Source organism: Hyperolius riggenbachi, chromosome 4 (assembly GCF_040937935.1).
Source record: "Hyperolius riggenbachi isolate aHypRig1 chromosome 4, aHypRig1.pri, whole genome shotgun sequence".
Taxonomy (NCBI): Eukaryota; Metazoa; Chordata; class Amphibia; order Anura; family Hyperoliidae; genus Hyperolius; species Hyperolius riggenbachi.
The window spans coordinates 6,561,254-6,633,342 of NC_090649.1; the positions used below are offsets into that span (position 1 = coordinate 6,561,254).

Sequence of the window (72,089 nt, forward strand, 5' to 3'; positions counted from 1 at the left end):
GAAGAGGAGAAAAAGTGAATTGCATATCGGTAGAGATGTCGCCAACATAGAATTTTGCAGTTTGTGAACGTGAACTTCTGTAAATGTTTGCGACCAGGCAAATCTGGTGAACCACCATAGACTTCAATGGCCAGGTGAATTGTAAAACCCACAAAGACTGTTTCTGGCCAGGGATGCTCATCTGGATTCGGGATATCCGGGTAACACGGATATCCGACCATTTTTACGCTATCCAGATTGGATTCCGGATTCCAGATAGCTATAGAAATCCGGATAGCTATCTGTGGATATTTGGCCGCATGACCCGGATATCCACGGATATCTGGGATATCCGGATCCAAAATACTGTAACTAAGGTGATGACGTCCTGGAGCCAATCAGAGGGCTCCCAGCAGAAGCCCTAGCAACCAATCACAGAAGGGAACCCTGGCCAGCCCCACCTGACCTCATTGAACCAATCAGAGGGCTTTCAGCCTAAGCCCTAGCAACCAATCACAGAAGGGAACCCTGGCCAGCCCCACCAGACCTCATTGAGCCAATCAGAGGGCTCCCAGCCTAAGCCCTGGCACCCAATCACAGAAAGGAACCCTAGCCAGCCCCCCTATATAATAAGGAGGGCTGCCATGATGAGACATATTGTCCTAGCTTGCTGAAAGAACACTGAGAGACATGCTGCAGTGCTGCTGGGCTGGCCTAGTGCTGTACACAGCTATAAACATAAAGCTGTTCAGTGATTAACCCCTTCACTATCAATACACTATTGTTAAACCATCTTTCCACACTACTATCAAAAGTCCCTGAATGTCTATCCGCAGTATCTACATTTATGTCATCCCGCTTCCTTAAACTCAATATGAGCAAAACGGAGATTGTGATATTTCCACCTTCGCTCTCTGTTCCACCTCCCATTGTCACAATCAATGTAGCTAACACCCCAATAGCATCAACCCCCAAAGCTCGTTGCCTAGGGGTAACTCTGGACTCTGAGCTCTCCTTTAAACCACATATTAACACTTTAACTACCTCCTGCTACTTTCATCTCAAAAACATTTCCAGAATCCGTCCCTTCCTTTCACAAGAAGCAACTAAAATGCTTGTGCATGCCCTAATCATCTCCCGTCTTGACTACTGTAACACCCTACTCTGTTGTCTACCAAAAGCAGACTGGCAGCTCACCAATCCCTACTAAACTCTGCAGCCCGTCTCATCCACCTCTCTTCTAGATCCTCTGAGGCAGCCCCTCTCTGCCAATCCCTCCATTGGTTACCAGTTGCCCAAAGGATCCAGTTTACACTTCTCACACTTGCATACAAAGCTCTACACAAGCTATCGCCTCCATACATTTCCTCTTTAATCTCCAGATACCTCCCCGCCCGGACCCTCCATTCCTCGCAGGAGACCCTTTTGTCCTCCAGCCTAATCACCTCCTCTCACTCTCGCATCCAAGACTTCTCACGGGCTATCCTTTTCCTTTGGAACTCTCTCCCTCAGCCGGTTCGTCATGCCACGAGTCTGGAAACCTTCAAACGTACTCTGAAAACACACCTGTTCAGACAAGCCTATAATTTGCTATTGGCAGCACTGAAGGCACACTGGCTCACCCACTAATCCTTGTGTTTCCTTCCCTTTTGTTTCCTCCCTACTACCCTCTAGATGGTAAGCTCGCAAGGGCAGGGACCTCCTCCTAGTGTTTCTCATACTGCTGTTATTTTAACATATGTACATACAACTACATATCAACTATGCATTTATCTGTATTTATTCTATTCAATGTCATGACTGTACAGTGTCTTGTATTTCTTATGTATATTTGTTCCCCATTATTTGTTTGTACTATGTACAGCGCTATGGAAGATGTTGGCGCTATATAAATATAAAATAATAATAATCATTAATTAGCTTGATGTCATTGTCTGACAGTCAGAGTGTGTGCTGCATGCAGCTGCTATGTGTCTCTGTGTGTGCTGTGCACAGACCAGGCCACCTGCTGCCTGCTGGCCAGCTATTAGCCTTAGGTATAGGTTAGGTGAGGGATTAGGGAATAGGATTACTGTGGTATTGTGTAGTTAGTACTGTAGCACTGCAGTCAGTGCTAGTAGTTGTAAGAGTAGTAGTAGTACTGTGTTAGCTTTCTACAGAACTGATGTGCTGTGAGCAGTGCCAGTGTGACAGTTAGTGTGCACTAGTGTCTTCTCCTCTGCTGTCTGACTGTCACTCGGCACTTAGTTGGCACGTGTCACGTGACATGTAGCAAGTGACACTTGGTAAGTGCCATGTGACACGTGGCAAGTGACACGTGCCACCTGACACGTGATACTTGGCAAGTGCCACGTGACACTTGGCAAGTGCCACGTGACATGTGGCAAGTGCCATGTGACATGTGCCACCTGACACGTGACACGTGGCAAGTGCCATGTGACACGTGCCAAGTGCCACGTGACATGTGCCAAGTGCCACGTGACATGTGCCAAGTGCCATGTGACACGTGCCAACTAAGTGCTGAGTGACAGTCAGACAGCAGAGGAGAAGACACTAGTGCACAAGTGTCAATTGCCACGTGACACTTCTGGCATGCTCCTGGCAGATGTTACACCTGCTGCTGCTGCATTGCCCTTCTCCTGCTGCCTTTGCTGCTCCCACTGACAGGGTGCCACAGGCCACTGCTGCTGTGCTGATACCACCTATATTTAACCCAAAACACAATTGCTGCATAATTTTTTGGAGGTGTCTTGGCTGAAAACTGTCATGTCCCAGTTGTGCGGTTGGACTTTGGACACAAGGGGGTTGATTCACAAAGCAGTGCTAACCTACTTAGCACGTCTAAAGTCTTTAGACGCGCTAACCAGGGTGCTAAGTAGGTTAGCACCGGATTTCTCAATCAGATCGCGCGCTAACTTTGCGCGTGCAAAGTCTTATGTGCGCTAAGTCCCATAGGCTTTAATGGGCACTTTGCGCGGAGCGCCCTGTGCAGTGCTCGCGTAAAGTTTTGCGCGCATAAAGTTTTGCGCGCAAAAAGCTCGTTTAGATGTGCTAAGGGGGTTTTCACAGGCGTGCTAACAGTTAGCACCGCTTTGTGATTTAAGCCCAATGTGGGCTACACGACCGCTGTCTGGAACCTCCTGATGTTAATTTGCAGCCATTTTTTGTGGGGGGGGGGGGGGATTTTAAGTCCCCACATCATCAATTCATGTTCCCCTTTAAAAAATAATGATGATACATGCCTCATTTACCCTAATAAACATTTTTAAAGCAGTTTAAAGGGCACTTACGGTTTTACTATCCAGATATCCGAATCCGGCCGGATAGCCCGGGTAATGCATCCGGATATCTGCATGAACGCGGATATCTAAACGTTCGGATCCGGACACCGGATCCGGATATCTGGGTATCCGGATCAATTCGGATTTTAAAAAGGGGTATCCAAGCACCACTGTTTCTGGCAACAAAAGTGATGGAAAAGTTATTTCAAGGGGTCTAACACCTGGACTGTGGCATGCCGGAGGGGGATTAATGCCAAAAGTCTCACCAAAAATTACGGAGTTGTCGCATTCGCATTTTAATCCCTAAAGGGCAGAAATCACATTATGCACAGCTGTGGGTGTGAGTGGGCTGTGGAGTGTCACACAGAGAAATGCAATAGTACTATCAGAGTACAGTGACATAATAATGCACTGGAGTGGTTCTGTGCCTGCAGTGTAATGAGGTAACAGCAGTAGTGTGCACACAGCTCTGGGTGTCAGTGGGCTGTGGGGTGTCACACAGAGATATACAATAGTACTATCAGAATACAGTGACATAATAATGCACTGGAGTGGTTCTGTGCCTGCAGTGTAATGAGACAACAGCAGTAGTGTGCACAGCTCTGGGTGTCAGTGGGATGTGGGGTGTCACACAGAGAGATACAATAGTGCTATCAGAGTACAGTGATATAATAATGCACTGGAGTGGTTCTGTGCCTGCAGTGTAATGAGGTAACAGCAGTAGTGTGCACACAGCTCTGGGTGTCAGTGGGCTGTGGAGTGTCACACAGAGATACAATAGTACTATCAGTATACAGTGACATAATAATGCACTGGAGTGGTTCTGTGCCTGCAGTGTAATGAGGTAACAGCAGTAGTGTGCACACAGCTCTGGGTGTCAGTGGGCTGTGGGGTGTCTCACACAGAGAGATACAATAGTACTATCAGAATACAGTGACATAATAATGCACTGGAGTGGTTCTGTGCCTGCAGTGTAATGAGGTAACAGCAGTAGTGTGCACACAGCTCTGGGTGTCAGTGGGCTGTGGGGTGTCACACAGAGAGATACAATGGTACTATCAGAATACAGTGACATAATAATACACTGGAGGGGTTCTGTGCCTGCAGTGTAATGAGGTAACAGCAGTAGTGTGCACAGCTCTGGGTGTCAGTGGGCTGTGGAGTGTCACACAGAGAGATGCAATAGTACTATCAGAATACAGTGACATAATAATGCACTGGAGTGGTTCTGTGCCTGCAGTGTAATGAGGTAACAGCAGTAGTGTGCACACAGCTCTGGGTGTCAGTGGGCTGTGGGGTGTCACACAGAGAGATGCAATAGTACTATCAGTATACAGTGACATAATAATGCACTGGAGTGGTTCTGTGCCTGCAGTGTAATGAGGTAACAGCAGTAGTGTGCACACAGCTCTGGGTGTCAGTGGGCTGTGGAGTGTCACACAGAGAGATACAATAGTACTATCAGAATACAGTGACATAATAATACACTGGAGGGGTTCTGTGCCTGCAGTGTAATGAGGTAACAGCAGTAGTGTGCACACAGCTCTGGCTGTCAGTGGGCTGTGGGGTGTCACACACAGAGATACAATAGTACTATCAGAATACAGTGACATAATAATACACTGGAGTGGTTCTGTGCCTGCAGTGTAATGAGGTAACAGCAGTAGTGTGCACACAGCTCTGGGTGTCAGTGGGCTGTGGGGTGTCACACAGAGATACAATAGTACTATCAGAATACAGTGACATAATAATACACTGGCGTGGTTCTGTGCCTGCGGTGTAATGAGGTAACAGCAGTAGTGAGCACACAGCTCTGGGTGTCAGTGGGCTGTGGAGTGTCACACAGAGATATGCAATAGTACTATCAGAATACAGTGACATAATAATACACTGGAGTGGTTCTGTGCCTGCAGTGTAATGAGGTAACAGCAGTAGTGTGCACACAGCTCTGGGTGTCAGTGGGCTGTGGGGTGTCACACAGAGAGATACAATAGTACTATCAGAATACAGTGACATAATAATGCACTGGAGTGGTTCTGTGCCTGCAGTGTAATGAGGTAACAGCAGTAGTGTGCACACAGCTCTGGGTGTCAGTGGGCTGTGGGGGGTCACACAGAGAGATACAATAGTACTATCAGAATACAGTGACATGATAATACACTGGAGTGGTTCTGTGCCTGCAGTGTAATGAGGTAACAGCAGTAGTGTGCACAGCTCTGGGTGTCAGTGGGCTGTGGGGTGTCACACAGAGAGATACAATAGTACTATCAGAATACAGTGACATAATAATACACTGGAGTGGTTCTGTGCCTGCAGTGTAATGAGGTAACAGCAGTAGTGTGCACACAGCTCTGGGTGTCAGTGGGCTGTGGGGTGTCACACAGAGAGATACAATAGTACTATCAGAATACAGTGACATAATAATGCACTGGAGTGGTCCTGTGCCTGCAGTGTAATGAGGTAACAGCAGTAGTGTGCACAGCTCTGGGTGTCAGTGGGCTGTGGGGTGTCACACAGAGAAATGCAATAGTACTATCAGAATACAGTGACATAATAATGCACTGGAGTGGTCCTGTGCCTGCAGTGTAATGAGGTAACAGCAGTAGTGTGCACACAGCTCTGGGTGTCAGTGGGCTGTGGGGTGTCACACAGAGAGATACAATAGTACTATCAGAATACAGTGACATAATAATGCACTGGAGTGGTTCTGTGCCTGCAGTGTAATGAGGTAACAGCAGTAGTGTGCACACAGCTCTGGGTGTCAGTGGGCTGTGGGGGGTCACACAGAGAGATACAATAGTGCTATCAGAATACAGTGACATAATAATACACTGGAGTGGTTCTGTGCCTGCAGTGTAATGAGGTAACAGCAGTAGTGTGCACACAGCTCTGGGTGTCAGTGGGCTGTGGAGTGTCACACACAGAGATACAATAGTACTATCAGAATACAGTGACATAATAATACACTGGAGTGGTTCTGTGCCTGCAGTGTAATGAGGTAACAGCAGTAGTGTGCACACAGCTCTGGGTGTCAGTGGGCTGTGGGGTGTCACACAGAGAGATACAATAGTACTATCAGAATACAGTGACATAATAATACACTGGAGTGGTTCTGTGCCTGCAGTGTAATGAGGTAACAGCAGTAGTGTGCACACAGCTCTGGGTGTCAGTGGGCTGTGGGGTGTCACACAGAGAGATACAATGGTACTATCAGAGTACAGTGACATAATAATACACTGGAGTGGTTCTGTGCCTGCAGTGTAATGAGGTAACAGCAGTAGTAGTGTGCACAGCTCTGGGTGTCAGTGGGCTGTGGAGTGTCACACACAGAGAGATGCAATAGTACTATCAGAATACAGTGACATAATAATACACTGGAGTGGTTCTGTGCCTGCAGTGTAATGAGGTAACAGCAGTAGTGTGCACACAGCTCTGGGTGTCAGTGGGCTGTGGGGTGTCACACAGAGAGATGCAATAGTACTATCAGAATACAGTGACATAATAATGCACTGGAGTGGTTCTGTGCCTGCAGTGTAATGAGGTAACAGCAGTAGTGTGCACACAGCTCTGGGTGTCAGTGGGCTGTGGAGTGTCACACACAGAGAGATACAATAGTACTATCAGTATACAGTGACATAATAATGCACTGGAGTGGTTCTGTGCCTGCAGTGTAATGAGGTAACAGCAGTAGTGTGCACACAGCTCTGGGTGTCAGTGGGCTGTGGGGTGTCACACAGAGAGATACAATAGTACTATCAGAATACAGTGACATAATAATGCACTGGAGTGGTGCTGTGCCTGCAGTGTAATGAGGTAACAGCAGTAGTGTGCACACAGCTCTGGGTGTCAGTGGGCTGTGGAGTGTCACACACAGAGAGATACAATAGTACTATCAGTATACAGTGACATAATAATGCACTGGAGTGGTTCTGTGCCTGCAGTGTAATGAGGTAACAGCAGTAGTGTGCACACAGCTCTGGGTGTCAGTGGGCTGTGGAGTGTCACACAGAGAGATACAATAGTACTATCAGAATACAGTGACATAATAATACACTGGAGTGGTTCTGTGCCTGCAGTGTAATGAGGTAACAGCAGTAGTGTGCACACAGCTCTGGGTGTCAGTGGGCTGTGGAGTGTCACACACAGAGAGATACAATAGTACTATCAGTATACAGTGACATAATAATGCACTGGAGTGGTTCTGTGCCTGCAGTGTAATGAGGTAACAGCAGTAGTGTGCACACAGCTCTGGGTGTCAGTGGGCTGTGGAGTGTCACACAGAGAGATACAATAGTACTATCAGAATACAGTGACATAATAATACACTGGAGGGGTTCTGTGCCTGCAGTGTAATGAGGTAACAGCAGTAGTGTGCACAGCTCTGGGTGTCAGTGGGCTGTGGGGTGTCACACAGAGAGATACAATGGTACTATCAGAATACAGTGACATAATAATACACTGGAGTGGTTCTGTGCCTGCAGTGTAATGAGGTAACAGCAGTAGTGTGCACACAGCTCTGGGTGTCAGTGGGCTGTGGAGTGTCACACACAGAGAGATACAATAGTACTATCAGTATACAGTGACATAATAATGCACTGGAGTGGTTCTGTGCCTGCAGTGTAATGAGGTAACAGCAGTAGTGTGCACACAGCTCTGGGTGTCAGTGGGCTGTGGAGTGTCACACAGAGATATGCAATAGTACTATCAGAATACAGTGACATAATAATACACTGGAGTGGTTCTGTGCCTGCAGTGTAATGAGGTAACAGCAGTAGTGTGCACACAGCTCTGGGTGTCAGTGGGCTGTGGGGTGTCACACAGAGAGATACAATAGTACTATCAGAATACAGTGACATAATAATGCACTGGAGTGGTTCTGTGCCTGCAGTGTAATGAGGTAACAGCAGTAGTGTGCACACAGCTCTGGGTGTCAGTGGGCTGTGGGGGGTCACACAGAGAGATACAATAGTACTATCAGAATACAGTGACATGATAATACACTGGAGTGGTTCTGTGCCTGCAGTGTAATGAGGTAACAGCAGTAGTGTGCACAGCTCTGGGTGTCAGTGGGCTGTGGGGTGTCACACAGAGAGATACAATAGTGCTATCAGAATACAGTGACATAATAATACACTGGAGTGGTTCTGTGCCTGCAGTGTAATGAGGTAACAGCAGTAGTGTGCACACAGCTCTGGGTGTCAGTGGGCTGTGGGGTGTCACACAGAGAGATACAATAGTACTATCAGAATACAGTGACATAATAATGCACTGGAGTGGTCCTGTGCCTGCAGTGTAATGAGGTAACAGCAGTAGTGTGCACACAGCTCTGGGTGTCAGTGGGCTGTGGGGTGTCACACAGAGAGATACAATAGTACTATCAGAATACAGTGACATAATAATGCACTGGAGTGGTTCTGTGCCTGCAGTGTAATGAGGTAACAGCAGTAGTGTGCACACAGCTCTGGGTGTCAGTGGGCTGTGGGGGGTCACACAGAGAGATACAATAGTGCTATCAGAATACAGTGACATAATAATACACTGGAGTGGTTCTGTGCCTGCAGTGTAATGAGGTAACAGCAGTAGTGTGCACACAGCTCTGGGTGTCAGTGGGCTGTGGAGTGTCACACACAGAGATACAATAGTACTATCAGAATACAGTGACATAATAATACACTGGAGTGGTTCTGTGCCTGCAGTGTAATGAGGTAACAGCAGTAGTGTGCACACAGCTCTGGGTGTCAGTGGGCTGTGGGGTGTCACACAGAGAGATACAATAGTACTATCAGAATACAGTGACATAATAATACACTGGAGTGGTTCTGTGCCTGCAGTGTAATGAGGTAACAGCAGTAGTGTGCACACAGCTCTGGGTGTCAGTGGGCTGTGGGGTGTCACACAGAGAGATACAATGGTACTATCAGAGTACAGTGACATAATAATACACTGGAGTGGTTCTGTGCCTGCAGTGTAATGAGGTAACAGCAGTAGTAGTGTGCACAGCTCTGGGTGTCAGTGGGCTGTGGAGTGTCACACACAGAGAGATGCAATAGTACTATCAGAATACAGTGACATAATAATACACTGGAGTGGTTCTGTGCCTGCAGTGTAATGAGGTAACAGCAGTAGTGTGCACACAGCTCTGGGTGTCAGTGGGCTGTGGGGTGTCACACAGAGAGATGCAATAGTACTATCAGAATACAGTGACATAATAATGCACTGGAGTGGTTCTGTGCCTGCAGTGTAATGAGGTAACAGCAGTAGTGTGCACACAGCTCTGGGTGTCAGTGGGCTGTGGAGTGTCACACACAGAGAGATACAATAGTACTATCAGTATACAGTGACATAATAATGCACTGGAGTGGTTCTGTGCCTGCAGTGTAATGAGGTAACAGCAGTAGTGTGCACACAGCTCTGGGTGTCAGTGGGCTGTGGGGTGTCACACAGAGAGATACAATAGTACTATCAGAATACAGTGACATAATAATGCACTGGAGTGGTGCTGTGCCTGCAGTGTAATGAGGTAACAGCAGTAGTGTGCACACAGCTCTGGGTGTCAGTGGGCTGTGGAGTGTCACACACAGAGAGATACAATAGTACTATCAGTATACAGTGACATAATAATGCACTGGAGTGGTTCTGTGCCTGCAGTGTAATGAGGTAACAGCAGTAGTGTGCACACAGCTCTGGGTGTCAGTGGGCTGTGGAGTGTCACACAGAGAGATACAATAGTACTATCAGAATACAGTGACATAATAATACACTGGAGTGGTTCTGTGCCTGCAGTGTAATGAGGTAACAGCAGTAGTGTGCACACAGCTCTGGGTGTCAGTGGGCTGTGGAGTGTCACACACAGAGAGATACAATAGTACTATCAGTATACAGTGACATAATAATGCACTGGAGTGGTTCTGTGCCTGCAGTGTAATGAGGTAACAGCAGTAGTGTGCACACAGCTCTGGGTGTCAGTGGGCTGTGGAGTGTCACACAGAGAGATACAATAGTACTATCAGAATACAGTGACATAATAATACACTGGAGGGGTTCTGTGCCTGCAGTGTAATGAGGTAACAGCAGTAGTGTGCACAGCTCTGGGTGTCAGTGGGCTGTGGGGTGTCACACAGAGAGATACAATGGTACTATCAGAATACAGTGACATAATAATACACTGGAGTGGTTCTGTGCCTGCAGTGTAATGAGGTAACAGCAGTAGTGTGCACACAGCTCTGGGTGTCAGTGGGCTGTGGAGTGTCACACACAGAGAGATACAATAGTACTATCAGTATACAGTGACATAATAATGCACTGGAGTGGTTCTGTGCCTGCAGTGTAATGAGGTAACAGCAGTAGTGTGCACACAGCTCTGGGTGTCAGTGGGCTGTGGAGTGTCACACAGAGAGATACAATAGTACTATCAGAATACAGTGACATAATAATACACTGGAGGGGTTCTGTGCCTGCAGTGTAATGAGGTAACAGCAGTAGTGTGCACACAGCTCTGGGTGTCAGTGGGCTGTGGAGTGTCACACACAGAGAGATACAATAGTACTATCAGAGTACAGTGACATAATAATACACTGGAGTGGTCCTGTGCCTGCAGTGTAATGAGGTAACAGCAGTAGTGTGCACACAGCTCTGGGTGTCAGTGGGCTGTGGGGGGTCACACACAGAGATACAATAGTACTATCAGAGTACAGTGACATAATAATGCACTGGAGTGGTTCTGTGCCTGCAGTGTAATGAGGTAACAGCAGTAGTGTGCACACAGCTCTGGGTGTCAGTGGGCTGTGGGGTGTCACACAGAGATATACAATAGTACTATCAGAGTACAGTGACATAATAATGCACTGGAGGGGTTCTGTGCCTGCAGTGTAATGAGACAACAGCAGTAGTGTGCACAGCTCTGGGTGTCAGTGGGCTGTGGGGTGTCTCACACAGAGAGATACAATAGTACTATCAGAATACAGTGACATAATAATACACTGGAGTGGTTCTGTGCCTGCAGTGTAATGAGACAACAGCAGTAGTGTGCACAGCTCTGGGTGTCAGTGGGCTGTGGGGTGTCTCACAGAGAGATACAATAGTACTATCAGAATACAGTGACATAATAATACACTGGAGTGGTTCTGTGCCTGCAGTGTAATGAGGCAGCAGCAGTAGTGTGCACAGCTCTGGGTGTCAGTGGGCTGTGGGGTGTCACACAGAGAGATACAATAGTACTATCAGAATACAGTGACATAATAATACACTGGAGTGGTTCTGTGCCTGCAGTGTAATGAGGTAACAGCAGTAGTGTGCACACAGCTCTGGGTGTCAGTGGGCTGTGGGGTGTCACACAGAGAGATACAATGGTACTATCAGAATACAGTGACATAATAATACACTGGAGTGGTTCTGTGCCTGCAGTGTAATGAGGTAACAGCAGTAGTGTGCACACAGCTCTGGGTGTCAGTGGGCTGTGGAGTGTCACACACACAGAGATATACAATAGTACTATCAGAATACAGTGACATAATAATGCACTGGAGTGGTTCTGTGCCTGCAGTGTAATGAGGTAACAGCAGTAGTGTGCACACAGCTCTGGGTGTCAGTGGGCTGTGGGGTGTCACACAGAGAGATACAATAGTACTATCAGAATACAGTGACATAATAATGCACTGGAGTGGTTCTGTGCCTGCAGTGTAATGTGGTAACAGCAGTAGTGCGCACAGCTCTGGGTGTCAGTGGGCTGTGGAGTGTCACACAGAGAGATACAATAGTACTATCAGAGTACAGTGATATAATAATGCACTGGAGGGGTTCTGTGCCTGCAGTGTAATGAGGTAACAGCAGTAGTGTGCACAGCTCTGGGTGTCAGTGGGCTGTGGGGTGTCACACAGAGAGATACAATAGTGCTATCAGAATACAGTGACATAATAATACACTGGAGTGGTTCTGTGCCTGCAGTGTAATGAGGTAACAGCAGTAGTGTGCACACAGCTCTGGGTGTCAGTGGGCTGTGGAGTGTCACACACACAGAGATATACAATAGTACTATCAGAATACAGTGACATAATAATGCACTGGAGTGGTTCTGTGCCTGCAGTGTAATGAGGCAGCAGCAGTAGTGTGCACACAGCTCTGGGTGTCAGTGGGCTGTGGGGTGTCTCACACAGAGAGATACAATAGTACTATCAGAATACAGTGACATAATAATGCATTGGAGTGGTTCTTTACCTGTAACTTAATGAGGCAACAACAACAGCAGTAGTGTGCACACAGCTCTGGGTGTCAGTGGGCTGTGGCGTGTCTCACACAGAGAAATGCAATAGTACTAATAGAATACAGTGAAATAATAATGCACTGGAGTGATTCTGTGCCTGCAACTTAATGAGGTAACAGCAGTAGTGTGCACACAGCTCTGGGTGTCAGTGGGCTGTGGAGTGTCACACAGAGAGATACAATAGTACTATCAGAATACAGTGACATAATAATGCATTGGAGTGGTACTGTGCCTGTAGCTTAATGTGGTAACAGCAGTAGTGTGCACACAGCTCTGGGTGTCAGTGGGCTGTGGAGTGTCACACAAAAAAACCCACACAGCAGTCCGATGTGCTAGCCCTCAAAAGGGCTGTTTGGGGTGCTTTCACAGCAAGTGAGGAACAAGAACACAGGCCTAGCTAATGCTTTCCCTACCTATCTGCAGCAAGTCTGACCCTGTTCTCACTAACAGAAAAGGTGTTGTATAAATATATAGAGATATGTCACCCCTACAGCAAGGGTGGGCAGTGAGTGAGGAGATCAGGAGGGACCCCCGGCCCAGACACAGCACTGGATACCCAGGCTGACATCCTCTAGTCCGAGTCCAGACCTATCTATGGCCCGTATGTAGAGATGGCCCAAACGGTTCACCGGCGGACAATATCCGGCAAACATCTGCTGATCGCGTTCTCTGCGGACTGCAAATGTATGGCGTATTTAACCCACCCCCTATACACCATCATAGAGCCACACTTTGACCCCTTACCTCACAGTTAGCAGACACACATGGCAGCCAATCAGCATGCACCTCCTTCTGGACCCCCCATCCCCCTATCAAAAAACAGTCTTCTGATATGAACATTAAATGTGGAGATATGTTTGCTTTCTATGCTGTGTTGTAAAGTTAGGTGTTAAAAGGCCCAGCACAACTGCAAGGGTTTGTCTGTCTATTCATTGCTGAAGATACTATTTACATGGCAGTTGGTATTGGTATTGCTTTAGGGCTCATTCACACTATGTGCGGTGAGTCATGACAGACAGCACCACACATAATGCCTGCAATGCAGGTCTATAGACTTTCATGTTACCATTCACACTACAGTTTGCGTAAACTTAGCCTGGAACATCATCGCACACAACGTACGCATTGTCATGCATTTGTTTAATAGAATGGAAGCTGCCGACTTATGCGATTTAGCACATTGCAATGCATGTATGAAATTGCATTCATGCATAGGTTGCCTAGTGTGAATCACTGATGGGCTGACATTTTGCAGTAATTTGCAATCGTAATTGTAATGCAAAATTTCAGAGAAAATCATAATTAATTTCATATGTAAAAGTAGTATTCCAAAATTTTGCATGATTTTTCACATAATTTTTCACAAAATTTTGCATCATTTCATGCCGACTTTAGAGGTTAATAGCAAAGCCCGCATACACGCTATTGCTACCAAAAGTGCTACGTACGTTAAGGAGAATCTTGAGTACAAGTCAAAAAGAACTCGTAGTTTTTGAGAAACTCGATTTTAAAAATGCAAAGAAAACTGTTTTTTACTGTAAACTGTCATTTTTCTAAGTTCAAAAACCATTTTTTACTTGCATTTTCAAAATCGAGTTTCTCATAAGCTATAAGGTCTTTTTGCAAAATTATTTTTTTTACTTGTACCCACGATTCTCTTTAACATATTTAGCAATTTTGGTGCCAATAGCATGTATGGGGACTTTGCTATTCAGTCGGCAAGAAATTACACAAAATTTCATGACATTTCGCGAAATTGTATGCGAAATTACGAATGACTACATGAAATCAATTGAATTTGCAAATCGTAATTACGTATAAGCGTAATTCCAAAAATGAATGTGAAATTTAGCGAAATCGTAATTTGTTCATTACAATCATCACTGGTGTGAATGAGCCCCTTTGTATCACTTGGAAAGTTTTGTAAAAACTGGCTCCTCGCTGTTCCTGTTACAGAGGATCAGGTCTTCTGGTGCCAAATTCTCTTGTCCCTTTTCAAGCCCTGGAACTGATGTACTGATCTATATACTGACTATATATGTCCCCTTCCACTGGAATTGGTTTGTGAGAATGGGAATTTCTTTCTATCCTCTGAATTGATATGTAGCTTATTTACAGATGCTAATGTTATTATTATTATTTAGTATTTCTATAGCGCCGCCATCTTCCGCAGATACATATATCCCTGCATCATATGGGTATCGCTTGCGCTATGTGACACTATGGGCTTGATTCACAAAGCGGTGCTAACCTACTTAGCACGTCTAAAGTCTTTAGACGCGCTAACCAGGGTGCTAAGTAGGCTAGCACCGGATTTCTCAATCATATCGTGCGCTAACTTTAAAGTTTTGCGCGCGTAAAGTTTTATGCGCGAAAAGCATGTTTAGACGTGCTAAGGAGGTTTTCACAGGCGTGCTAACAGTTAGCACCGCTTTGTGAATCATCCCAATGTGGCATATTCCACTGAATTGTCCAAACTAAGTCCATCTCCTGTTCCTCTCTCGGGGAGTTGTGCCAGCGCTGTCCCCCGTTCAAATTTGCTGCTCCCAGAAACCCTCAGAAACACTTGTGTCCTTGAGTACTTCCAAAGATAGGCAGCTCCGTAATACGCCAGCGCACTTTTGTGCATGGGCAGTATGGAGCCACCTGTCTTCAGAAGCACTCAGGGACATAAGTGCTTCTGGACCTTTCAGGAATCCCCCCATAAAAATCCTGAGTTTGCCCCTTCTCCGGGCCCCGCCACCAGTTCACTTCTGTAATTTCTGACTTTAAAGTCGGAAAACCACTCCACTTGCACAGTTGTGCCCTCCCTCCCGCTGACGTCACCAGGAGTGTATTGCTCAGGCCCAGCATGGTTTGTGCCTGTGCAGTACGCTCCTGGTGACATCAGCGGGAGTGAGGACACGGCCGTGCTGGCATAGTGGTTTTCTGACTTTAAAGTCGGAAATTCCAGAAGTGAACAAGAGCATCGGTGAGTGGCTGCGTGGCACAGGATGTCTGTGGGGGACCATTAGAAGCCCCGGGTAAGTTCAACTCACTTTCCCCTGACCCCCCTACAGTACTCCTTTAAATGCATGTCCCTCTGTATGTGGCCTTGCAGGAGGCGTGGTGATAACGGAGGTGGAGGCAGCAAAACGAGTGGAGGTGGGAGAGGAATGGTATGGTCCAGGCTTTTCCCCGCAACCCTTGTTAGAGATATAAGGTATCAACCAGACTTCACCTCTTCATACTATAAAATGCAGAGGGGCTCAAACCCACTAGCAGCCTTTTCTAAGCGCTAGTGATTTGAAAAAGCTTTTCCTAATGCAATCACATCGCTCAAGTGGGATTACACTCATAGCATTACATTAGCAAGAGCTTCTCAAATCGCAAAGCGCTCAGAAAAGTGCCGCTAGTGGGTTCCAGGTCTAAAGCCCAATTCCCTGGCACAACTGCACAACACGTATCCCATATAATTATTGTTGTGAGGTCATTGCCGGGATTTACTGAAGAACTGGATACACCAGTTAATATTTGGCTTCTGTCTCTGCCCTGCCCACTGTCACTCTGGGAAGGAAATGTATATAAGAGAGCCGGTAGAGTTGGGACTTAACCAACCACATCGGAGAGCAGAAATGAGGGCAGCAGCTTTACTCCTGGTCCTGGGACTCGTTCTGCTGCAAGTGGCGGCCGACTCATCTGAGCCCAATGATGGAGGTTACATTATTATTATTATTGTTATTATTATTATTATTACTAACCTTTAATTCCTCCATTATGATCAATAAGCATCTGTAAGAGTAATATGCAAGACTATTATTGCACATCTTTCAGTTGTCAAATTTTTTGCTACAATTCGTAACAATAGCAACAGTACACTGTTTGGACGACTGACTGTTGTTACCTCTAACCCCCCCCCCCCCCCAAAGCAGGTGGGGAGATTGTCCTGACCCCACTCAGCATTAAAAAGTCGCTCTCTATAGTAGAAGGAAGGGTACAATCCTCCACCAAGGGTGGACGTGATGTAGATAATAGGATAAAAGAGGCTCCAACAGGATAAAAAACACTAAAAGAACTTAAAAACCCATCTTGGTAATAGAGGAGACAGTGGTGGACTTGCCGCCTCCAAGCAGAACACACGACTGTGGATTTTCAGTCAAAACAATTTTATTGGATACTCCAAATAATGTGCAATGCGTTTCAGACAGAGGCGCTCAGCATTGGTGATACTGGCAGATGCTATTTACTTCTGTTTGTTATTGCCTGATGAAGCTGGGTTGTATCCCACGAAACACGGTGTACTTTATTTGGAGTATCCAATAATATTGTTTTGACTGAAAATCCACAGTCGTATGTTCTGCATGGAGGGGGTAAGTCCACCACTGCCTCCTCCATTACCAAGATGGGTTTTTAAGTTCTTTTAGTGTTTTTTATCCTGTTGGCACCTCTGTTATCCTATTATCTTGTTGCACAAGATTATTTTGTTGGTTTAGAGGAAAAGGTAGGGGGAAAGGTCTTCCTAAAGGTCCGTACACACGCCGGACTGGAGGCCACGACGGGTCCGTCGTCACCTCCTGCTGGGCGTGTTTTCTGCAGACAGTCCGGCGTGTGTACAGTCTGTCTGCGGACTGATACGGCTGTTTCTGAGCGATCCGCTGATACGGCTGTTTCTGAGCGATCCGCCGGGCGTATCGCTCAGAAACAGCTGTATCAGTCTGCAGACAGACTGTACACACGCCGGCCTGTCACTGGAACGCCCACCCAGCGGGAGGTGACGACGGACCCATCGTTGCCTCCAGTCCGGCGTGTGTACGGACCTTAAGTATATTTGTGTACGGGGGGGGGGGGGGGGGGGGGGAGGGTGTATTATTATTACTCTTTGATTCATATATTGTTAACATCTTCCATGGTGCTGCATATAGTACAATACGAATATTGGTGGACAGAGGTACATGAGAGGCTCAGAACTCTATACAGTCAGGGCATCCAGCAATACAAATACATACATAGCTGATGTGTACTTTGTAACATCACTAAAATTGGAAAATTGGTACACGTTCATATGATAAATTGCAGCAAAATAAGAAAAACTAGGAGGAGGTCCCTGCCCCTGCAAGCTTACAATCTAGACTCTAGATTGTAAGCTTGCAGGGGCAGGGACCTCCTCCTAGTTTTTCTTATTTTGCTGCAATTTATGCTAGATTCTAGAGTGTAGTGAGGAGGAAACAATAGGGAAGGAGACACAGGGGTTAGCAGTTGAGGCAGTAAACCTCCAATGCTAGCTGTAGCAAATTATAGACTTGTCTGTTATTTATGGTTGTAGGCTGGGGAAAGGATAGGGGGAGGGGGTGTCTGCTTACAGTCATGGCCAGAAGCTTTGAGAATGACAAAAATACTGTTTTTCACAAAGTTTTCTGCTTTAGTGTCTTTAGATCTTTTTGTCAGTTGTTTATGTGTTGTATTGATGTATAATGACAAGCATCTTTTCAGTTTTAAAGGCTGTTATCTACAGTTACATCGCATATGACTGTGGTAGGATTAGATTGTGAGCTCCTCTGAGGGACAGTTAAGAGACAAGACAATATACAGTACTCTGTACAGCGCTGTGGGAGATTTCAGTGCTATATACATACTAAATAATAAAAATAATCACATTTATGCAAAGAGTCAATATTGGCATCGTTGGCCTTTCTTTTTCAAGACCACTTCCGTTCGCCCTGACATGCTGCTGTCAGCCAACTTCTGGGCCAATCCCTGACTGATGGCAACCCATTCTTTCATAGTCAATGCTGGGAGTTTTTCAGAATTTGTGGGTTTGTTTGTCCACCCTCCTCTTGAAGATTGACCTAAAGCTCTCAATGGGATTAAGGTCTGGGGAGTTTCCTGGCCATGGACCCACAATTCCAATGTTCTGCTCCCCAAGCCCCTCAGTTATCACTTTGGCCTTATGGCACGACACTCCACCATGCTGGAAAAGGCATTGTTCTCCAATGGTTGGAAGACGTTGCTGTCTGAGGATGTTTTGGTGCCATTCTTTTTTCCTGGCTGTGGTGAGCCCACTCCCATGGATGAGAAGCAGCGAGATGTGTTTTCTCAGGGTCTGGCCCGAGGAGCACAGTGCCTGCTTTGGGCACTGCCATAGACGTAATGTTAATTATAGCTAGAGCAGCACAGGGAGAATTTCGCGGAAAACCCTCTAATTTGGGTGCCGGCAATTGCCCAACCCTGAATTACACCACTAGAGGACAGGCTAGGTAATGCGTAGGGGAATATATCTGTTATATTCCCCTACTTTGCCGCATGCAGGAGCTGTATCTTGGCTTCTCCCTGCGCCCAGCTCAACACCAGGAATATATGTACGCAAGAAGCAGCCCCACACATGAATGGACCGAGGATGCTTTACTGTTGGTTTGAGATAAGACTGGTGGTAGCGCTCACCTTTTTTTTTGTTTTGTTTTTTTTATCAGAGGAAATGACTTTGCCCCATTCCTCAGCAGTCCGATACCTGTACTTTTTGCAGAATATCAGCCCTGCTTTCATTTTTTCTTTTTTGGGAGAAGTAGCTTCTTTGCTGCTCTTCTTGACACGTGGCCATCCTCAAAAAGTCTTCCCCTCCCGGTTGTGCAGAAGCGCTCACACCTGCCTGCCGTCATTCCTGAGCAAGCTCTGCACTGGTGGCCCCCAGACCCCACAACTGAACCATCGTTAGGAGATGGCCTTGGTGCTTGCTGGACTTTTATTCTGGTTGCCCTGAAGCCTTCTTCACAACAATTGCACCTCGCTCCTTTAAGTTCTTGATGATCCGATAAATGGTTGATTTGGTGCAATCTTAGTAACAACAATATCCAGGCCTGTGAAGCCTGAAGGGCAGTGGAAATGGGTTTGGGGGTTAAAATGACACTAAAGCAAAAAAAAAAAAAAAAAAAACCTTATGAGATAATGTATTGTATGTGTAACACAGATAATTCATGGAACATTAGTAGCAAAGAAAACAGTCTCACATTTTTATTTTGAGCTACATAGCTTATATACAGGATCTTCTCAAAAAATTAGCATATTGCGATAAAGTTCATTATTTTCTGTAATGTACTGATAAACATTAGACTTTCATATATTTTAGATTCTAATACACACAACTGAAGTAATTCAAGCCTTTTATTGTATTAATATTGACGATTTTGGCATACAGCTCATGAAAACCCACATTTCCTATCTCAAAAAATTAGCATATTTCATCCGACCAATAAAAGAAAAGTGTTTTTAAAACAAAAAAAGTCTGAGGCCTCAGTATGGTAACTACAAACGCCTCCCATCATATTTCTGTATCTGTACTTTCATATCTCTCTGTCTGGTGGGCTAGAGGTACTGCCCCTTCTGTGGCATGCAGAGCCTGAGGCCTCAGTATGGTAACTGCACAGTCCTCACATCATCTTTCTGTATGTGTACTTTCATATCTCTCTGTCAGGAGGACTAGAGGTGCTGCCCCTTCTGGGGCATGAAGTGCCTGATGCCTCAGTATGGTAACTACAAACTTTTCCCATCATCTTTCTGTATTTCTACTTTCTTATCTCTCCGTCTGGAGGACTAGAGGTACTGCCCCTTCTGTGGCATGCAGAGCCTGAGGCCTTAGTATGGTACCTACAAACTCCTCCCATCATCTTTATGTATGTGTACTTTCATATCTCTCTGTCTGGAGGACTAGAGGTGCTGCCCCTTCTGTGGCATGCAGAGCCTGAGGCCTCAGTATGGTAACTGCACAGTCCTCACATCATCTTTCTGTATGTGTACTTTCATATCTCTCTGTCTGGTGGACTAGAGGTGCTGCCCCTTCTGTGGCATGCAGAGCCTGAGACCTCAGTATGGTAACTACAAACTCCTCCCATCATCTTTATGTATGTGTACTTTCATATCTCTCTGTCTGGTGGGCTAGAGGTACTGCCCCTTCTGTGGCATGCAGAGCCTGAGGCCTCAGTATGGTAACTGCACAGTCCTCACATCATCTTTCTGTATGTGTACTTTCATATCTCTCTGTCAGGAGGACTAGAGGTGCTGCCCCTTCTGGGGCATGAAGTGCCTGATGCCTCAGTATGGTAACTACAAACTTCTCCCATCATCTTTCTGTATTTCTACTTTCTTATCTCTCCGTCTGGAGGACTAGAGGTACTGCCCCTTCTGTGGCATGCAGAGCCTGAGGCCTTAGTATAGTACCTACAAACTCCTCCCATCATCTTTATGTATGTGTACTTTCATATCTCTCTGTCTGGAGGACTAGAGGTGCTGCCCCTTCTGTGGCATGCAGAGCCTGAGGCCTCAGTATGGTAACTACAAACTCCTCCCATCATCTTTATGTATGTGTACTTTCATATCTCTCTGTCTGGAGGACTAGAGGTGCTGCCCCTTCTGTGGCATGAAGAGCCTGAGGCCTCAGTATGGTAACTAAAAACTCCTCCCATCATCTTTCTGTATTTGTATTTTCTCATCTCTCCATCTGGTGGACTAGAGGTGCTGCCCCTTCTGTGGTACCTGAGGCCTCAGTAACTACAAACTCCTCCCATCATCTTTCTGTATTTGTACTTTCTTATCTCTCTGTCTGGAGGACTAGAGGTGCTGCCCCTTCTGTGGCATGCAGAGCCTGAGGCCTCAGTATGGTGACTACAAACTCCTCCCATCATATTTCTGTATGTGTACTTTCATATCTCTCTGTCAGGAGGACTAGAGATGCTGCCCCTTCTGTGGCATGAAGTGCCTGAGGCCTCAGTATGGTAACTACAAACTCCTCCCATCATCTTTCTGTATTTCTACATTCTTATCTCTCCGTCTGGAGGACTAGAGGTACTGCCCCTGCTGTGGCATGCAGAGCCTGAGACCTCAGTATGGTAACTACAAACTCCTCCCATCACCTTTCTGTATGTGTACTTTCTCATCTCTCCATCTGGTGGACTAGAGGTGCTGCCCCTTCTGTGGCATGAAGTGCCTGAGGCCTCAGTATGGTAGTTACAAACTCCTCCCATCATCTTTCTGTATGTGTACTTTCTCATCTCTCCATCTGGTGGACTAGAGGTGCTGCCCCTTCTGTGGCATGCAGAGCCTGAGGCCTCAGTATGGTAACTACAAATTCCTCCCATCATATTTCTGTATCTGTACTTCCTAATCTCTCTGTCTGGTGGACTAGAGATGCTGCCCCTTCTGTGGCATGAAGTGCCTGAGGCCTCAGTATGGTAACTACAAACTCCTCCCATCATCTTTCTGTATTTCTACCTTCGTATCTCTCCATCTAGAGGACTAGAGGTACTGCCCCTGCTGTGGCATGCAGAGCCTGAGACCTCAGTATGGTAACTACAAACTCCTCCCATCATATTTCTGTATCTGTACTTTCTCAACTCTCTGTCTGGTGGACTAGAGGTGCTGCCCCTTCTGTGGCATGAAGAGCCTGAGACCTCAGTATGGTAACTACAAACTCCTCCCATCATCTTTCTGTATGTGTACTTTCATATCTCTCTGTCTGGTGGACTAGAGGTGCTGCCCCTTCTGTGGCATGAAGAGCCTGAGGCCTCAGTATGGTAACTACAAACTCCTCCCATCATCTTTCTGTATGTGTACTTTCATATCTCTCTGTCTGGTGGACTAGAGGTGCTGCCCCTTCTGTGGCATGAAGAGCCTGAGACCTCAGTATGGTAACTACAAACTCCTCCCATCATCTTTCTGTATGTGTACTTTCATATCTCTCTGTCTGGTGGACTAGAGGTGCTGCCCCTTCTGTGGCATGCAGAGCCTGAGGCCTCAGTATGGTGACTATAAACTCCTCCCATCATATTTCTGTATGTGTACTTTTCATATCTCTCTGTCTGGAGGACTAGAGATGCTGCCCCTTCTGTGGCATGAAGTGCCTGAGGCCTCAGTATGGTAACTACAAACTCCTCCCATCATCTTTCTGTATGTGTACTTTCATATCTCTCTGTCTGGTGGACTAGAGGTGCTGCCCCAGGCACGTCACTAACATGACTGCTACTATGTTAATTAACGCAGTAGCAGCCGCCCTAGTGAAGTATGGAGGTCGCGCTACAGCACATCACCCAGCAGTTGTTAGGATCACACGTAACTTAAAGTGAACCAGAGACAAAGCACCCTCATGTGTTTTACCATATATTTAAATATATCAGTAACATTAGAGAAAAAGCCTACCCTTCTTTCTGTTTCATTCTTCACTGCTCAGCCCGCCTGTTATCAGCCCTAATAAATTCCCCGACTGGGCATTCAGTCTGGCTTTGCTCAGGAATCATTATAGCTGAGTCATTATAGCAGAGCCAGAAGAGGGCAGGCTTGGGCTTGAAAAGACATCAGAGAAGGCAGACTCAGCTATAATGATTCCTCAGCAAAGCCAGACTGAATGCTCAGTCAGGGATTTTATCAGGGCTGATAACAAGCAGGCTGAGCAGTGAAGGATGAAACCGAGAGCAGGATAGGTGTTTTCTCTAATGTTCCCACTGATATATATGGTAACATACATGAGGGTGCTTTGTCTCTGGCTCACTTTAAGAGCGCAGGCTACACTGACAGGACTGGGTCTAGCAGGCATGCGCTAGTTTTATCCCGCTATGCTTGTGTACTGTAGGCTTGTGCTTGTGAATGTGTATGAGCATGTATGGGCTTCTGTCATGCTTTCTAACCCCTCTGTGCTGAGCCTACAGTATATTCACACAGGCCCGTTTCTTGGGGTGGGCGGGCCGGGCGGGTCACTACCGGGGTTCAGTATGTGTAAGATGAAGCAGTATGTCATGAAGTGAAATATACATACAATCTAACAATATATTGCCTTGTTCAGAGGAAACAGATGGAGATTGTCCCGTATTTCCACCCACGTGGGACATGTTCACCAACAAACCTTGTCCATCAATAAACACTGAAGCCTGTGAGGAGCACAAAAACTGTGATGGAGATCAGAAGTGCTGCCGATACAACTGTGAGAACTACTGCACTCCCCCCGTCAAAAGTGAGTAATATTAGACATAGTGGCAGGGGACATGATGTGACATTGGGGCAGGGGACATGATGTGACATAGCGGCAGGGGACATGATGTGACATGATGTGACATAGCGGCAGGGGACATGATGTGACATAGCGGCAGGAGACATGATGTGACATAGTGCCAGGAGACATGATGTGACATAGTGACAGGGGACATGATGTGACACAGTGGCAGGGGACATGATGTGACATAGTGACAGGGGACATGATGTGACACAGTGGCAGGGGACATGATGTGACATAGTGGCAGGGGACATGATGTGACATAGTGGCAGGAGACATGATGTGACATAGTGGCAGGGGACATGATGTGACACAGTGGCAGGGGACATGATGTGACATAGTGGCAGGGGACATGATGTGACATAGTGGCAGGGGACATGATGTGACATAGTGGCAGGAGACATGGTGTGACATAGCGGCAGGGGACATGATGTGACATAGTGGCAGGGGACATGATGTGACATAGTGGCAGGAGACATGGTGTGACATAGCGGCAGGGGACATGATGTGACATAGTGGCAGGGGACATGATGTGACATAGTGGCAGGGGACATGATGTGACATTGGGGCAGGGGACATGATGTGACATAGTGGCAGGGGACATGATGTGACATGATGTGACATAGCGGCAGGAGACATGATGTGACATAGTGCCAGGGGACATGATGTGACATAGGGGCAGGGGACATGATGTGACATAGTGGCAGGGGACATGATGTGACATAGCGGCAGGAGACATGATGTGACATAGCGGCAGGGGACATGATGTGAAATAGTGGCAGGGGACATGATGTGACATAGTGTCAGGGGACATGATGTGACATAGTGGCAGAGAACATGATGTGACATAGTGGCAGGGGACATGATGTGACATAGTGGCAGGGGACATGATGTGACATAGCGGCAGGGGACATGATGTGACATAGTGGCAGGAGACATGATGTGACATAGTGGCAGGGGACATGATGTGACATAGTGGCAGGAGACATGATGTGACATAGTGGCAGGGGACATGATGTGACTTAGCGGCAGGGGACATGATGTGACATAGTGGCAGGGGACATGATGTGGCATAGCGGCAGGAGACATGTGACATAGTGGCAGGAGACATGATGTGACATAGTGGCAGGGGACATGATGTGACATAGTGGCAGGGGACATGAGGGACATGATGTGACATAGTGTCAGGGGACATGATGTGACATAGTGGCAGGGGACATGATGTGACATAGTGGCAAGAGACATGAGGGACATGATGTGACATAGTGTCAGGGGACATGATGTGACATAGGGGCAGGGGACCTGATGTGACATAGTGTCAGGGGACATGATGTGACATTGGGGCAGGGGACATGATGTGACATAGGGGCAGGGGACATGATGTGACATAGTGTCAGGGGACATGATGTGACATAGCGGCAGGGGACATGATGTGACATAGTGGCAGGAGACATGATGTGACATAGCGGCAGGGGACATGATGTGACATAGTGGCAGGGGACATGGTGTGACATAGTGGCAGGGGACATTATGTGACATAGTGGCAGGAGACATGATGTGACATAGTGGCAGGGGACATGATGTGACATAGTGGCAGGGGACATGATGTGACATAGCGGCAGGGGACATGATGTGACATAGCGGCAGGGGACATGATGTGACATAGTGGCAGGGGACATGATGTGACATAGTGGCAGGGGACATGATGTGACATAGCGGCAGGGGACATGATGTGACATAGCGGCAGGGGACATGATGTGACATAGGGGCAGGGGACATGATGTGACATAGGGGCAGGGGACATGATGTGACATAGCGGCAGGAGACATGATGTGACATAGCGGCAGGAGACATGATGTGACATAGTGGCAGGGGACATGATGTGACATAGTGGCAGGGGACATGATGTGACATAGTGGCAGGAGACATGATGTGACATAGTGGCAGGGGACATGATGTGACTTAGCGGCAGGGGACATGATGTGACATAGCGGCAGGAGACATGATGTGACATAGTGGCAGGAGACATGATGTGACATAGTGGCAGGGGACATGATGTGACTTAGCGGCAGGGGACATGATGTGACATAGTGGCAGGAGACATGATGTGACATAGTGGCAGGGGAAATGATGTGACATAGTGGCAGGGGACATGATGTGACATAGTGGCAGGGGACATGATGTGACTTAGCGGCAGGGGACATGATGTGACATAGCGGCAGGAGACATGATGTGACATAGTGGCAGGAGACATGATGTGACATAGTGGCAGGGGACATGATGTGACATAGTGGCAGGGGACATGATGTGACATAGAGGCAGGAGACATGATGTGACATAGGGGACATGATGTGACATAGTGGCAGGGGACATAATGTGACATAGTGGCAGGGGACATGATGTGACATAGCGGCAGGAGACATGATGTGACATAATGGCAGGAGAAAGGATGTGACATAGTGGCAGGGGACATGATGTGACATAGCGACAGGGGACACGATGTAACATAATGGCAGGGGACATGGTGTGACATAGTGGCAGGGGACATGATGTGACATAGAGGCAGGAGACATGATGTGACATAGGGGACATGATGTGACATAGTGGCAGGGGACATAATGTGACATAGTGGCAGGGGACATGATGTGACATAGCGGCAGGAGACATGATGTGACATAGTGGCAGGAGAAAGGATGTGACATAGTGGCAGGGGACATGATGTGACATAGCGACAGGGGACACGATGTAACATAATGGCAGGGGACATGGTGTGACATAGTGGCAGGGGACATGATGTGACATAGTGGCAGGGGACATGGTGTGACATAGTGGCAGGGGACATGGTGTGACATAGTGGCAGGGGACATGATGTGACATAGTGGCAGGAGACATGATGTGACATAGTGGCAGGGGACATGATGTGACATAGTGGCAGGAGACATGATGTGACATAGTGGCAGGGGACATGATGTGACATAGTGGCAGGGGACATGATGTGACATAGTGGCAGGGGACATGATGTGACATAGTGGCAGGAGACATGATGTGACATAGTGGCAGGGGACATGATGTGACATAGTGGCAGGGGACATGATGTGACATAGTGGCAGGAGACATGATGTGACATAGTGGCAGGGGACATGATGTGACATAGTGGCAGGAGACATGATGTGACATAGCGGCAGGAGACATGATGTGACATAGTGGCAGGGGACATGATGTGACATAGTGGCAGGAGACATGATGTGACATAGTGGCAGGAGACATGATGTGACATAGTGGCAGGGGACATGATGTGACATAGTGGCAGGGGACATGGTGTGACATAGTGGCAGGGGACATGATGTGACATAGTGGCAGGAGACATGATGTGACATAGTGGCAGGGGACATGATGTGACATAGTGGCAGGAGACATGATGTGACATAGTGGCAGGGGACATGATGTGACATAGTGGCAGGGGACATGATGTGACATAGTGGCAGGGGACATGATGTGACATAGTGGCAGGGGACATAATGTGACATAGTGGCAGGAGACATGATGTGACATAGTGGCAGGGGACATGGTGTGACATAGTGGCAGGGGACATGAGGTGACATAGTGGCAGGGCACATGATGTGACATAGTGGCAGGGCACATGATGTGACATAGTGGCAGGGGACATGGTGTGACATAGTGGCAGGAGACATGATGTAACATAGTGGCAGGGGACATGATGTGACATAGTGGCAGGGGACATGGTGTGACATAGTGGCAGGGGACATGGTGTGACATAGCGGCAGGGGACATGATGTGACATAGTGGCAGGGGACATGGTGTGACATAGTGGCAGGGCACATGATGTGACATAGTGGCAGGAGACATGGTGTGACATAGTGGCAGGGGACATGATGTGACATAGTGGCAGGGGACATGACGTGACATAGTGGCAGGGGACATGATGTGACATAGTGGCAGGGGACATGATGTGACATAGTGGCAGGGGACATGACGTGACATAGTGGCAGGAGACAGGATGTGACATAGTGGCAGGGGACATGATGTGACATAGTGGCAGGAGACATGGTGTGACATAGTGGCAGGAGACATGGTGTGACATAGTGGCAGGGGACATGATGTGACATAGTGGCAGGGGACATGATGTGACATAGTGGCAGGGGACATGATGTGACATAGTGGCAGGAGACATGATGTGACATAGTGGCAGGGGACATGATGTGACATAGCGGCAGGGGACATGATGTGACATAGCGGCAGGGGACATGATGTGACATAGCGGCAGGGGACATGATGTGACACAGTGGCAGGGGACATGATGTGACATAGTGGCAGGGGACATGATGTGACATAGTGGCAGGAGACATGATGTGACATAGTGGCAGGGGACATGATGTGACATAGTGGCAGGGGACATGATGTGACATAGAGGCAGGGGACATGATGTGACTTAGTGGCAGGAGACATAATGTGACATAGTGGCAGGAGACAGGATGTGACATAGTGGCAGGGGACATGATGTGACATAGTGGCAGGAGACATGATGTGACATAGTGGCAGGGGACATGGTGTGACATAGTGGCAGGGGACGTTGTGTGACAGAGTGGCAGGGGACATGGTGTGACATAGTGGCAGGGGACATGATGTGACATAGAGGCAGGGGACATGATGTGACTTAGTGGCAGGAGACATAATGTGACATAGTGGCAGGAGACAGGATGTGACATAGTGGCAGGGGACATTATGTGACATAGTGGCAGGAGACATGATGTGACATAGTGGCAGGAGATATGATGTGACATAGTGGCAGGAGACATGATGTGACATAGTGGCAGGGGACGTTGTGTGACAGAGTGGCAGGGGACATGATGTGACATAGTGGCAGGGGACATGGTGTGACATAGTGGCAGGAGACATGGTGTGACATAGTGGCAGGGGACATGATGTGACATAGTGGCAGGGGACATGATGTGACACAGTGGCAGGGGACATGATGTGACATAGTGGCAGGAGACATGATGTGACATAGTGGCAGGGGACATGGTGTGACATAGTGGCAGGGGACATGATGTGACATAGTGGCAGGGGACATGATGTGACATAGTGGCAGGGGACATGATGTGACATAGCGGCAGGGGACATGATGTGACATAGCGGCAGGGGACATGATGTGACATAGCGGCAGGGGACATGATGTGACATAGTGGCAGGGGACATGATGTGACATAGCGGCAGGGGACATGATGTGACATAGTGGCAGGAGACATGATGTGACATAGTGGCAGGAGACATGATGTGACATAGTGGCAGGGGACATGGTGTGACTTAGTGGCAGGGGACATGATGTGACATAGCGGCAGGGGAGATGGTGTGATATAGTGGCAGGAGACATGATGTGACATAGTGGCAGGAGACATGATGTGACATAGTGGCAGGGGACATGGTGTGACATAGTGGCAGGGGACATGATGTGACATAGTGGCAGGGGACATGATGTGACATAGTGGCAGGGGACATGATGTGACATAGTGGCAGGAGACATGATGTGACATAGTGGCAGGGGACATGATGTGACATAGTGGCAGGGGACATGATGTGACATAGTGGCAGGGGACATGATGTGACATAGTGGCTGGGGACATGGTGTGACATAGTGGCAGGAGACATGGTGTGACATAGTGGCAGGAGACATGATGTGACATAGTGGCAGGGGACATGGTGTGACATAGTGGCAGGGGACATGATGTGACATAGTGGCAGGAGACATGATGTGACATAGTGGCAGGGGACATGATGTGACATAGTGGCAGGGGACATGATGTGACATAGTGGCAGGGGACATGATGTGACATAGTGGCAGGGGACATGATGTGACATAGTGGCAGGGGACATGATGTGACATAGTGGCAGGAGACATGATGTGACATAGTGGCAGGGGACATGATGTTACATAGTGGCAGGGGACATGATGTGACATAGAGGCAGGGGACATGATGTGACTTAGTGGCAGGAGACATAATGTGACATAGTGGCAGGAGACAGGATGTGACATAGTGGCAGGGGACATGATGTGACATAGTGGCAGGGGACATGATGTGACATAGCGGCAGGGGACATGATGTGACATAGTAGCAGGAGACATGATGTGACATAGTGGCAGGAGACATGATGTGACATAGTGGCAGGGGACATGGTGTGACATAGTGGCAGGGGACATGATGTGACATAGTGGCAGGGGACATGATGTTACATAGTGGCAGGGGACATGATGTGACATAGAGGCAGGAGACATGGTGTGACATAGTGGCAGGGGACATGATGTGACATAGTGGCAGGGGACATGATGTGACTTAGTGGCAGGAGACATAATGTGACATAGTGGCAGGAGACAGGATGTGACATAGTGGCAGGGGACATGATGTGACATAGTGGCAGGGGACATGATGTGACATAGCGGCAGGGGACATGATGTGACATAGTGGCAGGAGACATGATGTGACATAGTGGCAGGAGATATGATGTGACATAGTGGCAGGGGACATGATGTGACATAGTGGCAGGGGACGTTGTGTGACAGAGTGGCAGGGGACATGATGTGACATAGTGGCAGGGGACATGGTGTGACATAGTGGCAGGAGACATGGTGTGACATAGTGGCAGGGGACATGATGTGACATAGTGGCAGGGGACATGATGTGACACAGTGGCAGGGGACATGATGTGACATAGTGGCAGGAGACATGATGTGACATAGTGGCAGGGGACATGGTGTGACATAGTGGCAGGGGACATGATGTGACATAGTGGCAGGGGACATGATGTGACATAGTGGCAGGGGACATGATGTGACATAGCGGCAGGGGACATGATGTGACATAGCGGCAGGGGACATGATGTGACATAGCGGCAGGGGACATGATGTGACATAGTGGCAGGGGACATGATGTGACATAGCGGCAGGGGACATGATGTGACATAGTGGCAGGAGACATGATGTGACATAGTGGCAGGAGACATGATGTGACATAGTGGCAGGGGACATGGTGTGACATAGTGGCAGGGGACATGATGTGACATAGCGGCAGGGGACATGATGTGACATAGTGGCAGGGGACATGATGTGACATAGTGGCAGGGGACATGATGTTACATAGTGGCAGGGGACATGATGTGACTTAGTGGCAGGAGACATAATGTGACATAGTGGCAGAGGACATGATGTGACACAGTGGCAGGGGACATGATGTGACATAGTGGCAGGGGACATGATGTGACATAGCGGCAGGGGACATGATGTGACATAGTGGCAGGGGACGTTGTGTGACAGAGTGGCAGGGGACATGATGTGACATAGTGGCAGGAGATATGATGTGACATAGTGGCAGGGGACATGATGTGACATAGTGGCAGGGGACGTTGTGTGACAGAGTGGCAGGGGACATGATGTGACATAGTGGCAGGGGACATGGTGTGACATAGCGGCAGGGGACATGGTGTGACATAGTGGCAGGAGACATGATGTGACATAGTGGCAGGAGACATGATGTGACATAGTGGCAGGAGACATGGTGTGACATAGTGGCAGGGGACATGATGTGACATAGTGGCAGGGGACATGATGTGACATAGTGGCAGGAGACATGATGTGACATAGAGGCAGGAGACATGATGTGACACAGTGGCAGGGGACATGATGTGACATAGGGGCAGGGGACATGATGTGACATAGGGGCAGGGGACTTGATGTGACATAGTGGCAGGAGACATGATGTGACACAGTGGCAGGGGACATGATGTGACATAGGGGCAGGGGACATGATGTGACATAGGGGCAGGGGACTTGATGTGACATAGTGGCAGGAGACATGATGTGACATAGTGGCAGGAGACATGGTGTGACATAGTGGCAGGAGACATAATGTGACATAGTGGCAGGGGACTTGATGTGACATAGTGGCAGGAGACATGATGTGACATAGTGGCAGGAGACATGATGTGACATAGTGGCAGGGGACATGATGTGACACAGTGGCAGGGGACATGGTGTGACATAGTGGCAGGAGACATGATGTGACATAGTGGCAGGGGACATGATGTGACATAGTGACAGGGGACATGAGGTGACATAGTGGCAGGAGACATGATGTGACATAGTGGCAGGAGACATGATGTGACATAGTGGCAGGAGACATGGTGTGACATAGTGGCAGGGGACATGATGTGACATAGTGGCTGGGGACATGGTGTGACATAGTGGCAGGAGACATGATGTGACATAGTGGCAGGAGACATGGTGTGACATAGCGGCAGGAGACATGATGTGACATAGTGGCAGGGGACATGATGTGACACAGTGGCAGGGGACATGGTGTGACATAGTGGCAGGAGACATGATGTGACATAGTGGCAGGGGACATGATGTGACATAGTGACAGGGGACATGAGGTGACATAGTGGCAGGAGACATGATGTGACATAGTGGCAGGAGACATGGTGTGACATAGTGGCAGGGGACATGATGTGACATAGTGGCAGGGGACATGATGTGACACAGTGGCAGGGGACATGGTGTGACATAGTGGCAGGAGACATGATGTGACATAGTGGCAGGGGACATGATGTGACATAGTGACAGGGGACATGAGGTGACATAGTGGCAGGAGACATGATGTGACATAGTGGCAGGAGACATGATGTGACATAGTGGCAGGAGACATGATGTGACATAGTGGCAGGGGACATGATGTGACACAGTGGCAGGGGACATGGTGTGACATAGTGGCAGGAGACATGATGTGACATAGTGGCAGGGGACATGATGTGACATAGTGACAGGGGACATGAGGTGACATAGTGGCAGGAGACATGATGTGACATAGTGGCAGGAGACATGATGTGACATAGTGGCAGGAGACATGGTGTGACATAGTGGCAGGGGACATGATGTGACATAGTGGCTGGGGACATGGTGTGACATAGTGGCAGGAGACATGATGTGACATAGTGGCAGGAGACATGGTGTGACATAGTGGCAGGGGACATGATGTGACATAGAGGCAGGAGACATGGTGTGACATAGTGGCAGGGGACATGATGTGACATAGTGGCAGGGGACATGATGTGACATAGTGGCAGGAGACATGGTGTGACATAGCGGCAGGAGACATAATGTGACATAGCGGCAGGGGACATGGTGTGACATAGTGGCAGGAGACATGATGTGACATAGTGGCAGGGGACATGGTGTGACATAGTGGCAGGGGACATGATGTGACATAGCGGCAGGGGACATGATGTGACATAGTGGCAGGGGACATGATGTGACATAGTGGCAGGGGACATGAGGTGACATAGTGGCAGGAGACATGATGTGACATAGTGGCAGGAGACATGATGTGACATAGTGGCAGGAGACATGGTGTGACATAGTGGCAGGGGACATGATGTGACATAGTGGCAGGGGACATGAGGTGACATAGTGGCAGGAGACATGATGTGACATAGTGGCAGGAGACATGATGTGACATAGCGGCAGGAGACATGATGTGACATAGTGGCAGGGGACATGGTGTGACATAGTGGCAGGAGACATGATGTGACATAGTGGCAGGGGACATGGTGTGACATAGGGGCAGGGGACATGATGTGACATAGTGGCAGGAGACATGGTGTGACATAGTGGCAGGGCACATGATGTGACATAGGGGCAGGGGACCTGATGTGACATAGTGGCAGGGGACATGAGGTGACATAGTGGCAGGAGACATGATGTGACATAGTGGCAGGAGACATGATGTGACATAGTGGCAGGAGACATGGTGTGACATAGCGGCAGGAGACATAATGTGACATAGCGGCAGGGGACATGGTGTGACATAGTGGCAGGAGACATGATGTGACATAGGGGCAGGGGACATGATGTGACATAGTGGCAGGGGACATGATGTGACATAGTGGCAGGGGACATGAGGTGACATAGTGGCAGGAGACATGATGTGACATAGTGGCAGGAGACATGATGTGACATAGTGGCAGGAGACATGATGTGACATAGTGGCAGGAGACATGATGTGACATAGTGGCAGGGGACATGATGTGACATAGTGGCAGGGGACATAATGTGACATAGTGGCAGGAGACATGATGTGACATAGTGGCAGGGGACATGATGTGACATAGTGGCAGGGGACATGATGTGACATAGTGGCAGGAGACATGATGTGACATAGTGGCAGGGGACATGATGTGACTTAGCGGCAGGGGACATGATGTGACATAGCGGCAGGAGACATGATGTGACATAGTGGCAGGAGACATGATGTGACATAGTGGCAGGGGACATGATGTGACATAGGGGCAGGGGACATGATGTGACATAGTGGCAGGGGACATGATGTGACACAGTGGCAGGGGACATGATGTGACATAGTGGCAGGGGACATGATGTGACACAGTGGCAGGGGACATGATGTGACATAGTGGCAGGGGACATGATGTGACATAGTGGCAGGGGACATAATGTGACATAGCGGCAGGGGACATGGTGTGACATAGTGGCAGGGGACATGATGTGACATAGAGGCAGGGGACATGATGTGACACAGTGGCAGGGGACATGATGTGACATAGTGGCAGGGGACATAATGTGACATAGCGGCAGGGGACATGGTGTGACATAGTGGCAGGGGACATGATGTGACATAGTGGCAGGGGACATGATGTGACACAGTGGCAGGGGACATGATGTGACATAGTGGCAGGAGACATGATGTGACATAGTGGCAGGAGACATGATGTGACATAGTGGCAGGGGACATGATGTGACATAGAGGCAGGGGACATGATGTGACACAGTGGCAGGGGACATGATGTGACATAGTGGCAGGAGACATGATGTGACATAGTGGCAGGAGACATGATGTGACATAGTGGCAGGGGACATGATGTGACATAGGGGCAGGGGACATGATGTGACATAGTGGCAGGGGACATGATGTGACATAGTGGCAGGGGACATGATGTGACACAGTGGCAGGGGACATGATGTGACACAGTGGCAGGGGACATGATGTGACATAGTGGCAGGGGACATGATGTGACATAGGGGCAGGGGACATGATGTGACATAGTGGCAGGGGACATGATGTGACATAGTGGCAGGGGACATGATGTGACATAGCGGCAGGAGACATGATGTGACATAGGGGCAGGGGACATGATGTGACACAGTGGCAGGGGACATGATGTGACATAGTGGCAGGAGACATGATGTGACATAGTGGCAGGAGACATGATGTGACATAGTGGCAGGGGACATGATGTGACATAGGGGCAGGGGACATGATGTGACATAGTGGCAGGGGACATGATGTGACATAGTGGCAGGGGACATGATGTGACATAGCGGCAGGAGACATGATGTGACATAGGGGCAGGGGACATGATGTGACATAGTGGCAGGGGACATGATGTGACATAGTGGCAGGGGACATGATGTGACATAGTGGCAGGGGACATGATGTGACATAGTGACAAGGGACATGATGTGACATAGTGGCAGGGGACATGATGTGACATAGTGGCAGGAGACATGATGTGACATATTGGCAGGGGACATGATGTGACACTGTGGCAGGGGACATGATGTGGCATATAAGCTCTTTTTCTGTCATTATTGATGATGGAGAGGGTGAGGAAGAGGTATACTAGAGTTACAGAGGACAATGTATACATTTCTGTGTATTTGTTATGACAATATTGTATGTGCACTCAGGTACGAGGCCTGGGTTTTGTGCTCCGCCTTCCATGGAGGAATTACAGTCTTGCCGAAAGATGGACACCTCCAGTTGCTCTTCAGATGATGAGTGTGAGGGCACTTGGAAATGCTGCCCCAGGCCCTGTGGCAACTCCTGCTCCCCTGTCATGTATTCCTGGTGAGTGAAGTGCAGCTCAGTGTCACAGAAACATGTCCCAGCTATATAGCCCTGTGAGACATGGAGGCTGACAATGTGAAAATGTTCACCCACCTCTGGACCTGCTCCTCTTCTACTGATAGAACAGTCGGTCCATCAAGCTGGAGACCTGTTGTATGTGAAAATGCTGAGATAGGGAGGGATTTGGTGTTTGGTGCATTAAAGGATACCCGAGGTGACATGTGACATGATGAGATAGACATGGGTATGTACAGTGCCAAGCGCACAAATAACTAGGCTGTGTTCCTTTTTTTATTTCTCTGCCTGAAAGAGTTAAATATCAGGCATGTAAGTGGCTGACTCAGTCCTGACTCAGACAGGAAGTGACTACAGTGTCTCACTTGTAAGAAATTCCAACTATAAAACACTTTCCTAGCAGAAAATGGCTTCTGAGAGCAAGAAAGAGATAAAAAGGGAAATTTCTTATCAGTGAGGGTCACACTGTAGTCACTTCCTGTCTGAGTCAGGACTGAGTCAGCCACTTACATACCTGATATTTAACTCTTTCAGGCAGAGAAAGAAAAAAAGATACACAGCATAGTTAATTGTGTGCTGGGCACTGTACATACCCATGTCTATCACATCATGTCACATGTCACTTCGTCTTCGGGTATCCTTTAAAAGCTGTAATATTGCCACAGACAGCACCTGGCAACCTCTAGGCCTGCACAGTAAGCCGCATACAACATGGGCTTGATTGACAGCAGCGGTTTGCGCAGGCACATTAAGGACTACCTCGGGGTCACCTCTGCAACGTGCAGAGAGACCGGGACGGCAGCGGAGAGCGGAGCGGTCAGCGTGGGACAGTCGGATGCTAGGGGCTGGAGAAAGCCCCAGGTGAGTAAAGCTTTTTTTGTGAATTTGCCTGATAACTCCTTTAAGAAACTCCAGTTGTTATCTATGCAAAAGAGCCAATGGGCTTGATTCAGAAAAGGGTGCTAAGTGTTAGCACGCCAGTGAAAAGCCACTTTGCATGTGCTAACATGCTTTGCACATGCTAAGTAGTTAGCACATGCAAACTACTTATCACCATAGTTAGCACATGTAAACTACTTAGCACCACAGTTAGCACATGTAAACTACTTAGCACCCTAGTTTTTTTTTTTTTTTTTTTTTAAATCAGTGTTTATTCAACTAAGAAAAGGAACATATGACAGAATATGGAGTGTAGCAGTGCGCCTCCTAACTTTTCCAACAGTAGCTTCAGCATCAATTATCACTGTGGAAGATGAGAGGTATTGTTAAAGAGACACTGAAGCGAAAAAAAAAATGATGATATTTTGATTTGTATGTGTAGTACAGCTAAGAAATAAAACATTAAGATCAGATACATCAGTCAGATGCTGGCCACTAACGGTCCAATTTCTAGCAAAAAATCGTTCGAGCGATCAGAAATTCTGATCGGACGAAAAATCGTTCACTACACCATCATCTAACCAATCATTGCTTCCTATCTATCACGACCAACAAGAAAATCCAAATTTTCGTTCGACGAAAATTCATTCGGGCGACATTTTTTTCACTCGTTCATAATCGATTGTGTCCACCAATGGAGATTATTTACAACCAATCCGATCAGAATTTCTGATCGCTCAAACGATTTTTCGCTAGAAATTGGACCGTTAGTGGACAGCTTAATTGTTTCCAGTACAGGAAGAGTTGAGAAACTCCAGTTGTTATCTCTATGCAAACAAGCCATTAAGCTCTCCGACTAGTCGTGGAGAGGGCTGTTATCTGACTTATATTATCTCAACTGTAAGTGAACTGTTTACTTTTCCTCTGCCAGAGGAGAGTTCATTACTTCACAGACTGCTCTGAAAGACTCATTTTGAATGCTGAGTGTTGTGTAATCTGCACATATTATAGAATCATGCAATGTTAGAAAAACACTATATACCTGAAAATAAAAGTATGAGAATATTTTCTTTGCTGCTAATCTTCTAGTAATTATTCATAGTACACAAACAATTCACTATATCATATATTTTTTTCGCTTCAGTGTCTCTTTAACAATAATATAATGATCGTCACATAATATATAGAGCTCATATTGAATTTAAATTTTCAAATATTCTATCTTTTACAAGATCATAATTAGCAAGACCAGGGGTATCTAACCATGGAGATTAGCACCCTAGTTAGCACGGTGCTAAGTAGTAGTTTGCATGTCCTAACTACGGTGCTAAGTTTGCATGTGCTAACTACAGTTCTAAGTAGTTTGTATGTGCTAACTACTTAGCACCCTAGTTAGCAGCACGCCCAAAGCCTTTAGGCGTGCTAACTGGGTTAGCACCATTTACTGAATCGAGCCCATTGAGCTCTACAACTTTCAAAGTTACAGAGAGCTCTGTATTCTGAAGCTTATTATCTCAAGAGTCTGTCAATGTATTGTTTGTTTTTCTGCAGAGAATAGTTCAATAGTTCAGTAGGCTGCTCTGTAAAATCATTTAGGGCTTGATTCACAAAGCGGTGCTAACTGTTAGCAGGCCTGTGAAAACCCCCTTAGCACGTCTAAACAAGCTTTTCGCGCATAAAACTTTACGCGCGCAAAACTTTATGCGCGTAAAACTTTATGCGCGTACTGCACAGAACACAGGGCGCACCGCGCGAAGTGCCCATTAAAGCCTATGGGACTTAGCGCGCGTAAAACTTTACGCGCGCAAAGTTATCGCACGATCTGATTGAGAAGTCCGGTGCTAACCTACTTAGCTCCCTGGTTAGCGTGTCTAAAGACTTTAGACGTGCTAAGTAGGTTAGCACCGCTTTGTGAATCAAGCCCATAGAATGCTGAGTCGTGTGTAAACTGCAAATTAGAGAATAATGCAATGTTATAAAAAACTTTATAACTGAAAATAAAAACAAGAGAATAGTTTCTTTGCTACTAATGTTCTAGTAATTATCCGTACTACACAACCAATTCATTATATCATTTTTTATTTTTTTATTTTTTTGCTTCAGTGTCTCTTTAAAGGGACTCCGAGCAGTGCAAAAACTATGAAAAGATGGATATCATTTTAAAGCTCTCTTTCTCCTCTTTCTGACGACACCTAAACCACGGCCCTACGCCTTTTAGTTTTCTCTATTTTTGCGATCGAAATCGCAGCCGCGGCAATTACAATCACAAAAATAGTGAGAACTAAAAGGCGTAGGGCGACGATTTATATATCATTGGAAAGAGGAGAAAGAGAGCTTTAAAGAGGAACTGTAACGGTAAAACGTCCCCTGGAGGGTACTCACCTCGGGTGGGGGAAGCCTCAGGATCCTAATGAGGCTTCCCACGCCGTCCTGCGTCCCTCGGGGGTCTCGCTGTAGCCCTCCGTACAGCGGTGATGCAATATTTACCTTCCTGGCTCCTGCGCAGGCGCTCTGATGGCTGTCGGCTCCAAAGTAGGCGGAAATACCCGATCGCCGTCGGGTCCGCTCTACTGCGCAGGCGCAAGTCTCCGGCGCCTGCGCAGTGGAGCGGACCCGACGGAGATCGGGTATTTCCGTGTAGTTCGGAGCCGAATGCAGCCACAGCGCCCCCGCTGGAGCCAGCAAAGGTAAATATTGAAATTACAGTCGGGTCTGTCGCCGGCTGTTCGGAGGGCTGCAGCGAGACCCCCGTGGGACGCAGGACGGCGTGGGAAGCCTCATTAGGATCCGGAGGCTTCCCCCACCCGAGGTGAGTACCCCCCAGGGGATCTTTTTCAAGTTACAGAGTCTTTTTAAAATGATATGCATTTTTCCATAGTTTCTGCACTGCTCGGAGTCCTTTTAATTCTGTTTCATGTACGCATATTTAGGTGAAAAAAAATTCTAGAATCAAAAATGCAATCAACACTGTTCCCAGCATCTTTTCCTGTATCTTTCATTATTTCAAATGGTAACAATGATCTGACAAGTGTCTGTTATCTGCAGATTGAGGTTGCACCAGATCGGGGGGGTGACACAAGAGATCACAGGATGAGAGGATCAGTGACTTCACTGTGACATCACTGTGACATCATCAGCCCAGTGTGCCAATAATAAAGATTGAGATTGCATTCACAGCTTGTGTGTCGTGTATGATCATTGCTCCATGTACTGAATAGGTTACTGTGGCAGTAGGTAACAAGAGTAGAAACCACACCCCACAGTAGGCGGGAATAATGCAAGATAGGGGAAGGTGGGCGGGAAAAGGGCAAGGAAGTGAGAGTCGTTACTGGCAAACAATACACATGAAGCTGATATAACCACATATAATTGAAACAGTAAAACTCTGTTATCTGGCACTGATGGGGAAAGGCTGATACCAGCTAAGTGTGTTTTATGGAAAAAAAGGCTTAGCTACGACAGTACTATACAGTACTCTACATACAAACCATGGCGTACATGTAAAAAGGGTGGAAGAAAAGGTAGTGGGAGATTGTGGCTAGTAAAATATTGGTAAATTTACTGATATTTTAATATGTCTTCACCTTCCTAACCCTACCCTCACAGAACCCTCCCTCTACCGATGCCCAACCCTATGACTTCCCACTACCAAGCCTAACCCTACCCTCACAGAACCCTCCCTCTACCGATGCCCAACCCAATGACTTCCCACTACCAAGCCTAACCCTACCCTCACAGAACCCTCCCTCTACCGATGCCCAACCCTATGACTTCCCACTACCAAGCCTAACCCTACCCTCACAGAACCCTCCCTCTACCGATGCCCAACCCTATGACTTCCCACTACCAAGCCTAACCCTACCCTCACAGAACCCTCCCTCTACCGATGCCCAACCCTATGACTTCCCACTACCAAGCCTAACCCTACCCTCACAGAACCCTCCCTCTACCGATGTCCAACCCTATGACTTCCCACTACCAAGCCTAACCCTACCCTCACAGAACCCTCCCTCTACCGATGTCCAACCCTATGACTTCCCACTACCAAGCCTAACCCTACCCTCACAGAACCCTCCCTCTACCGATGCCCAACCCTATGACTTCCCACTACCAAGCCTAACCCTACCCTCACAGAACCCTCCCTCTACCAATGTCCAACCCTATGACTTCCCACTACCAAGCCTAACCCTACCCTCACAGAACCCTCCCTCTACCGATGCCTAACCCTATGACTTCCCACTACCAAGCCTAACCCTACCCTCACAGAACCCTCCCTCTACCGATGTCCAACCCTATGACTTCCCACTACCAAGCCTAACCCTACCCTAACCCTAACCCTAACCCTAACCCTCACAGAACCCTCCCTCTACCGATGTCCAACCCTATGACTTCCCACTACCAAGCCTAACCCTACCCTCACAGAACCCTCCCTCTACCGATGCCTAACCCTATGACTTCCCACTACCAAGCCTAACCCTACCCTCACAGAACCCTCCCTCTACCGATGTCCAACCCTATGACTTCCCACTACCAAGCCTAACCCTACCCTCACAGAACCCTCCCTCTACCGATGCCCAACCCTATGACTTCCCACTACCAAGCCTAACCCTACCCTCACAGAACCCTCCCTCTACCGATGCCCAACCCTATGACTTCCCACTACCAAGCCTAACCCTACCCTCACAGAACCCTCCCTCTACCGATGTCCAACCCTATGACTTCCCACTACCAAGCCTAACCCTACCCTCACAGAACCCTCCCTCTACCGATGCCCAACCCTATGACTTCCCACTACCAAGCCTAACCCTACCCTCACAGAACCCTCCCTCTACCAATGTCCAACCCTATGACTTCCCACTACCAAGCCTAACCCTACCCTCACAGAACCCTCCCTCTACCGATGCCTAACCCTATGACTTCCCACTACCAAGCCTAACCCTACCCTCACAGAACCCTCCCTCTACCGATGTCCAACCCTATGACTTCCCACTACCAAGCCTAACCCTACCCTAACCCTAACCCTAACCCTCACAGAACCCTCCCTCTACCGATGTCCAACCCTATGACTTCCCACTACCAAGCCTAACCCTACCCTCACAGAACCCTCCCTCTACCGATGCCTAACCCTATGACTTCCCACTACCAAGCCTAACCCTACCCTCACAGAACCCTCCCTCTACCGATGTCCAACCCTATGACTTCCCACTACCAAGCCTAACCCTACCCTCACAGAACCCTCCCTCTACCGATGCCCAACCCTATGACTTCCCACTACCAAGCCTAACCCTACCCTCACAGAACCCTCCCTCTACCGATGCCCAACCCTATGACTTCCCACTACCAAGCCTAACCCTACCCTCACAGAACCCTCCCTCTACCGATGTCCAACCCTATGACTTCCCACTACCAAGCCTAACCCTACCCTCACAGAACCCTCCCTCTACCGATGCCCAACCCTATGACTTCCCACTACCAAGCCTAACCCTACCCTCACAGAACCCTCCCTCTACCGATGCCCAACCCTATGACTTCCCACTACCAAGCCTAACCCTACCCTCACAGAACCCTCCCTCTACCGATGTCCAACCCTATGACTTCCCACTACCAAGCCTAACCCTACCCTCACAGAACCCTCCCTCTACCGATGCCCAACCCTATGACTTCCCACTACCAAGCCTAACCCTACCCTCACAGAACCCTCCCTCTACCGATGTCCAACCCTATGACTTCCCACTACCAAGCCTAACCCTACCCTCACAGAACCCTCCCTCTACCGATGCCCAACCCTATGACTTCCCACTACCAAGCCTAACCCTACCCTCACAGAACCCTCCCTCTACCGATGCCCAACCCTATGACTTCCCACTACCAAGCCTAACCCTACCCTCACAGAACCCTCCCTCTACCGATGTCCAACCCTATGACTTCCCACTACCAAGCCTAACCCTACCCTCACAGAACCCTCCCTCTACCGATGCCCAACCCTATGACTTCCCACTACCAAGCCTAACCCTACCCTCACAGAACCCTCCCTCTACCGATGCCCAACCCTATGACTTCCCACTACCAAGCCTAACCCTACCCTCACAGAACCCTCCCTCTACCGATGCCCAACCCTATGACTTCCCACTACCAAGCCTAACCCTACCCTCACAGAACCCACCCTCTACCGATGCCTAACCCTATGACTTCCCACTACCAAGCCTAACCCTACCCTCACAGAACCCTCCCTCTACCGATGTCCAACCCTATGACTTCCCACTACCAAGCCTAACCCTACCCTCACAGAACCCTCCCTCTACCGATGCCCAACCCTATGACTTCCCACTACCAAGCCTAACCCTACCCTCACAGAACCCTCCCTCTACCGATGCCCAACCCTATGACTTCCCACTACCAAGCCTAACCCTACCCTCACAGAACCCTTCCTCTACCGATGCCCAACCCTATGACTTCCCACTACCAAGCCTAACCCTACCCTCACAGAACCCTCCCTCTACCGATGCCCAACCCTATGACTTCCCACTACCAAGCCTAACCCTACCCTCACAGAACCCTCCCTCTACCGATGCCCAACCCTATGACTTCCCACTACCAAGCCTAACCCTACCCTCACAGAACCCTCCCTCTACCGATGCCCAACCCTATGACTTCCCACTACCAAGCCTAACCCTACCCTCACAGAACCCTCCCTCTACCGATGCCCAACCCTATGACTTCCCACTACCAAGCCTAACCCTACCCTCACAGAACCCTCCCTCTACCGATGCCTAACCCTATGACTTCCCACTACCAAGCCTAACCCTACCCTCACAGAACCCTCCCTCTACCGATGCCCAACCCTATGACTTCCCACTACCAAGCCTAACCCTACCCTCACAGAACCCTCCCTCTACCGATGTCCAACCCTATGACTTCCCACTACCAAGCCTAACCCTACCCTCACAGAACCCTCCCTCTACCGATGCCCAACCCTATGACTTCCCACTACCAAGCCTAACCCTACCCTCACAGAACCCTCCCTCTACCGATGCCCAACCCTATGACTTCCCACTACCAAGCCTAACCCTACCCTCACAGAACCCTCCCTCTACCGATGCCCAACCCTATGACTTCCCACTACCAAGCCTAACCCTACCCTCACAGAACCCTCCCTCTACCGATGCCCAACCCTATGACTTCCCACTACCAAGCCTAACCCTACCCTCACAGAACCCTCCCTCTACCGATGCCCAACCCTATGACTTCCCACTACCAAGCCTAACCCTACCCTCACAGAACCCTCCCTCTACCGATGCCCAACTCTATGACTTCCCACTACCAAGCCTAACCCTACCCTCACAGAACCCTCCCTCTACCGATGCCCAACCCTATGACTTCCCACTACCAAGCCTAACCCTACCCTCACAGAACCCTCCCTCTACCGATGTCCAACCCTATGACTTCCCACTACCAAGCCTAACCCTACCCTCACAGAACCCTCCCTCTACCGATGCCCAACCCTATGACTTCCCACTACCAAGCCTAACCCTACCCTCACAGAACCCTCCCTCTACCGATGCCCAACCCTATGACTTCCCACTACCAAGCCTAACCCTACCCTCACAGAACCCTCCCTCTACCGATGCCCAACCCTATGACTTCCCACTACCAAGCCTAACCCTACCCTCACAGAACCCTCCCTCTACCGATGCCCAACCCTATGACTTCCCACTACCAAGCCTAACCCTACCCTCACAGAACCCTCCCTCTACCGATGTCCAACCCTATGACTTCCCACTACCAAGCCTAACCCTACCCTCACAGAACCCTCCCTCTACCGATGCCCAACCCTATGACTTCCCACTACCAAGCCTAACCCTACCCTCACAGAACCCTCCCTCTACCGATGTCCAACCCTATGACTTCCCACTACCAAGCCTAACCCTACCCTCACAGAACCCTCCCTCTACCGATGCCCAACCCTATGACTTCCCACTACCAAGCCTAACCCTACCCTCACAGAACCCTCCCTCTACCGATGTCCAACCCTATGACTTCCCACTACCAAGCCTAACCCTACCCTCACAGAACCCTCCCTCTACCGATGTCCAACCCTATGACTTCCCACTACCAAGCCTAACCCTACCCTCACAGAACCCTCCCTCTACCGATGCCCAACCCTATGACTTCCCACTACCAAGCCTAACCCTACCCTCACAGAACCCTCCCTCTACCGATGCCCAACCCTATGACTTCCCACTACCAAGCCTAACCCTACCCTCACAGAACTCTCCCTCTACCGATGCCCAACCCTATGACTTCCCACTACCAAGCCTAACCCTACCCTCACAGAACCCTCCCTCTACCGATGTCCAACCCTATGACTTCCCACTACCAAGCCTAACCCTACCCTCACAGAACCCTCCCTCTACCGATGCCCAACCCTATGACTTCCCACTACCAAGCCTAACCCTACCCTCACAGAACCCTCCCTCTACCGATGCCCAACCCTATGACTTCCCACTACCAAGCCTAACCCTACCCTCACAGAACCCTCCCTCTACCGATGCCCAACCCTATGACTTCCCACTACCAAGCCTAACCCTACCCTCACAGAACCCTCCCTCTACCGATGTCCAACCCTATGACTTCCCACTACCAAGCCTAACCGTACCCTCACAGAACCCTCCCTCTACCGATGCCCAACCCTATGACTTCCCACTACCAAGCCTAACCCTACCCTCACAGAACCCTCCCTCTACCGATGCCCAACCCTATGACTTCCCACTACCAAGCCTAACCCTACCCTCACAGAACCCTCCCTCTACCGATGCCCAACCCTATGACTTCCCACTACCAAGCCTAACCCTACCCTCACAGAACCCTCCCTCTACCGATGCCCAACCCTATGACTTTCCACTACCAAGCCTAACCCTACCCTCACAGAACCCTCCCTCTACCGATGCCCAACCCTATGACTTCCCACTACCAAGCCTAACCCTACCCTCACAGAACCCTCCCTCTACCGATGCCCAACCCTATGACTTCCCACTACCAAGCCTAACCCTACCCTCACAGAACCCTCCCTCTACCGATGCCCAACTCTATGACTTCCCACTACCAAGCCTAACCCTACCCTCACAGAACCCTCCCTCTACCGATGCCCAACCCTATGACTTCCCACTACCAAGCCTAACCCTACCCTCACAGAACCCTCCCTCTACCGATGCCCAACCCTATGACTTCCCACTACCAAGCCTAACCCTACCCTCACAGAACCCTCCCTCTACCGATGCCCAACCCTATGACTTCCCACTACCAAGCCTAACCCTACCCTCACAGAACCCTCCCTCTACCGATGCCCAACCCTATGACTTCCCACTACCAAGCCTAACCCTACCCTCACAGAACCCTCTCTCTACCGATGTCCAACCCTATGACTTCCCACTACCAAGCCTAACCCTACCCTCACAGAACCCTCCCTCTACCGATGCCCAACCCTATGACTTCCCACTACCAAGCCTAACCCTACCCTCACAGAACCCTCCCTCTACCGATGTCCAACCCTATGACTTCCCACTACCAAGCCTAACCCTACCCTCACAGAACCCTCCCTCTACCGATGCCCAACCCTATGACTTCCCACTACCAAGCCTAACCCTACCCTCACAGAACCCTCCCTCTACCGATGCCCAACCCTATGACTTCCCACTACCAAGCCTAGCCCTACCCTCACAGAACCCTCCCTCTACCGATGTCCAACCCTATGACTTCCCACTACCAAGCCTAACCCTACCCTCACAGAACCCTCCCTCTACCGATGCCCAACCCTATGACTTCCCACTACCAAGCCTAACCCTACCCTCACAGAACCCTCCCTCTACCGATGTCCAACCCTATGACTTCCCACTACCAAGCCTAACCCTACCCTCACAGAACCCTCCCTCTACCGATGCCCAACCCTATGACTTCCCACTACCAAGCCTAACCGTACCCTCACAGAACCCTCCCTCTACCGATGTCCAACCCTATGACTTCCCACTACCAAGCCTAACCCTACCCTCACAGAACCCTCCCTCTACCGATGCCCAACCCTATGACTTCCCACTACCAAGCCTAACCCTACCCTCACAGAACCCTCCCTCTACCGATGCCCAACCCTATGACTTCCCACTACCAAGCCTAACCCTACCCTCACAGACCCCTCCCTCTACCGATGCCCAACCCTATGACTTCCCACTACCAAACCTAACCCTACCCTCACAGAACCCTCCCTCTACCGATGTCCAACCCTATGACTTCCCACTACCAAGCCTAACCCTACCCTCACAGAACCCTCCCTCTACCGATGTCCAACCCTATGACTTCCCACTACCAAGCCTAACCCTACCTTCACAGAACCCTCCCTCTACCGATGTCCAACCCTATGACTTCCCACTACCAAGCCTAACCCTACCCTCACAGAACCCTCCCTCTACCGATGCCCAACCCTATGACTTCCCACTACCAAGCCTAACCCTACCCTCACAGAACCCTCCCTCTACCGATGCCCAACCCTATGACTTCCCACTACCAAGCCTAACCCTACCCTCACAGAACCCTCCCTCTACCGATGTCCAACCCTATGACTTCCCACTACCAAGCCTAACCCTACCCTCACAGAACCCTCCCTCTACCGATGCCCAACCCTATGACTTCCCACTACCAAGCCTAACCCTACCCTCACAGAACCCTCCCTCTACCGATGCCCAACCCTATGACTTCCCACTACCAAGCCTAACCCTACCCTCACAGAACCCTCCCTCTACCGATGCCCAACCCTATGACTTCCCACTACCAAGCCTAACCCTACCCTCACAGAACCCTCCCTCTACCGATGCCCAACCCTATGACTTCCCACTACCAAGCCTAACCCTACCCTCACAGAACCCTCCCTCTACCGATGCCCAACCCTATGACTTCCCACTACCAAGCCTAACCCTACCCTCACAGAGCCCTCCCTCTACCGATGCCCAACCCTATGACTTCCCACTACCAAGCCTAACCCTACCTTTACAGAACCCTCCCTCTACCGATGTCCAACCCTATGACTTCCCACTACCAAGCCTAACCCTACCCTCACAGAACCCTCCCTCTACCGATGTCCAACCCTATGACTTCCCACTACCAAGCCTAACCCTACCCTCACAGAACCCTCCCTCTACCGATGCCCAACCCTATGACTTCCCACTACCAAGCCTAACCCTACCCTCACAGAACCCTCCCTCTACCGATGCCCAACCCTATGACTTCCCACTACCAAGCCTAACCCTACCCTCACAGAACCCTCCCTCTACCGATGCCCAACCCTATGACTTCCCACTACCAAGCCTAACCCTACCCTCACAGAACCCTCCCTCTACCGATGCCCAACCCTATGACTTCCCACTACCAAGCCTAACCCTACCCTCACAGAACCCTCCCTCTACCGATGCCCAACCCTATGACTTCCCACTACCAAGCCTAACCCTACCCTCACAGAACCCTCCCTCTACCGATGTCCAACCCTATGACTTCCCACTACCAAGCCTAACCCTACCCTCACAGAACCCTTCCTCTACCGATGCCCAACCCTATGACTTCCCACTACCAAGCCTAACCGTACCCTCACAGAACCCTCCCTCTACCGATGTCCAACCCTATGACTTCCCACTACCAAGCCTAACCCTACCCTCACAGAACCCTCCCTCTACCGATGCCCAACCCTATGACTTCCCACTACCAAGCCTAACCCTACCCTCACAGAACCCTCCCTCTACCGATGCCCAACCCTATGACTTCCCACTACCAAGCCTAACCCTACCCTCACAGAACCCTCCCTCTACCGATGTCCAACCCTATGACTTCCCACTACCAAGCCTAACCCTACCCTCACAGAACCCTCCCTCTACCGATGCCCAACCCTATGACTTCCCACTACCAAGCCTAACCGTACCCTCACAGAACCCTCCCTCTACCGATGTCCAACCCTATGACTTCCCACTACCAAGCCTAACCCTACCCTCACAGAACCCTCCCTCTACCGATGTCCAACCCTATGACTTCCCACTACCAAGCCTAACCCTACCCTCACAGAACCCTCCCTCTACCGATGCCCAACCCTATGACTTCCCACTACCAAGCCTAACCCTACCCTCACAGAGCCCTCCCTCTACCGATGCCCAACCCTATGACTTCCCACTACCAAGCCTAACCCTACCTTTACAGAACCCTCCCTCTACCGATGTCCAACCCTATGACTTCCCGCTACCAAGCCTAACCCTACCCTCACAGAACCCTCCCTCTACCGATGTCCAACCCTATGACTTCCCACTACCAAGCCTAACCCTACCCTCACAGAACCCTCCCTCTACCGATGCCCAACCCTATGACTTCCCACTACCAAGCCTAACCCTACCCTCACAGAACCCTCCCTCTACCGATGCCCAACCCTATGACTTCCCACTACCAAGCCTAACCCTACCCTCACAGAACCCTCCCTCTACCGATGCCCAACCCTATGACTTCCCACTACCAAGCCTAACCCTACCCTCACAGAACCCTCCCTCTACCGATGCCCAACCCTATGACTTCCCACTACCAAGCCTAACCCTACCCTCACAGAACCCTCCCTCTACCGATGCCCAACCCTATGACTTCCCACTACCAAGCCTAACCCCACCCTCACAGAACCCTCCCTCTACCGATGTCCAACCCTATGACTTCCCACTACCAAGCCTAACCCCACCCTCACAGAACCCTCCCTCTACCGATGTCCAACCCTATGACTTCCCACTACCAAGCCTAACCCTACCCTCACAGAACCCTCCCTCTACCGATGTCCAACCCTATGACTTCCCACTACCAAGCCTAACCCTACCCTCACAGAACCCTCCCTCTACCGATGTCCAACCCTATGACTTCCCACTACCAAGCCTAACCCTACCCTCACAGAACCCTCCCTCTACCGATGTCCAACCCTATGACTTCCCACTACCAAGCCTAACCCTACCCTCACAGAACCCTCCCTCTACCGATGTCCAACCCTATGACTTCCCACTACCAAGCCTAACCCTACCCTCACAGAACCCTCCCTCTACCGATGCCCAACCCTATGACTTCCCACTACCAAGCCTAACCCTACCCTCACAGAACCCTCCCTCTACCGATGCCCAACCCTATGACTTCCCACTACCAAGCCTAACCCTACCCTCACAGAACCCTCCCTCTACCGATGCCCAACCCTATGACTTCCCACTACCAAGCCTAACCCTACCCTCACAGAACCCTCCCTCTACCGATGCCCAACCCTATGACTTCCCACTACCAAGCCTAACCCTACCCTCACAGAACCCTCCCTCTACCGATGCCCAACCCTATGACTTCCCACTACCAAGCCTAACCCTACCCTCACAGAACCCTCCCTCTACCGATGCCCATTCCTATGACTTCCCACTACCAAGCCTAACCCTACCCTCACAGAACCCTCCCTCTACCGATGTCCAACCCTATGACTTCCCACTACCAAGCCTAACCCTACCCTCACAGAACCCTCCCTCTACCGATGCCCAACCCTATGACTTCCCACTACCAAGCCTAACCGTACCCTCACAGAACCCTCCCTCTACCGATGTCCAACCCTATGACTTCCCACTACCAAGCCTAACCCTACCCTCACAGAACCCTCCCTCTACCGATGTCCAACCCTATGACTTCCCACTACCAAGCCTAACCCTACCCTCACAGAACCCTCCCTCTACCGATGCCTAACCCTATGACTTCCCACTACCAAGCCTAACCCTACCCTCACAGAACCCTCCCTCTACCGATGTCCAACCCTATGACTTCCCACTACCAAGCCTAACCGTACCCTCACAGAACCCTCCCTCTACCGATGTCCAACCCTATGACTTCCCACTACCAAGCCTAACCCTACCCTCACAGAACCCTCCCTCTACCGATGTCCAACCCTATGACTTCCCACTACCAAGCCTAACCCTACCCTCACAGAACCCTCCCTCTACCGATGTCCAACCCTATGACTTCCCACTACCAAGCCTAACCCTACCCTCACAGATCCCTCCCTCTACCGATGTCCAACCCTATGACTTCCCACTACCAAGCCTAACCCTACCCTCACAGAACCCTCCCTCTACCGATGCCCAACCCTATGACTTCCCACTACCAAGCCTAACCCTACCCTCACAGAACCCTCCCTCTACCGATGTCCAACCCTATGACTTCCCACTACCAAGCCTAACCCTACCCTCACAGAACCCTCCCTCTACCGATGCCCAACCCTATGACTTCCCACTACCAAGCCTAACCCTACCCTCACAGAACCCTCCCTCTACCGATGCCCAACCCTATGACTTCCCACTACCAAGCCTAACCCTACCCTCACAGAACCCTCCCTCTACCGATGCCCAACCCTATGACTTCCCACTACCAAGACTAACCCTACCCTCACAGAACCCTCCCTCTACCGATGTCCAACCCTATGACTTCCCACTACCAAGCCTAACCCTACCCTCACAGAACCCTCCCTCTACCGATGCCCAACCCTATGACTTCCCACTACCAAGCCTAACCCTACCCTCACAGAACCCTCCCTCTACCGATGCCCAACCCTATGACTTCCCACTACCAAGCCTAACCCTACCCTCACAGAACCCTCCCTCTACCGATGTCCAACCCTATGACTTCCCACAACCAAGCCTAACCCTACCCTCACAGAACCCTCCCTCTACCGATGCCCAACCCTATGACTTCCCACTACCAAGCCTAACCCTACCCTCACAGAACCCTCCCTCTACCGATGCCCAACCCTATGACTTCCCACTACCAAGCCTAACCCTACCCTCACAGAACCCTCCCTCTACCGATGCCCAACCCTATGACTTCCCACTACCAAGCCTAACCCTACCCTCACAGAACCCTCCCTCTACCGATGTCCAACCCTATGACTTCCCACTACCAAGCCTAACCCTACCCTCTCAGAACCCTCCCTCTACCGATGCCCAACCCTATGACTTCCCACTACCAAGCCTAACCCTACCCTCACAGAACCCTCCCTCTACCGATGCCCAACCCTATGACTTCCCACTACCAAGCCTAACCCTACCCTCACAGAACCCTCCCTCTACCGATGTCCAACCCTATGACTTCCCACTACCAAGCCTAACCCTACCCTCACAGAACCCTCCCTCTACCGATGTCCAACCCTATGACTTCCCACTACCAAGCCTAACCCTACCCTCTCAGAACCCTCCCTCTACCGATGCCCAACCCTATGACTTCCCACTACCAAGCCTAACCCTACCCTCACAGAACCCTCCCTCTACCGATGCCCAACCCTATGACTTCCCACTACCAAGCCTAACCCTACCCTCACAGAACCCTCCCTCTACCGATGTCCAACCCTATGACTTCCCACTACCAAGCCTAACCCTACCCTCACAGAACCCTCCCTCTACCGATGCCCAACCCTATGACTTCCCACTACCAAGCCTAACCCTACCCTCACAGAACCCTCCCTCTACCGATGCCCAACCCTATGACTTCCCACTACCAAGCCTAACCCTACCCTCACAGAACCCTCCCTCTACCGATGCCCAACCCTATGACTTCCCACTACCAAGCCTAACCCTACCCTCACAGAACCCTCCCTCTACCGATGCCCAACCCTATGACTTCCCACTACCAAGCCTAACCCTACCCTCACAGAACCCTCCCTCTACCGATGCCCAACCCTATGACTTCCCACTACCAAGCCTAACCCTACCCTCACAGAACCCTCCCTCTAGTGTTGGGCGAACATCTAGATGTTCGGGTTCGGGCCGAACAGGCCGAACATGGCCGCGATGTTCGGGTGTTCGACCCGAACTCCGAACATAATGGAAGTCAATGGGGACCCGAACTTTTGTGGTTTGTAAAGCCTCCTTACATGCTACATACCCCAAATTTACAGGGTATGTGCACCTTGGGAGTGGGTACAAGAGGAAAAAAAAATTTGCAAAAAGAGCTTATAGTTTTTGAGAAAATCGATTTTAAAGTTTCAAAGGGAAAACTGTCTTTTAAATGCGGGAAATGTCTGTTTTCTTTGCACAGGTAACATGTTTTTTGTCGGCATGCAGTCATAAATGTAATACATATAAGAGGTTCCAGGAAAAGGGACCGGTAACGCTAACCCAGCAGCAGCACACGTGATGGAACAGGAGGAGGCGCAGGAGGAGAAGGCCACGCTTTGTGAGACACAACAACCCCGGCCTTGCATGAGGGCAAGAAGCGTGCGGATAGCATGCTTTGTACCGCCATGCAGTCATAAATGTAATAAAGATAAGAGGTTCCATAAACAGGGACCGGCAACGCTAACCCAGCAGCAGCAGCAGCAGCAGCAGACGTGATGGAACAGGAGCAGGTGCAGGAGGAGAAGGCCACGCTTTGTGAGACACAACAACCCAGGCCTTGCATGAGGGCAAGAAGCGTGCGGATAGCATGCTTTGTACCGCCATGCAGTCATAAATGTAATAAAGATAAGAGGTTCCATAAACAGGGAGCGGCAACGCTAACCCAGCAGCAGCAGCAGACGTGATGGAACAGGAGCAGGCGCAGGAGGAGAAGGCCACGCTTTTTGAGACGCAACCCAGGCCTTGCATGAGGACAAAAAGCGTGCGGATATAGCAATGCTTTTTGCCGCCATGCAGTCATAAATGTAATACAGATGAGAGGTTCAATAAACAGGGACTGGAAATGCTAACCCAGCAGCAGCAGACGTGATGGAACAGGACTAGGAGCAGGCGCAGGAGGAGAAGGCCAAGCTTTTTGAGACACAACAACACAGGCCTTGCATGAGGACAAAAAGCGTGCGGATATAGCAATGCTTTTTGCCGCCATGCAGTCATAAGTGTAATACAGATGAGAGGTTCAATAAACAGGGACCGGAAACGCTAAACCATCCCAGATGTTCATTGGTCATGTTACTTGGTTGGGGTCCTGGAGTGTTGCGTAGTCGTTTCCAATCCAGGATTGATTCATTTTAATTTGAGTCAGACGGTCTGCATTTTCTGTGGAGAGGCGGATACGCCGATCTGTGACGATGCCTCCGGCAGCACTGAAACAGCGTTCCGACATAACGCTGGCTGCCGGGCAAGCCAGCACCTCTATTGCGTACATTGCCAGTTCGTGCCAGGTGTCTAGCTTCGATACCCAATAGTTGAAGGGTGCAGATGGATTGTTAGACACAGCTACGTCATCTGACATGTAGTCCTTGACCATCTTCTCCAGGCGATCGGTGTTGGAGGTGGATCTGCACGCTTGCTGTTCTGTGGGCTGCTGCTGCATGGGTGTCAGAAAATTTTCCCACTCCAAGGACACTGCCGATACCATTCCCTTTTGGGTACTAGCTGCGGCTTGCGTTGTTTGCTGCCCTCCTGGTCGTCCTGGGTTTGCGGAAGTCAGTCTGTCTGCGTACAACTGGCTAGAGGAGGGGGAGGATGTCAATCTCCTCTCTAAAGTCTTCACAAGGGCCTGCTGGTATTCTTCCATTTTGACCTGTCTGACTCTTTCTTCAAGCAGTTTTGGAACATTGTGTTTGTACCGTGGATCCAGAAGGGTATAAACCCAGTAATTGGTGTTGTCCAGAATGCGCACAATGCGTGGGTCACGTTCAATGCAGTCTAGCATGAATTGAGCCATGTGTGCCAGAGTCCTACCAGAATCCTCATCATCCTCTTGTGAGCGTTGTGATAGTTGTTGTGATGCATCATAGTCGTCACCTTCCTCCTGGTCTGCTTCTGCTGACCATTCGCGTTGAATTGTGGAAGTCCAACGTGCACCGCTCTGGCCCTCGTCAGTGGTGGCATGAAATTCCTGCTCCAACTCCAGCTGTTCCTCCTCCTCTTCTTCGTCATAGCTGCTGGGGCCAGCGTTCCCTGAGGCGGATGGCCTGATGTTGGTACCATCACGCTGATCGTTTTCTCCTTCAGATTCCCCCAGTTGCATCATGACAGCTGTTTCCTTGATTTTTAACATCGACCTCTTCAGTAAACACAGCAGTGGTATGGTAATGCTGACTGAAGAGTTGTCACTGCTCACAAGCAACGTGGATTGCTCAAAATTTTGGAGGACTTGGCAGAGGTCCAACATGTTGGCCCAATCGGATCCACAGAAGCTTGGCAGCTGGCCGGATGCGCCTCGGTACTGCGCCGTCATGTACTGGACCACTGCACTCTTCTGCTCGCAAAAGCGGGCTAGCATGTGCAGCGTAGAATTCCAGCGCGTAGGGACATCACACAGCAAGCGATGGTGGGGGAGATTGAAGCGCTCCTGCATCTTGGCGAGTGCCCCCGAAGCAGTACTGGAAGTTCTACAATGTTTGGCCACTCGACGCACCTTCAACAGAAGATCGGCCACGCCTGGGTATGTCCTCAGGAACCGCTGAACTACTAGGTTCATCACGTGCGCCAGGCAAGGGATGTGTGTCAGCTTAGCCAACCTTAAAGCGCGAATGAGATTACTCCCATTATCACACACAACCATGCCCGGTTTCAGGTCCAGCGGTGCCAGCCACAAATCCGTCTGTTCCTTTATTCCCTTCCAAATTTCCTCCCCTGTGTGCTGCTTATCCCCAAGGCAGATTAGCTTCAGCAACGCTTGCTGACGCATGCCAACAGCTGTGCTGCACTGCTTCCACGATCCTACTGCTGCTGGGTTAGCGTTTCCGGATGAGGTACAGCTTTGAGATGCGTTGGAGGAGAAGGAGTCAGAGAGGTAGGTGCTGCTGTTATCCAGTGGGAGGGACGGCGGTGCAGCTGTTTGTGGCGTGGGCAACACCCGTGCCGTAGCAGGTGAGGAATCGCTGCCAGGCTCCACAAGGTTCACCCAGTGCGCGGTAAGGGAGATGTATCGACCCTGGCCGAACGCACTCGTCCAGGTGTCAGTGGTGAGGTGAACCTTGCAGGCAACGGCATTCTTCAAGCTTCGGGTTATTTTGCTGACCACGTGCTCATGCAACTCAGGCACTGCAGAGCGTGCAAAGTGGTAGCGGCTGGGAACCACGTAACGTGGGATGGCCACTGACATCATGCCCTTGAAGCTGTTTGTCTCCACCAATCGATATGGCAGCATTTCGCAGGCCAGAAGCTTGGCTATGCTGGCTGTTACTGCCACGGCCCGGGGGTCATTTGCTGGCAATTTCCTCTTGCGCTCAAACATCTCCGACACAGACAACTGAACCGTAGCGCTGCACACGGAAGGGCTGTTGGTTGTTGTGTTTGAAGAACACTGGGAGACCTCAAGAGCACTACTCCGGAAAGTGACAGTGTCAGCGTCGTCTGATGTTTGTGAATGTTGTGAACCACGCAATGGCTGGGCTACTGCTGCTGCTGAGGCGGGTCTGGTGAACCCAAGGGAGGCAGTGTTGTTTCTGGTACCCTGTCCTGACGCGTTTGCCCAAAGAGTGGGATGTTTGGATAGCATGTGACGGCTCATGCTGGTGGTGGAGAGGTTGTTAATACTTTTCCCCCTGCTCAGGCGGGTCTTGCACACCTTGCAAATCGCCATGGTAACATCCTCAGTGCAGTCTTCAAAGAAAGCCCAGACTTTGGAGCACCTGCCTCCTTGCTGGCGATTTCTGTTTGCTCCTCTTTTGCCTCTCACTTGAACTTCCACGCTTGTGGTGCCTGAAATTGCGCGCCGCCTACCTTGTGGCACAAGGCGAGCTCGTGCAGCAGTGGGTTCTTCAACAGACTCATCTGTGCTGCTGCTACGACGGCGATGTTCTCGTTCACAAACAAAATCTGGGTCTCTGTCCACATTGTCCATACCCTCCTCTTCCATCTCCTCAAACTCGTCATATGTCATTGTGGGCCGCCGCCGTGGAGTAGAGCTCCCCACAACAACCTCTGCGCAGCACACTCCAACGTCGTCTTCCAGATCTTGTCGGCCGACCTCCTGCAATTGCAACCCCTCCTGCCCAAATTGCTCTGGGATTTGGGTTTCCGAGTCCTCTTCGGACTCGCCTTGTATTTCAGTGCGCGGTGCATTTCCCACAGTTAACGGTTGTGAATCCAGGCACAACATTTCTGGCTGTTCCTCCATTGACCTTTGAAAGGTGGAAGTTTGTTGGGCTGGGAATAGCTCCTGCGAATACCCCATTGTGTCCTGAGGTAATTCATCGGACTGGTTATCTGGCAGTTGTGTGCGTGGTGTCGCTGCCGGTTGTGTCAGCTTTGTGCCCACTGGCTCCTTGTAACTGGCTGAGGACTCGGACCTCGTGCGTGATGTGCTGGTGCTGCTTAACCCACTGCTGGACGCTTGAGAGGTCATCCAAGTAATTATCTGGTCCTGTTCTTTTGGATTTGTGAGGGTTGTTGTCCTGGACAACATGGGCGGTATTGAGTGGGTTTTCTTGGGTGCTCCCCTGTGGCCTGTACGTGAACCGTCAGGGGAAACACCTCTTCCCTTGCCCCTCCCTCTTTCACCGGATTTCTTCCTCATTTCACTTATCCTTACAGTACACGCTGACTGGCAGCAGTACAGTGGCAGTACAGAAATGCTATACAGTACCACTATTCCCAGCAGCGACACAGAGCACAATGCTATACAGTGACGGGTATGCGGTGTACCACTATTCCCAGCAGCGACACAGAGCACAATGCTATACAGTGGCGGGTGAGCGGTGTACCACTATTCCCAGCAGACACAGAACAGTACACAGAATGCTATATAGTGTGGCTGAACGAGCGGTGTACCACTATTCCCAGCAGACACAGAACAGTACACAGAATGCTATATAGTGTGGCTGAACGAGCGGTGTACTACTGTTCCCAGCAGACACAGAACAGTACACAGAATGCTATATAGTGTGGCTGAACGAGCGGTGTACTACTGTTCCCAGCAGACACAGAACAGTACACAGAATGCTATATAGTGTGGCTGAGCGAGCGGTGTACCACTATTCCCAGCAGACACAGAACAGTACACAGAATGCTATATAGTGTGGCTGAACGAGCGTTGTACCACTATTCCCAGCAGACACAGAACAGTACACAGAATGCTATATAGTGTGGCTGAACGAGCGGTGTACCACTATTCCCAGCAGACACAGAACAGTACACAGAATGCTATATAGTGTGGCTGAACGAGCGGTGTACTACTGTTCCCAGCAGACACAGAACAGTACACAGAATGCTATATAGTGTGGCTGAACGAGCGGTGTACTACTGTTCCCAGCAGACACAGAACAGTACACAGAATGCTATATAGTGTGGCTGAACGAGCGGTGTACTACTGTTCCCAGCAGACACAGAACAGTACACAGAATGCTATATAGTGTGGCTGAAAGAGCGGTGTACTACTGTTCCCAGCAGACACAGAACAGTACACAGAATGCTATATAGTGTGGCTGAACGAGCGGTGTACCACTATCCCCAGCAGACACAGAACAGTACACAGAATGCTATATAGTGTGGCTGAACGAGCGGTGTACTACTGTTCCCAGCAGACACAGAACAGTACACAGAATGCTATATAGTGTGGCTGAACGAGCGGTGTACTACTGTTCCCAGCAGACACAGAACAGTACACAGAATGCTATATAGTGTGGCTGAACGAGCGGTGTACTACTGTTCCCAGCAGACACAGAACAGTACACAGAATGCTATATAGTGTGGCTGAACGAGCGGTGTACCACTATTCCCAGCAGACACAGAACAGTACACAGAATGCTATATAGTGTGGCTGAACGAGCGGTGTACTACTGTTCCCAGCAGTGACACACAATGACTGGGGGGGACCCTGGCTAGCGTGGCTGGAGCGCGAACTACCCTGCCTGCCTACCCAAAGCTAAACCCACAGACAAATGGCGGAGATATGACGTGGTTCGGGTATTTATTTACCCGAACCACGTGACCGTTCGGCCAATCAGAGCGCGTTCGGGTCCGAACCACGTGACCCGTTCGGCCAATCACAGCGCTAGCCGAACGTTCGGGGAACGTTCGGCCATGCGCTCTTAGTTCGGCCATGTGGCCGAACGGTTTGGCCGAGCACCGTCAGGTGTTCGGCCGAACTCGAACATCACCCGAACAGGGTGATGTTCTGCAGAACCCGAACAGTGGCGAACACTGTTCGCCCAACACTACCTCCCTCTACCGATGTCCAACCCTATGACTTCCCACTACCAAGCCTAACCCTACCCTCACAGAACCCTCCCTCTACCGATGCCCAACCCTATGACTTCCCACTACCAAGCCTAACCCTACCCTCACAGAACCCTCCCTCTACCGATGCCCAACCCTATGACTTCCCACTACCAAGCCTAACCCTACCCTCACAGAACCCTCCCTCTACCGATGTCCAACCCTATGACTTCCCACTACCAAGCCTAACCCTACCCTCACAGAACCCTCCCTCTACTGATGTCCAACCCTATGACTTCCCACTACCAAGCCTAACCCTACCCTCTCAGAACCCTCCCTCTACCGATGCCCAACCCTATGACTTCCCACTACCAAGCCTAACCCTACCCTCACAGAACCCTCCCTCTACCGATGCCCAACCCTATGAATTCCCACTACCAAGCCTAACCCTACCCTCACAGAACCCTCCCTCTACCGATGTCCAACCCTATGACTTCCCACTACCAAGCCTAACCCTACCCTCACAGAACCCTCCCTCTACCGATGCCCAACCCTATGACTTCCCACTACCAAGCCTAACCCTACCCTCACAGAACCCTCCCTCTACCGATGCCCAACCCTATGACTTCCCACTACCAAGCCTAACCCTACCCTCACAGAACCCTCCCTCTACCGATGTCCAACCCTATGACTTCCCACTACCAAGCCTAACCCTACCCTCACAGAACCCTCCCTCTACCGATGTCCAACCCTATGACTTCCCACTACCAAGCCTAACCCTACCCTCACAGAACCCTCCCTCTACCGATGTCCAACCCTATGACTTCCCACTACCAAGCCTAACCCTACCCTCACAGAACCCTCCCTCTACCGATGTCCAACCCTATGACTTCCCACTACCAAGCCTAACCCTACCCTCTCAGAACCCTCCCTCTACCGATGCCCAACCCTATGACTTCCCACTACCAAGCCTAACCCTACCCTCACAGAACCCTCCCTCTACCGATGCCCAACCCTATGACTTCCCACTACCAAGCCTAACCCTACCCTCACAGAACCCTCCCTCTACCGATGTCCAACCCTATGACTTCCCACTACCAAGCCTAACCCTACCCTCACAGAACCCTCCCTCTACCGATGCCCAACCCTATGACTTCCCACTACCAAGCCTAACCCTACCCTCACAGAACCCTCCCTCTACCGATGTCCAACCCTATGACTTCCCACTACCAAGCCTAACCCTACCCTCACAGAACCCTCCCTCTACCGATGTCCAACCCTATGACTTCCCACTACCAAGCCTAACCCTACCCTCACAGAACCCTCCCTCTACCGATGCCCAACCCTATGACTTCCCACTACCAAGCCTAACCCTACCCTCACAGAACCCTCCCTCTACCGATGCCCAACCCTATGACTTCCCACTACCAAGCCTAACCCTACCCTCACAGAACCCTCCCTCTACCGATGTCCAACCCTATGACTTCCCACTACCAAGCCTAACCCTACCCTCACAGAACCCTCCCTCTACCGATGCCCAACCCTATGACTTCCCACTACCAAGCCTAACCCTACCCTCACAGAACCCTCCCTCTACCGATGCCCAACCCTATGACTTCCCACTACCAAGCCTAACCCTACCCTCACAGAACCCTCCCTCTACCGATGTCCAACCCTATGACTTCCCACTACCAAGCCTAACCCTACCCTCACAGAACCCTCCCTCTACCGATGCCCAACCCTATGACTTCCCACTACCAAGCCTAACCCTACCCTCACAGAACCCTCCCTCTACCGATGCCCAACCCTATGACTTCCCACTACCAAGCCTAACCCTACCCTCACAGAACCCTCCCTCTACCGATGCCCAACCCTATGACTTCCCACTACCAAGCCTAACCCTACCCTCACAGAACCCTCCCTCTACCGATGTCCAACCCTATGACTTCCCACTACCAAGCCTAACCCTACCCTCACAGAACCCTCCCTCTACCGATGTCCAACCCTATGACTTCCCACTACCAAGCCTAACCCTACCCTCACAGAACCCTCCCTCTACCGATGCCCAACCCTATGACTTCCCACTACCAAGCCTAACCCTACCCTCACAGAACCCTCCCTCTACCGATGCCCAACCCTATGACTTCCCACTACCAAGCCTAACCCTACCCTCACAGAACCCTCCCTCTACCGATGCCCAACCCTATGACTTCCCACTACCAAGCCTAACCCTACCCTCACAGAACCCTCCCTCTACCGATGCCCAACCCTATGACTTCCCACTACCAAGCCTAACCCTACCCTCACAGAACCCTCCCTCTACCGATGCCCAACCCTATGACTTCCCACTACCAAGCCTAACCCTACCCTCACAGAACCCTCCCTCTACCGATGCCCAACCCTATGACTTCCCACTACCAAGCCTAACCCTACCCTCACAGAACCCTCCCTCTACCGATGTCCAACCCTATGACTTCCCACTACCAAGCCTAACCCTACCCTCACAGAACCCTCCCTCTACCGATGTCCAACCCTATGACTTCCCACTACCAAGCCTAACCCTACCCTCACAGAACCCTCCCTCTACCGATGCCCAACCCTATGACTTCCCACTACCAAGCCTAACCCTACCCTCACAGAACCCTCCCTCTACCGATGCCCAACCCTATGACTTCCCACTACCAAGCCTAACCCTACCCTCACAGAACCCTCCCTCTACCGATGCCCAACCCTATGACTTCCCACTACCAAGCCTAACCCTACCCTCACAGAACCCTCCCTCTACCGATGTCCAACCCTATGACTTCCCACTACCAAGCCTAACCCTACCCTCACAGAACCCTCCCTCTACCGATGTCCAACCCTATGACTTTCACATATTAGGTAGCGCTCCACATCAGGTAATAGATGAAAAATAGCTGGATGCCCCTTAAGGGACCGCACTCACCTGTCCAAGATGACCACTATGAGACTGGTCAAAGTAGGTTCTGGTATGACCCTTATTCGAACTCTCCTGCTGTCAGGTGTCCGTCACTCCAGATGGATGGTCCTCTTTTCCAGACTTTCTCTCTTTCAGATTGAAGTTCCTCAGTGTACCTCATAAGTATAAATGAGATCCTATAGCGTAACGTCCGTAAAAGTTAACAAATTTATTGTGTTAAAAATACTCACAGGGATTAAATGGTCAAATGTACGTCCCTCCTCTGTTTCCATAGAAGAATGGTATGAGATATGGGAAAATGCCAAACATTCTTCCATGTGTATCCAAATCAGAGAGAATATATATAAAATCATCTTTCGATGGTATCTTACCCCAGAAAGACTATCAAAGATTTACCCGGGCACTTCAGATCTCTGCTGGAGGGGCTGTAATGAAAAGGGCACCCTGGAACACATGTTCTGGTATTGTCCCATGCTCACTCCTCTATGGACCAAGGTCCAAGGTCTTATTGCTTCCACTACTGGCACACAAGTCCCGCTCAACCCCCTTCACATGTTACTAGGCAAGCCACTCACGAAAGTGAACAAACACACAAATCGGCTAGTCAATCACATACTTTCGGCCACTAGAATAACCATAGCTTCAGCATGGAAAAACATAGCTCCACCAGATATCTCTGAAGTTATTCTGAAAGTTAACTGGACCAGGTCCATGGAACAACTAACCGCTTCACTAAGAGATGCAGAAAATAGCTTCCACAGAACCTGGGACTCATGGCCCTATTCCTCGCCTGTTTACCAACCCCCTTGATTATCAGAAACTATTTTTAACAAACCCTTACATTGACTATAAACTATATAAAGAGACATTTCCCCATCTTACTTATTGATGTTTAGACCCCGGCATAACATAACTCTAACATCTAATACAGCTTGCCAAAATAACTACAGGTAACCTAGGATGACCTATACCTATATAAGACAGTAGGAACAGCTCTCTTATCTTTTTTTTTTCCCTCCCTTTCTTTCTCACTATAGTTAGGCCTACACTCCATAGTAGGTCAAGGTGATAAGAATAAGTTTGATGCTTCTGATTACAGGATCCGACATAGATGATAAAACTTGTAAGAGTAAAAACTACGGGATCTATTATATCTAGCAAAATAGTACTCCAGGTTTAATAGCCTATCTTAAGGACCATAAAAATTTCCTGGACCCTCTATAAGGAACATTTCCTTCAGATCCTTTCGAGAATAACTTTCCTTTGCTCCTGATGGATCCTGCTTCACTTCTTTAATCAATGTTCAATTGTTATATATTTTCTCAACAAATGTACAACCTGTTCAATTATTTATACTATGAAAAGTATATGATGTACACTGGAAGTTTTTTCTTGTTGAAAATAAAAAAATTATTATAACAAAAAAAAAATACTCACAAGGATACTGTGAGGAAACACGGAAAGGCAGCCGCTTGCTCTCAGAGCAGGGCGGCTGCTTCCGCGTCCAGCATGATGGCGTAACGCGGGTAAACCGCCGCATGCCACATGAATGGCATGGGGGAGTCCGCGTTGCTTGCGGCCAGCGGTAGAGGTGAACGCGGGGAAGCCGCCGCGTGCGATGCGGCGGCCCCCGCAGCAGGCGTGCGAGCCAGGCATGGTGTGGCTGGGACTCATAGTCCCTCTAGATTCAGAATGACACGCGTGCGTGCGGAGAGGCAGAACTTATATGGCAGCCAGAAAGAGGTCAGCTGACCAGGCCGGTCAGCTGACAATTCTACTCCTCCTCATTGGTCCAACACTTAGGAAGGTGCTGGAGGGGGATCTTGTATATATACTGCTGGTTGTTCAGTTGTTCTTTGTCTGGCGTTGCAATCACATGGTGGGAGCACTCAGATCCGTAGTCAGCTCCTAAAGTGTGCCGGGACCAGCTGGAGCTGTAATCCTACACTTAGTTAGATTCTGTTGATAGTTTAAAGTACTAGTTTGATTGTGATTATCTGTTATGACTTTCTGCCTGCCTGACTATTCTCCTGAACTCTGATCCTGTACTTTGTCATTCTGATACTCTGTTGCCGAACCCCGGCTCGTCCTTAGACTCTGCATCTGCCTTCTGATTTTGTACCTCGATATTTCTGATACCCTGTTGCCGAACCCTGCCTGTACTTTAGACTTCGCCTCTGCCTTCTAAATCTGTACTTAATCTGTCCGTGTGTTTACAACCTGGCTTGTCCGACCTCGAGAACCGACATTACTGTTAGAGGCGGTTCCCAATCCTGGTAGTGACACTCCCTTCTAGTGTCACTCTTGGTTTGTCCTTCCTACGTCCAGCCTGACTCCTCCCTCCGGGAGATTTCAGGTCTTGGGAAGGAGTTTGTGCAGTACTCCATACTGCTCAGAGGCCCAGCCCTCTAAGTACTACAGTTGCACCAAACACTCTCACTCTTAGGTGTCCAGAGGTTAGCTTGTATATCTGATTATCGGTGATACTGCAGATCATCAATAATCGGGTATATATCTGTATTCCCAGTGATACTGCAGATCATCGGTAATCAGATCCTCTCTGTGTTACACCGATCGTTACAGATACAAGTATTGCAGCGTTTAGAGTAATAACGGGCTCTCCCCCGTGCCTCCCGGGTAGGCCTGAAGATTGCACCGTTCCTCCGCCGCCAGGCTGCCCGCTCTCGCGTCCTAGCGTTCTTCCTGGTTGTCCTCCGGCTCCACCCTAACCCTATGACTTCACACTACCAAGCTTAACCCTAAGACCTCCCTCTGCCAATGCCTAACCCTACCGATGCCCAACCCTATGACTTCCCTCTACCAATGCCTAACCCTAAGACCTCACTTTACCGATTCCTAACCCCTTAGACCTCCCTATACCAATGCCTAACCCTAAGACCTCACTTTACTGATTCCTAACCCCTAAGACCTCCCTATACCAGTGCCTAACCCTAAGACCTCACTTTACCGATTCCTAACCCTAAGACCTCCCTATACCAATGCCTAACACTAAGATCTCACTTTACTGATTCCTAACCCTAAGACCTCCCTATACCAGTGCCTAACCCTAAGACCTCACTTTACTGATTCCTAACCCTAAGACTAGTGTTGGGCGAACACCTGGATGTTCGGGTTCGGGCCGAACAGGCCGAACATGGGCCAGATGTTCGGCATATTCGGCCCGAACGCCGAACTCAATGGAAGTCAATGGGACCCCCGAACATGCCCATTTTGGGGGCCCTATGGGGTCGCAGGCATAAGGGGGGAGCATGCCCCGATCGCGGGGGGGGGGGGTCGGAAATTCCCCCCACCCCCTCCGCTAGCGCTCCCCCCTCTGCCCGCTTCCCCATAAAAAAAGTTTAAGGCAAGTTAAATAGTACTTGGTGGCTGGCACTGGCAGTGGAGTGAGGAGGAGGAGGAGTCCGAGTAGCAGAGTGACGCGTTGAGGCCGGGCAGCGGGCGGTTCAGCGGTAGTACCCTTGTGGTACTTCCGCCCTTTCTCTGACCTCACGTCCTCTACGTGATGACGCATACGAGGGTACACGTGACGCGTACCCTCGTATGCAGAGGACGTGAGGTCAGAGAAAGGGCGGAAGTACCACAAGGGTACTACCGCTGAACCGCCCGCTGCCTGGCCTCAACGCGTCACTCTGCTACTCGGACTGCTCCTCCTCCTCACTCCACTGCCAGTGCCAGCCACCAAGTACTATTTAACTTGCCTTAAACTTTTGTATGGGGAAGCGGGCAGAGAGGGGAGCGCTAGCGGAGGGGGTGGGGGGAATTTCTGACCCCCCCCCCCGCGATCGGGGCATGCTCCCCCCTTATGCCTGCGACCCCATAGGGGGAGCGTATTGCGGCATGTTCGGGCGAACAGGGCCCTGTTCGGCCGAACAGGGGCCCTGTTCGGCCCTGTTCGGCGGCCATTCAGTAGTTCGGGGCGAACCCGAACTTAAAAGGCCGAACACCATCAGGTGTTCGGCCGAACTCGAACATCACCCGAACAGGGTGATGTTCTGCAGAAACCGATACCCGAACAGTGGCGAACACTGTTCGCCCAACACTACCTAAGACCTCCCTATACCAATGCCTAACACTAAGACCTCACTTTACCGATTCCTAACCCTAAGACCTCCCTATACCAGTGCCTAACCCTAAGACCTCACTTTACCGATTCCTAACCCTAAGACCTCCCTCTAGCAATGCCTAACCCTATGACTTCCCTCTACTGATGCCTAACTCTAAGACCTCACTTTACCGATTCCTAACCCTAAGACCTCCCTATACCAATGCCGAACACTATGACTTCCCTCTACCGATGCCTAACCCTAAGACCTCACTTTACCGATTCCTAACCTTAAGACCTCTCTCTGCCGATGCCTAATCCTAAGACCTTCCTTTACCAATTCCTAACCCTAAGACCTCCCTTTACCAATTCTTAACCCTAAGACCACCCTCTACCAATGCCTAACCCTAAGACCTCCCTATACTGATGCCTAACTCGAAGACCTCCCTCTACCAATGCCTAACCCTAAGACCTCCCTCTACCGATGCCTAACCCTAATACCTCCCTCTACTGATGCCCAACACTAATACCGCCCTCTACTGATGCCCAAACCTAACACCTCCCTCTACCGATGCCTAACCCTAAGACCTTCCTATACTGATGCCTAACCTTAAGACCTTCCTCTACTGATGCCTAATCCTAAAACCTCCTTCTACTGATGCCTAATCCTAAAACCTCTCTCTACTGATGCCTAACCCAAACACCTCCCTCTACTGATGCCTAACCCTAAGACCTCTCTCTACTGAGGCCTAACCCTAATACCTCCCTCTACCGATGCCTAACCCTAATACCTCCCTCTACTGATGCCCAACCCTAACACCTCCCTCTACCGATGCCTAACCCTAACACCTCCCTCTACTGATGCCTAACCCTAACACCTCCCTCTACAGATGCCTAACCCTAAGACCTCCCTCTACCGATACCTAACCCTGAGACCTCCCTCTACTGATGCCTAACCCTAAGACCTCCCTCCACCAATGCCTATCCCTAAGACCTCCCTCTAATGATGTCTAACCCTAAGACCTCCCTCTACCGATGCCTAACCCTAACACCTCCCTCTACCGATGCCTAACCCTAACACCTCCCTCTACTGATGCCTAACCCTAACACCTCCCTCTACAGATGCCTAACCCTAACACCTCCCTCTACTGATGCCTAACCCTAACACCTCCCTCTACAGATGCCTAACCCTAAGACCTCCCTCTACCGATACCTAACCCTGAGACCTCCCTCTACTGATGCCTAACCCTAAGACCTCCCTCCACCAATGCCTATCCCTAAGACCTCCCTCTAATGATGTCTAACCCTAATACCTCCCTCTACTGATGCCCAACCCTAACACCTCCCTCTACCGATGCCTAACCCTAACACCTCCCTCTACTGATGCCTAACCCTAACACCTCCCTCTACAGATGCCTAACCCTAAGACCTCCCTCTACCGATACCTAACCCTGAGACCTCCCTCTACCGATGCCTAACCCTAACACCTCCCTCTACCGATGCCTAACCCTAAGACATCCCTCTACTGATGCCTAACCCTAAGACCTCCCTCTACTGATGCCTAACCCTAACACCTCCCTCCACCGATGCCTAACCCTAACACCTCCCTCTACCGATGCCTAACCCTAAGACCTCCCTCTACTGATGCCTAACCCTTAGTGTTGGGCGAACATCTAGATGTTCGGGTTCGGGCCGAACAGGCCGAACATGGCCGCGATGTTCGGGTGTTCGACCCGAACTCCGAACATAATGGAAGTCAATGGGGACCCGAACTTTTGTGCTTTGTAAAGCCTCCTTACATGCTACATACCCCAAATTTACAGGGTATGTGCACCTTGGGAGTGGGTACAAGAGGGAAAAAAATTTAGCAAAAAGAGCTTATAGTTTTTGAGAAAATTGATTGTAAAGTTTCAAAGGAAAAATTGTCTTTTAAATGCTGAAAATGTCATGTTTCTTTGCACAGGTAACATGGTTTTTACCGCCAGGCAGTCATAAATGTAATAAAGAGAAGAGGTTCCATAAACAGGGACCGGTAACGCTAACCCAGCAGCAGCAGCAGCACACGTGATGGAACAGGAGGAGGCGCAGGAGGAGAAGGCCACGCTTTTTGAGACACAACAACCCAGGCCTTGCATGAGGACAAGAAGCGTGCGGATAGCATGCTTTTTACCGCCATGCAGTCATAAATGTAATAAAGATAAGAGGTTCAATAAACAGGGACCGGTAACGCTAACCCAGCAGCAGCAGCAGCACACGTGATGGAACAGGAGGAGGCGCAGGAGGAGAAGGCCACGCTTTTTGAGACACAACAACCCAGGCCTTGCATGAGGACAAGAAGCGTGCGGATATAGCAGCAATGCTTTTTGCCGCCATGCAGTCATAAATGTAATAAAGAGAAGAGGCTCAATAAACAGGGACCGGTAACGCTAACCCAGCAGCAGCAGCAGCACAGAGCACACGTGACGGAACAGGAGGAGGCGCAGGAGGAGAAGGCCACGCTTTGAGACACAACAACCCAGGCCTTGCATGAGGACAAGAAGCGTGCAGATAGCATGCTTTTTACCGCCATGCAGTCATAAATGTAATAAAGATAAGAGGTTCAATAAACAGGGACCGGTAACGCTAACCCAGCAGCAGCAGCAGCAGCACAGAGCACACATGATGGAACAGGAGGAGGCGCAGGAGGAGAAGGCTACGCTTTGAGACACAACAACCCAGGCCTTGCATGAGGACAAGAAGCGTGCGGATATAGCAATGCTTTTTGCCGCCATGCAGTCATAAATGTAATACAGATGAGAGGTTCAATAAACAGGGACCGGTAACGCTAACCCAGCAGCAGCAGCAGCACAGAGCACACGTGATGGAACAGGAGGAGGCGCAGGAGGAGAAGGCCACGCTTTTTGAGACGCAACCCAGGCCTTGCATGAGGACAAAAAGCGTGCGGATATAGCAATGCTTTTTGCCGCCATGCAGTCATAAATGTAATACAGATGAGAGGTTCAATAAACAGGGACCGGTAACGCTAACCCAGCAGCAGCAGCAGCACAGAGCACACGTGATGGAACAGGAGGAGGCGCAGGAGGAGAAGGCCACGCTTTTTGAGACGCAACCCAGGCCTTGCATGAGGACAAAAAGCGTGCGGATATAGCAATGCTTTTTGCCGCCATGCAGTCATAAATGTAATACAGATGAGAGGTTCAATAAACAGGGACCGGTAACGCTAACCCAGCAGCAGCAGCAGCACAGAGCACACGTGATGGAACAGGAGGAGGCGCAGGAGGAGAAGGCCACGCTTTTTGAGACGCAACCCAGGCCTTGCATGAGGACAAAAAGCGTGCGGATATAGCAATGCTTTTTGCCGCCATGCAGTCATAAATGTAATACAGATGAGAGGTTCCATAAACAGGGACCGGAAACGCTAACCCAGCAGCAGCAGCACACGTGATGGAACAGGAGCAGGCGCAGGAGGAGAAGGCCATGCTTTTTGAGACACAACAACCCAGGCCTTGCATGAGGACAAAAAGCGTGCGGATATAGCAGCAATGCTTTTTGCCGCCATGCAGTCATAAATGTAATACAGATGAGAGGTTCAATAAACAGGGACCGGAAACGCTAAACCATCCCAGATGTTCATTGGTCATGTTACTTGGTTGGGGTCCTGGAGTGTTGCGTAGTCATTTCCAATCCAGGATTGATTCATTTTAATTTGAGTCAGACGGTCTGCATTTTCTGTGGAGAGGCGGATACGTGAACCTTGCAGGCAACGGCATTCTTCAAGCTTCGGGTTATTTTGCTGACCACGTGCTCATGCAACTCAGGCACTGCAGAGCGCGCAAAGTGGTAGCGGCTGGGAACCACGTAACGTGGGATGGCCACTGACATCATGCCCTTGAAGCTGTTTGTCTCCACCACTCGATATGGCAGCATTTCGCAGGCCAGAAGCTTGGCTATGCTGGCTCTTACTGCCACGGCCCGGGGGTCATTTGCTGGCAATTTCCTCTTGCGCTCAAACATCTCCGAGACAGACAACTGAACCGTAGGGCTGCACAACGAAGGGCTGTTGGTTGTTGTGTTTGATGAACACTGGGAGACCTCAAGAGCACTACTCCGGAAAGTGACAGTGTCAGCGTCATCTGATTTTTTGGAATGTTTTGAACCACGCAATGGCTGGGCTACTGCTGCTGCTGAGGCGGGTCTGGTGGTGAGTCTGGTGAACCCAAGGGAGGCAGTGTTGCTGGTGGTACCCTGTCCTGCCGCGTTTGCCCACAGAGTGGGATGTTTGGATAGCATGTGGCGGCTCATGCTGGTGGTGGAGAGGTTGTTAATACTTTTCCCCCTGCTCAGGCGGGTCTTGCACACCTTGCAAATCGCCATGGTAACATCCTCAGTGCAGTCTTCAAAGAAAGCCCAGAATTTGGAGCACCTGCCTTGCTGGCGATTTCTGTTTGCGCCTCTTTTGCCTCTCACTTGAACTTCCACGCTTGTGGTGCCTGAAATTGCGCGCCGCCTACCTTGTGGCACAAGGCGAACTCGTGCAGCAGTGGGTTCTTCAACAGACTCATCTGTGCTGCTGCTACGACGGCGATGTTCTCGTTCACAAACAAAATCTGGGTCTATGTCCACATTGTCCATACCCTCCTCTTCCATCTCCTCAAACTCGTCATATGTCATTGTGGGGGGCCGCCGCCGTGGAGTACAGCTCCCCAGCACAACCGTCAGGGGAAACACCTCTTCCCTTGCCCCTCCCTCTTTCACCGGATTTCTTCCTCATTTCACTTATCCTTACAGTACACGCTGACTGGCAGCAGTACAGTGGCAGTACAGAAATGCTATACAGTGGTGGGTGAGCGGTGTACCACTATTGCCAGCAGCGACACAGAGCACAATGCTATACAGTGGCGGGTGAGCGGTGTACTACTGTTCCCAGCAGACAAAGAGTGGCAGTAAACACAATGCTATATAGTGTGGCTGAGCCGTGTACACAGAGTGGCAGTAAACACAATGCTATATAGTCTGCTATATAGTCACCCCGAACGGGGTGATGTTCTGCAGCACCCGAACAGTGGCGAACACTGTTCGCCCAACACTACTGGGAACGCAGATTTTAGTACCTAAACACACGATACAACATGTTTTCCGGGGTCGGACTCTGAGGCACATACAGATGGTCCCGATCATCATCCTCATCATACAACTCTTCTCCTGAGTCTGACCCACCCACCACCTCTGCCACCCCAACATCCCCAGACACAGTCACAGACCCCTCATCGTCCTCAACATTAACTTGGGATGCTGGCCTGAGCCCGACCTCCTCCTCCACATCAGGCCCCATCATCCCCTCAATGGCAGCCCTCATTAATCGCTCTGGCGCCGGACCGATGGACACAACGTTCTCCTCCGGGGAGGGCTGCTGCTGACCACTGGCTGCTGGGGTGGATGTTATAGCTTGCGTGGGGCGTTGGCTGTTGCTGTTGTTGGGAGTGCTGCTCACAGCGGAGGTCTCTGAGGAACTCATGGTGAGCTCATATAGTGGTTGACGGTGAGTGGAGTATTACTGATCCCAGCAATATACACACTGACTGGCAGAGTACGCAATGCTATATAGTCTGGCTGAGCCGTGTACACAGAGTGGCAGTGAACAATGCTATATAGTCTGGCTGAGCGGTGTACACAGAGTGGCAGTACACACAATGCTATATAGTCTGGCTGAGCCATGTACACAGAGTGGCAGTAAACAATGGTATATAGTCTGGCTGAGCGGTGTACACAGAGTGTCAGTAAACAATGGTATATAGTCTGGCTGAGCGGTGTACACAGAGTGTCAGTAAACAATGGTATATAGTCTGGCTGAGCGGTGTACACAGAGTGTCAGTAAACAATGGTATATAGTCTGGCTGAGCGGTGTACACCGAGTGTCAGTAAACAATGGTATATAGTCTGGCTGAGCGGTGTACACAGAGTGTCAGTAAACAATGGTATATAGTCTGGCTGAGCGGTGTACACAGAGTGTCAGTAAACAATGGTATATAGTCTGGCTGAGCGGTGTACACAGAGTGTCAGTAAACAATGGTATATAGTCTGGCTGAGCGGTGTACACAGAGTGGCAGTACACACAATGCTATATAGTCTGGCTGAGCGGTGTACACAGAGTGGCAGTACACACAATGCTATAGAGTCTGGCTGAGCGGTGTACACAGAGTGGCAGTACACACAATGCTATGTAGTCTGGCTGAGCGGTGTACACAGAGTGGCAGTAAACACAATGCTATATATAGCGTGGCTGAGCGAGGTGCACAGTGGCAGTACACACAATGCTATATAGTCAGGCTGAGCCGTGTACACAGAGTGGCAGTACACACAATGCTATATAGTGTGGCTGAGCGAGCGGTGTACTACTATTCCCAGCAGACACAGAACAGTAAACACAATGCTATATAGTGTGGGTGAGCGAGCGGTGTACCACTATTCCCAGCAGACACAGAACAGTAAACAGAATGCTATATAGTGTGGCTGAACGAGCGGTGTACCACTATTCCCAGCAGACACAGAACAGTAAACAGAATGCTATATAGTGTGGCTGAGCGAGCGGTGT

At 49.9% G+C, this 72,089-nt stretch overlaps 1 protein-coding gene across 1 annotated transcript; it reads left to right on the forward strand.

Annotated features, from left to right (window-relative positions):
• Positions 1-16,111: 16,111 nt before the first annotated feature.
• Positions 16,112-39,530, forward strand: LOC137570300 (omwaprin-c-like). The gene is made up of 4 exons (XM_068278932.1): positions 16,112-16,215; positions 23,321-23,488; positions 35,301-35,460; positions 39,400-39,530. Coding segments are annotated over exons 1-4 (411 nt in total). The 5' UTR covers positions 16,112-16,133; the 3' UTR covers positions 39,401-39,530.
• Positions 39,531-72,089: the final 32,559 nt, after the last annotated feature.

What these genes read in the sequence shown, in the direction of transcription:
- LOC137570300 (XM_068278932.1), top strand. Translation starts at nt 16,134, where the DNA reads ATGAGGGCAGCAGCTTTACTCCTGGTCCTGGGACTCGTTCTGCTGCAA. An exon ending in ATCTGAGCCCAATGATGGAG is followed by an intron (nt 16,216 to 23,320) that starts GTTACATTATTA and finishes TGCCTTGTTCAG; the next exon opens with AGGAAACAGATGGAGATTGT. An exon ending in CTGCACTCCCCCCGTCAAAA is followed by an intron (nt 23,489 to 35,300) that starts GTGAGTAATATT and finishes ATGTGCACTCAG; the next exon opens with GTACGAGGCCTGGGTTTTGT.